This window comes from Myotis daubentonii, chromosome 13 (genome assembly GCF_963259705.1).
Source record: "Myotis daubentonii chromosome 13, mMyoDau2.1, whole genome shotgun sequence".
Taxonomy (NCBI): Eukaryota; Metazoa; Chordata; class Mammalia; order Chiroptera; family Vespertilionidae; genus Myotis; species Myotis daubentonii.
In genome coordinates, this window is record NC_081852.1 from 20,730,932 (window position 1) to 20,786,168 (window position 55,237).

The 55,237-nt window shown below is 47.8% G+C and overlaps 2 protein-coding genes, 1 long non-coding RNA gene and 2 pseudogenes across 6 annotated transcripts; 2 read left to right on the plus strand and 3 right to left on the minus strand.

Annotated features, from left to right (window-relative positions):
- Window positions 1–8,468: 8,468 nt before the first annotated feature.
- On the minus strand, window positions 8,469–14,444 carry LOC132214645 (large ribosomal subunit protein uL13-like; annotated as a pseudogene).
- Window positions 14,445–14,588: 144 nt separating this feature from the next.
- DDIT4 (DNA damage inducible transcript 4) lies at window positions 14,589–16,721 on the minus strand. Its single transcript, XM_059662429.1, has 3 exons — window positions 16,563–16,721; window positions 16,177–16,438; window positions 14,589–15,923 (listed from the first exon to the last, which is right to left on the minus strand). The coding sequence occupies exons 2-3, from the start codon at window positions 16,376–16,378 to the stop codon at window positions 15,430–15,432; spliced, it is 696 nt and encodes a 231-aa protein (XP_059518412.1). The 5' UTR covers window positions 16,379–16,438; window positions 16,563–16,721; the 3' UTR covers window positions 14,589–15,429.
- Window positions 16,722–21,896: 5,175 nt separating this feature from the next.
- On the plus strand, window positions 21,897–21,995 carry LOC132215098 (U6 spliceosomal RNA; annotated as a pseudogene).
- A 3,822-nt stretch (window positions 21,996–25,817) lies between these two features.
- On the plus strand, window positions 25,818–53,381 carry LOC132214852 (uncharacterized). Of its 3 annotated transcripts, none has more exons than XR_009448365.1 (4): window positions 25,818–25,962; window positions 35,839–35,926; window positions 39,248–39,340; window positions 52,921–53,381. It is a non-coding gene; the product is annotated as an uncharacterized LOC132214852 (long non-coding RNA). The 3 variants fall into 3 exon arrangements; XR_009448363.1 differs by lacking the exon at window positions 25,818–25,962 and adding an exon at window positions 27,846–27,932; XR_009448364.1 differs by lacking the exons at window positions 25,818–25,962; window positions 52,921–53,381 and adding exons at window positions 27,846–27,932; window positions 42,387–42,493.
- On the minus strand, window positions 46,055–53,102 carry ANAPC16 (anaphase promoting complex subunit 16). 2 transcript variants are annotated; one of them, XM_059662441.1, is made up of 3 exons: window positions 52,961–53,102; window positions 47,596–47,670; window positions 46,055–46,878 (listed from the first exon to the last, which is right to left on the minus strand). In XM_059662441.1, exons 1-3 carry the CDS (start codon window positions 53,100–53,102, stop codon window positions 46,763–46,765), a joined length of 333 nt encoding a protein of 110 aa, XP_059518424.1. In that variant the 3' UTR covers window positions 46,055–46,762. The 2 variants fall into 2 exon arrangements, with proteins under 2 accessions (XP_059518424.1, XP_059518425.1); XM_059662442.1 differs by lacking the exon at window positions 47,596–47,670.
- Window positions 53,382–55,237: the final 1,856 nt, after the last annotated feature.

The following is a 55,237-nucleotide window of genomic DNA, read 5'->3' on the forward strand; positions in this document are numbered from 1 at the left end:
AAGTATATTTTTATTGATTTCAGAGAAGAAGGAAGAGGGAGAGAGAGAGATAGAAACATCAATGATGAGAGAGAATCATTGATCAGCTGCCTCTTGCAAGCCCCCCACTGGGGATCGAGCCCACAACCTGGGCATGTGTCCTTGACCAGAATCAAACCTGGGATCTTTCCGTTCGAAGGCCAAAGCTCTAACCACTGCGCAACCGTCCAGGGCAACAACTGTGGTTTTGAGGGCTCTAGGGAGCCCTTCTCTACTCCCTTTATACCTTCTTTTAAAATTCCGGCATCAGATAGGATTTCACTCATTTAACTTGCATTAATATTTAAACTCCCCTGAGAGAGGGAACATCCAGGTCTTATCACTCATTCACACTTTAGTGAGAAGTAGTTCACAGAATCCTTCCTGAGGATTATTATGGCCACCTTTTTTTAAAAAAAAATATATTGTATTGCTTTTTTACAGAGAGGAAGGGAGAGAGATAGAGAGTTAGAAACATCGATGAGAGAGAAACATCGATCAGCTGCCTCCTGCACATCTCCTACTGGAGATGTGCTCGCAACCAAGGTACATGCCCTTGACCGGAATCGAACCTGGGACCTTTCAGTCCGCAGGCCGACGCTCCATCCACTGAGCCAAACCGGTTTCGGCAATGGCCACCTTTTATTGAATGCTCTCCACTGATTCAAAAGCTTTTCATGCATTATCTCATTTAATCCTCACAACTCTGGCAGGTGGGAACTATTATTACCCCTGCTTTACAAATGGGAAAACTGAGGCTCAGGGTCTGCAAGCAGTGGGTTTTGACGGCGTGAAGGCTGTTTCCAGAGCCTACGCTGCCTGTCACTCCACCAAAATGACCTCTCATACTCTTCAGCTTACAGACGTACTCAGTGTATTTACACACATCTTTGGGCCTCCCTACAGCTCCGCAAGGTCGTTGGTGTGACCGTCCACATTTCATAGAGGAGATCGTTGAGGCTACGTTTAGTCAACTGGTGCGTGGCTCCAGGATTTATCCTTACTCCCATCTGAGATCAGTGCTCCTGGACCCCACGCAGCGTGCAGTGAGAAGCCTTGAGTCAGCTCACTCTGGTGTCTTGGGGACAGAGGGAGCGTGTGGTGGGCATGGAAGCTAGGAGCTCCCAGAACAAATCTCCTTTCTCTCCCTTCTTCCCTTCCTCCTCCTCTTTCTTTCCTTCCTCCACTTGTTCATTCAACCACCTGAGCACCTACTAAGAATGGTGGCTGTGGGTAAGCAGTGACCAAAACAAGTGTCCCTTGTGTCCTCACAGGGCTGATAGCCTAACAGAGTAACTAATAACAAAAATTCCTTAAGTGTTTATGGTGAGCTGGGCGCTGTGCTGGGTGCTGACCGTGCCCCATCCTCACAGCCTCTCTTTCAGGTGGGGGACTGGGCCTCAGGAAGGGCTGCGTGCATCAGCTCCTTTAATGATTCCAGTCTGACTCCATCTCACCACAAGGCTGGACTGCCTCCCTCTTGGGGTGTAGCGGGGAACCAGTGGATGCTTACGGAGTAAAGAATACCCCCTCCCACACACACACGCACGCACACACGCACACACACACACACGCACACACACACGCACGCACACACACACATGCACACACACACGCGCACACACGCACACACACACACGCACACACGCACACGCATGCATGCGCGCACACATGCACGCACACATGCACACACAGTGTTGGCTCACCCAGCACCAGAGGCAGCCATCACAGTGTCTCCAAGACCCTCCCTGCCGCCAGGAGCCAGGCCCCCTCCCCAAAAGGAAGCAGAGTGGGGAAAGGCTATCTTCCAAGGCAGGCACAGGCTGGCCCACTCCGAGACCTCTGGAGGGAACTCCCAGCGACACTGAATCAGAGGGACCCGAGCAGAGGTCCCGTTCTGTCTCCCCAGGTGGCCTGTCAGCGTGACTTCCTTGTGCCTCGGTTACCTCTCCTCTAGGTTCATCTGCGCATCAGCTGCGTCTGAAACATTATCCATCAGACACTTTGTAGAGCCAGCTGGGCGCTTCCTCCTCCCCGCTTTCTGACCTGGTCCTTTTCCAGGATCTCCATAGAGATTATGTTTCCCTCTTTGTAGATGTGGAAACAAGGCTCAGAAGGCTGACCCACATAGTGATTGTAAGAAATGCAATGAGAACCCACTTAGGTCTTGCGTCTACTGTCTCAACAAGGACCTACTAAACATTCCACTATATGTCAGAGTCTGCGCCGTGCCCAGGAGATGTAACAGTGAGCAAGAGAGAGTCCTCCTACCTTTAGGAGTACTAATTCCAGGAGGGGCGGACAGACAAGACAGGAAATGTTGGAAATATGGGCAGAATGAGGTGACAAGAGCTAATTTGGCAGGGCAGAGGACCAAGGTCTGCTCTGGGCTGTCTCAGCCCTGGCACTTGGGGGACCCAGCAGAGCAAAGGTTTGGGGGCCGGGGAGTTGAAGTTGGGAAGATTGGGGGAAGGCTAATTGGGGTGCTAACCGGGAGAGGGCGTTGGAGCTGCCCTACCCTCAAAAATACCCGGGCCACGCTGCCTCTGGCCTCTGCCTGCTGCCTCTCGGTCTGTGCTCTGCCTGCCTGGACTTTCCACGCCGACAGTTTCCTTGTCTTGGGTGCTTTCCAGCCCCACCTGCTTTCCTGGAGCCCGGTTCATCCCTCATTCCTGCCAGTCATATGCCAGTGTCACTCTGAGTAACTCTAGGGACCCAGGGTGACCTCACCTGCTCCTGATTCAGTTTGACTCACTCTCCTCATTTCTAGAAGGTGTCTCTTGGCCATTTTAATCCCATGTTCAGGCACCCAGGGCCTTTGGCACATCCCCCTCCAGACTCCTGATGGTTAACCAGGTCTGTGTCATGCAGGGGATGGTGGGGGGCGGGAGCGGGTGGGGCTGAGGCAGGAACCGTCATCCATCTCTACAGCTCACACTGGAAATCTTTCCAGTGATCATGAATAGTCTCCAGCCTACATTTTTTGTTTGTTGGTTGGTTTGTTTTTCAGTCTACGTTTTTGTCCTTAACAGAAAAGGATATTATCTAGGAAGAATAGCTTGTGTTAATTGATTGTTTACTACAAACTGGGCACTCTACAGACATTATCAGAGTCTCACAACATTTCGTTATTGGTTTTCATTTTCAAGATGAGGAAACTGAAGCTCAGAGAAGGACTTGACTTGTCTAAGGTCTAAAATCACACAGCAAGGAACTGGCGGAGCCGGGATCAGAACCCAGGCATACTTGACTCCAGAGTTGTTTAACCAGAACCACACACCTGACCCCGCCAGCTGCCCACAGGTAGGGAAGGGAAGAGGGAGAGCATTCCACCCACCCAGCCTGAGCCTGCTTAGAGCCAGCCCCATGCACCCCCAGGATCCCTTGTGGTGTTGTGAGAGGGAATAGCAACTGCGAGAGGAGTTACCCAGGGATCTGAGGGCCACCGCCACGTCCTTGGTGAAAGGAAGCCCAGACCTACAGAACACCCATAGGAGGCACTCACTTGTGAGTGGGTCCAGCCTGTGCCGGCTGGTGGGAGTCATGGCTGGTCATCCCACCTCATTTTTATGTGGGCCCAGTCCTGTCACCTCAGTTTTCCCCGCTTCCCCCTCCCACACCTGGTCTCCAGTCTGCTCTGGATCCCTCCTGCTGGACCGCTCCCACCCATCCTACCTCCTCAGCAGACGAACCCGTGCAGCCCAGCGCTGTGCTGTCCAGTACAGTGGCCACTGACCACATGTGACTGTTGAGCACTTGACATGTAATGAATGCAGCGGAGGAACTAAATTTTAAATCTTATTTAACTTTAATCAATTTACATTTAAGTTTTAAAATTGACAATGTTGTTATTGGAAAACATTTAAATATGTGTGGAACAACTTGGGTATGTAAATCATTTTTTCAACTGCAAATTTTATGAAATCTAAATACAGGTAATTCTCTAATGAAAACTTAGCAAGTGCTGTAAGTGTAAAAACTAGGCACCAGATTTTGAACACTTAGTAAAATAAAATGGAAAAGTATCTTAATATTTTTATATTGATTTCATGTTGAAATGATCATATTTTTAATATATCAGTTTAAGCAAAATATATTATTAAAATTAATTTCACCTGCTTTTTTAAAATAAATTTTTATTGATTTTGAAGAGGAAGGGAGAGGGAGAGATAGAAACATCAATGATGAGCCCTAGCTGGTTTGGCTCTGTGGATAGAGCATCAACCTGTGGATTGAAGGGTCCCAGGTTCGATTCTGGTCAAGGGCACATGCCCAGGTGCAGGCTACGTCCCCAGTGGGGAGCATGCAGGAGGCAGCCAGTCGGTGATTCTCTGTCATCATTAGGGTTTCTATCTCTCTCTCTCTCTCCCTCTTCCGTCCTCTCTGAAATTAATAAAAAATATATTTTTTAAAGAAAAGAAACATCAATGATGAGAGAGAATCATTGATTGGCTGCCTCCTGCACGTTCCACAGTGGGGATCGAGCCTGCAACCCAGGCATGCGCCTTTGACCGGAATCGAACCCAGGACCCTTCAGTCCTCAGGCTGATGCTCCATCCCCTGAGCTAAACTGGCTAGGGTCCATCTGCTTTTTTTATATATATATATTTTATTGATTTTTTGCAGAGAGGAAGGGAGAGAGATAGAGAGTTAGAAACATCGATGAGAGAGAAACATTGATCAGCTGCCTCTTGCACACCCCCCACCAGGGATGTGCCCGCAACCCAGGTACATGCCCTTGACCGGAATCGAACCTGGGACCTCTCAGTCCGCAGGCTGACGCTCTATCCACTGACCCAAACCGGTTTCGGCCCATCTTATTTTTTAAGAGAAAGTTTATTTAGCAAGTTACAGAGGTAGCCCTGGCTGGTGTTGCACAGTGGTTAAAGCATCAGCCCATGCACTGACAAGTCACGGGTTTGACTCCTGGTCAAGGGCACGTACTTGGGTTGCAGGTTCAATTCCCGGCCCCAGTCAGGGCTCCTTCGGGGGGCAACCAATCAATGTATCTCTTTCATCTCTCTCTCTCTCTCTCTTTCACCTCTCTCTCTTTCTCCCCCCCTTTCCTCCCTTCTACTCTCTCTAAAAATAAAATAAAATAAAATAAATCAACAGAAAAAATATCCTCGGGTGAGGATTAACAACAAAAGAAAGAAAATTACAGAGGTAGTAGAAGTGAGCCGGCTGGGCTGCGTAGGCTCGGGAAACAAGTTACAGAAGCAAAAGAAGGGCCCTTGGAGCTTCAGAGGGGGACAGACAAAGGTGACACACCTGGGGGAAGAAGAGGAGAAGCAGGCCCGCTCTGGGGAGGAAGCGTGCGCCTCACCTGGTTTGCTTTAAGGGAGCTACTAGAACCATCTTCAGTTGCTTATGTGGTTCATTTTATATTTCTATCAGACAGTGGTAGCCTAGAGGTTAAAAGTGTGAGTTCAAATCCTGGTTCTGTGTGTCCTTGAGCAACTTAACCAATCCCTCTGGACCTCCGTTTTCTCGCCTGTCAGGGATAATAGTAGCATCTCCCCCGTAGGGAAATAAATGAGATCATGTTTGTAAAGCACTTACCACAGTACCTGGCATATAATAGTGCTCAGGGAAAAAACATCATCATCGTGGGCTTTCTTTCATCATCACACTCCAAGTGCAGTTCAATTAAACTCAGTATTTATCGAGGGCTGCTGTGCGCTGGGCCCTGGGGATTGGATGGAGACGAGCCATTCTGCTCTCATGGAACTCCTAGCACTAGGAGGGAGGCAGCCACTAAAGGAAACAGGATAAGGGCAGGTGGTGGCAAGTGTTGGGGAGAAGAGGAACATGGATAATTGCGAGAGAGCAGCTCGAGGCTGCTTTAGCAGGAGTGGCCAGGGGAGGCTCCCCTTGGAGCGGGGACTTTTGAGCTACACCTGACCAACCAGGTGAGGCTGTGAGGGAGTCCTGCTCCCAGCAGAGGGAACAGCTAGTGCAGAGGCCGAGCGCAGGCCCCTGCCGTGGCTGTCTGTATTGCTTCACCGAAGTTTCCACTTCTTGCATCCAGCTCTCTCCTGGCCACCACACTGTCCCGTGCTCATGGCAGCCTTTGTAAAGCCGGTCCACATGATCTCCCTTCTCGTCGGTTCTGCCTGCTCCTGCCCGCCTTTGCAGGCCTCCTTCTCCGCTGCCCCTCCAGCTCACGCCTCCTGTTCTAGGAAGTGTCCCCTGATGGGCTCTCTCTCGAGTTCTTCTAGGCTGAGTACTGTGTTCCTTTGTTTGAGACCATCCTGGCCCCTCCCCCCCCTCATCTTCCTGGGGCAGGTGTGCCTTCCCAACACACTTGCCCCCTTTCCTAGGGCAGGAACCAGAACCAAAGTCAGAACCAGGTCTTACACTCACCCCAGCACAGATCTGAGCCGTTCACTAACTCCTATGGATCGCCAGATCCCTTCTCTGAGAGACATGTCTGCCCAGACGGAATGGAAAATCCCTGGCTTAGGATGGGCCGTGGAAATTTCTTCTTAACGTTCCCTTCCCAGGCCTGGACTCACCCCAGAAGGCAGTCAAGCATTTGCCGGGTGACCTGCAAGGCAGCGCTGTTCTTCCTCCTCCGCCCCCACCCCCGGCGGCAGCCCAGGGAGCAGTGCTGAGTGGGCGGGGCTGGGGAAAAGCCGGAGTGGCCGCGGGTGACTGCTCGGCTCTGACTCCGAGAACCACTCTTAATGTCCTTTAGTCCCACACCTTCAGTTTAAAGATGAAGAAACACGGCTCAGTGGCAAAATCAGACTAGACTAGACTGAAGGTGTTTCCACTCCCACTCCCACCCCCTTACCTTGCTCCATGTACCTGTGTCCTCATTGTAAAACGGGAATAATAATAATAGTACCCACTCATTGAATTGGTGGTATGTCAAATGAGTTAAAGATGTCGAGTATTTTGTAGATATGAGCTCTCTATGCTCTCGAGTCCTGAGCTTGCCCTTCCTTGTAGCCCCATGGTGGAGCGTGCTGTTAGCATTCTGCTGATCTCTTGGGCGGAGGGGAAGGGGCTTGAATGAGGGCTTGAGTCATCACCAGAGGCAGGCAAGTTCCAATGAGGCCTGTCTTGTCTAGAGATTGTATCCACAGCATGTCTGGCCCATATTAGTCCCGCTGCTTTTTAAAATGTATGCAGATGCAATTACAGTGAATAAAATACAAATTCACTTACCATTGTTACTGGAGTCACAGGTTTGTCATATATTAAGTCAATCAATGATAGCTAATGGAGGTTCAGAATGGGTTGGGGGCCCCTGGGACCGGTGCCTCAATCCTTAGCCCTTCTCCCCTGGGAGGCCCTGGGCTCCTCTCCTGTCCTCCAAGGCGTGTGGCTCAAACCAGCTCTACTACTCGCCCCAGCCTCAGCCTTCCCCCAGAGGGTCTCTGACAGGGGATCGGATTGCCTTGGGGGAGGTCCATGTGAGAGAATGAGGAGAGCAGCCCTCACATCTTTGGGGCTGAAGTTTCATCCTTCCTCCTCTTGGAACCTGTCCTCACTCTGCCACCCTCTCTCCTCCAGCTTCCTAGAGCATGTGGAGTACTGCAGATCCACAGCCCTCACCCAGCCCTTCACCACCTTGTAGGGATGGGTGCAGTTGCAGTGGGACTTGATTGCTGGGCAAATTTGAACTTGGATGGGACGTGGAGTGGCATAAAAGTGCTTGGAATTTGTGCGTTGTTGGTGGGAACGTAAAATGGTGCAGCTGCTGTGGAAAACAGTTTGGTAGTTCCCCCCAAAATTAAAAGTAGGATTATTATATGATCCAGCAATTCAACTTCTGGGAATATACCCAAAAGAAGTAAAAGCAAGTCTCAAAGAGGTATTTGTACACCCCTATTTATAACAGAATTGTTCACAATAGCCCAAAGAAGGAAGCAACTCACGTGTCTATTGATGGATGAATGGGTAAGCAAAATGCGGTATATACATGCAATGGACTATTAGTCGGCCTTAAAAAGAAAGGAAATTCTGACAGTTGCTACAACATGGATGAGCCTTGAACGCATTGTGCTAAGTCAAGTAAGCCAGGCACAATAAGGCAGATACTATATGATTCTATTTCGTCAGGTACCTTGAGCAGTGAAATCCATAGAGACGCGAAGGGAAATGGCGGTTGCCAGGGGCTGAGGGGAGGGGAATGGGGAATGGTTGTTTAATGAGTACAAAGTGTCAGTTTACAAGATGAAAAGTTTTCGAGAAAGGTTGCGCAACAATGAGAATATATTCAACACTAGTGACTGTTCTCTTAAAATGGTTAGTATGGTGGATTGTATGTTATATGCTTTACCATAGTTTTTTAAAAAGTGTTTGGAAGTGGCCCCAATGGGCCTCTCCAGGTGATGGAAGATTTGAGATGTCATGGTCCTGCGATCCCTCCTTTCTTCTGCACGTGTTCATTAGCTTGTGGTTTTGTTGTTGTTGTTTTAGGAATTCACAGTCAGTTTTGTTGGGCTCAGACCAGAAGAAGACCATTAAGTCTTGAGGACCTCTGTGTATCTGTCAGTTTTCTTCACCACCTTCTTTTTGGCCTGTTCCTGCAGCTTCATGAGCTGCCTTTTCTTCGGGTAATGGATTTTCGCTCTCCCCTTCCCCTTCCCCTTTTCCTCCAGAGTGGCTGTGACTGCCTGGAACTTCCAGGCAACTCCTGAGCCAGGCGTCCAGGTAGGCCAACCTCCGTGTAGGCGGCCAACCTCCGTGTAGGCGGCCAACCTCCGTGTAGGCGGCCAACCTGGGTGTAGGCTTCCAACGCACAGCCTTGGGGGCCGCAGGAACCACTGCTCTTTCATGTCATAGGCCAGCGGGATCCCATCAAACACCTTGAGGTGGTCCCAGGGGTCCGGCCTGCTTGGCCTCACACTGTCCGCAAAAGATGCAGTTGGGGGGGCGGGGTGTGCTAGGAAGTGGTAAGAGCCGAGGGAGGGGTTGGTGTTCATCCACTTGCAGAGGAAGGCCAGGGACTTCATTTTGTTTCTGTAGAAATTGCCAGAAATGTTGATACCCTCACAGTGCACGTCCCCCGCTTTCCGGCCGAGCAGCACCTGCTTGGCCACGATGGCTGCCAGGCGGCCCAGGGGATGCCTTCGCCATTCAGTACCAGGACCTGGCCCTCCGCCGCCTTCAGCAACTGCCTGGGCTCATTAGTAGTTTCAATAGGCCGGGCTCTGTTCTAGACACAAAAAATGTGGGCTGACATTCTATTTGCAGAGACAGACAATACATAAATTTGATCCAAAATACTCAGTGGCTTTTCTTTTGTTTTCCTTTTCTTAGTGAAAAATCTACCATTATTATTTACATGTGGTTTACAAATTACCATATTTAATTGTGGAGCTGTAATTTATTTTTAAAACTTCGGGAGCTCCCCCGGCCAGCGTGGCTCAGTGATTGAACGTAGACCTATGGACTAGTAGGTCTCAGTAGATCCCGGCTGGATCCCCAGTAGGGAGTTTGCAGGAGGCAGCAGACCAATGATTCTCTCTCATCATTGATGTTTCTATCTCTCCTTCCCTCTCCGTTCATCTCTGAAATCAATTTAAAAATATTTTTTTTAAGAGAGAGAGAAAAAAAAACTTCTGGAGCTCATTTTATATATTTTGTGTATTAAAACATTTTAAATTTATTTACTTTTTTATGGAATTTATTTGAATGGTACTGGTTAATAAAATTATATAGGTTGCAGGTGCACCATTTTACAACACATCATCTGTACACTATTATATGTTCACCACCCCAAGTTAAATCTTCATTCATCACACCTTTATCCCTCCTATACCCTCCTCCACCTCCCTCCAACCCCCTTCCTCCTGCAATCACCATACTGTTGTCCATGTCAATGAATTTTTCTTCTCTCTCTCTCTTTTTATATTATGAATAATGCTGCTATGAACATTCATATATAAGGTTTTATGTGGATATATGTTTTCATTTTCTCAGGTATATACCTAGAAGTGAAATTGCTGGGTCAGATGGTAACTCTATGTTTAACATTATGAGGAATTGTAAAATAGCTGCACCATTTTACAATTCCTCCAACAATGTATGAGGATTCCAGTTTCTCCATATCCTGTCAATACTTGACATTATCTGTCTCCTTGATTATAGCCATTCTGGTGGTATGAAATGGTATCTCCTTGAAAATTGATTTACATTTTCCTAATGATCAATAATATTAAACATCTTTTCATGAATGGCTTATAGGTCATTTGTACATCTTCTTTGGAGAAATGCCTATTCAGATTCTTTGCTCATTTTTTAATTGCTATAAGAGTTCTTTATACATTCTAGATGTAAATCACTTATCATTATATGATTTGCAACATATCTTCTTCCAGTCTGTGGGTTGTTTTGTGTTTTTTTTTTACTCTCTTGATTGTGTCCTTTGAAATACAAATGTTTTTAAATTTTATAAAGTCCAACTTGTTGATCATCTGTTTTATCACTTGTACTTTTGGTGTCATATCTAAGAAATCATTGCCTAATCCAAGATCATGAAGATTTATTCCTATATTTTCTTCCAAGAGTTTTATAGTTTAGCTTTTCCATTTAGGTCTGTGACCCTCTTTGAGTTAGTTTTTGTGTACATATGCCGTTTGCAACAATTCACTGAAGCCCTGGCCAGTGAGGCTCAGTCGGTTAGGCGTCGTCCCCGTGCACCAAAGGGTTGCTGGTTGGACTCCAGGTCAGGATACAGGTCAGGGCACATGCCCAGGTTTGGGCTCTAAACCAGTAGTGGGTGTGTGGAAAGCAGCCAATCGATGTATTGCTCTCACACCAATGTTTCTCTCTCTCACTCTCTCTTCCTCTCTAAAAATCAATAAAAATTTCATATATTGAAGTGTAATTTACATTCAATAAAATCGATCAATTTTAGGTATACAGTTAAATTAGTTTTATCATACATACTTTTAGTCATTCTATATTGGTGGATTTTTTTTTTCCTGAGAAGTTAGTGTGTGTGTGTGTGTGTGTGTGTGTGTGTGTGTGTGTGTGTGTGTGTAGGGGGGGTGGGAGGTAGAAAGAGAAAGAGAGAATCAGCTTCTTGGGGGTTCCCACTTACTTTGGCTTTCTCTTGCAGCCCCAGGGATCCATTTAATTATATATGGGTTGAATGAATGAATCAAGTGACAGTCCATCAGTGTCTGCTTTCAGAGCCACTAGTACTACATGACCACAGTTATTGCCACAGTTGGGATGGGGATGAAGACTCACTGGGCTCCTGCGTGGGTATGTCTGGGTTTAATGGGCTGTTTTCTAATTTGTGATTCTTTCATAAAGAGTCCCCTTTCAGGATAGTGACAGAGTCCTGTAATACTCTATTAATTGGGCCTGGTTTCTGTGCCTCATGTTTCCTCAACCTTATGTTGGGCTGCCTCACCAGCACTTGGTCACCTCTACCAGCAAAAGTAGGATGTGGCTGACCCAGACACCCTGAGCTGGGGAACCAGGAGGGCTCGGGGAGTTGAATGGAAGGACCAGGAAGTAGGAAGCCACACTTCTCGTCTTAGGCCTGCAGCCCTGCTCACTGAGCCATCTTGGCCTTTGCATTTTCTTCTGAACCATGAGGTAAAACTATAGGAACCCCTCACCCCCACCCCTCGTGCCCTGACCAGGGATCAAGCAACCTTGGCGTATTGGGACAACACTCCAACCAACTGAGTTACCTGGCCAGGGCTTATGAAAGGAATCTTTTACAGGGTGTAGCCAGGCTTAGAAGAATACAGCTTAGAAGAACAGCTATCTGAGCACATTACTCCAAAATTATGTCTTTCACAAGAATGTATTAAGGTTATATGTTGACATGACTGTTGTTAAAATGATGGCTTTTGAAAAGATGTTAGAGAAAAGCAGGACCAAGGGGAAGGAAGTCAAAGGTGGTCCCTGTTGTGCAGGCTGCTTGCTCACAGCCAGCTCAGGCCTCTCATTTCTTGCCCAGCCACTAGCTTCCTCAGTATTACCCCCATTTTACAGAGGAAACAGAAAGTGACCTGCTCAAGGTCATCAGCTTAGAAATGTCTGAGCCAGGATTCAAACCCACTTTTCACTATATGTACTGCATGGTGGTCTTAGCCACAAGGACACTCCCTCTTTTCCAGGACCGCAGCCTTTAATATTCCTCTACAGTAGGCAACAGGCGTAATAAAACAACAGAGTGTTCTACCCTGCCCTCCTTTCTCCTTAGCCTGAGGGTCTGAGGCTGGTGGGGGAATCTTGTGTTGTCTGAGCCAAGGGAGAGGGGGGTGATCAAGGAAGAGGGTGTCCTACAGAACTGGACAGATACTAAATAAGTACCTACAATGAGACCAGAAAACTGCTAAACTGCAGTCATAAAGGGCAAGGCAAGGGGCGGCAGAGGGGACTCATAAAAGGACTAGAACTTGCTCTGGGCCTTAAAGGACAGGCTGTGCAGGCAAGACAGGGTCCACATCCCTGCTGGAGGGCACTGGAATGAGCAGAGCCTGGGGCCAGAGAAGCGGGCAGACCACACTGACCTGTCCCAAAAGAAGCAGAGTAGTAGGGAGTACCAGGATAGACTGAAAAGGGCCCACTACCAAAGGTCTTGAGAGGCAGACAGTAGAATCTGATAATAGGGAGCTATTACAGGTTCTAGAGTAGTATCCCAATGAGATGGGAAATAGAAATAAGGAAGGGAATTAGAAACAAAGGGATTCAGTACAAAATTTGTAGGCCTAGTAGAACGATTTTTGAAAGCCTTTTCCAAAGTTGGGACTTAGCCACAAGGACCCTACCTCTCTTCCAGGATCTCAGCCTTTAATATTCCTCTACACGAGGCAACAGGCGTAATAAAACCACCAAGTCTTAGCCCCATCTTCCCTTCAAAAGCCCAATGTGTGGGGCAAAGCTTCCTGTTGCACCTTAGGAGGCCCAAGAGCTCCCACCTAGGAGCCCTTCTGTCCTGCCTGTGGCGATTTGCAAGCCTGTGAAGATGAAAAAAGCCCGTCTAGCTTCAGGAGAAGGGTGTCTCAGCTGAGCTGTCTTGGGAACCCAAGCTTTCCTCTGGCCTCAGTCGAACCATTTAAGAAAAGCCAAGTGTGCTTGCTGCCTCCTAGTCCTGGAAAGGGGTTAATGCTCGCTGTGCATCCGGCCTCCATACACCCACAGGCTCTGCTCCGGAGCTAGACACAGTTGTTTTCCTCGCTCCTCTTGGGGCCAGGGAAGCACAGCCGTGAACATTGGCATGGATCTGACCCCATGGGAAAGTGACACCACACAGATGGTGAGCCTGCTTCACTCCCACTTCCTACTCTGAGGGGCTCAGTGGACAGGTCAGCCATGGTCAGAAGATGTCCTTTCAAGGGCTTGGGCCTTATTACTAATCTGTAAAACATTGCAACCCCCCACCAGACCCACACTTCACAGAGTGGCTAGTAGGAGGCTGTGCTCAGAAAATGAGCAAGAGGGCTCTCCTAAAACTGCTCTGGGCATCGTCTCATTTGCTAACACCATTTTCAAATCTAGTTCTAACACAAATTCATCCACTTTTGGGAATAAGTCACTCCGTTCTGCCAGAGATGCGAGTTTTCAAAACCATCCCAAAGTTCAGGACCCTGTGTCAGAATCCCTGATGAAAATTGCTGGGGCTCTTGGCCAGCATCTCCACCGGTGCCCAGGGATCTGTGTGTTAACTGGGGGCCCAAGGGATTTGACTACACACTCGAGTGGAAGAACTACCGTTTTACAGTTGGGCAAACAAGGCATATCTGGGACCAGGAAGAGAAACAAGGGAGATAACAAGTCTCCAAAGGCCAGTGTGGGAGGACTGCCTGCCAGTCCCAGGGAGTGAGAAGTGGAAAAGGCCTTCATCTGGCCCAACCTCAATTTCACTGATAAGGAAATTGGGGCCCAGAGAGTACAAGGAGTCCAGGTCATCCAAGGCATTCCTGCAAACAGGTCGGCAATCCCCTTGCTCTCTAAGCCCTCATTTGTCCTTCCTTCCGTCACCTTCATGTGCATGGGTGTCTGTGTTTGTGTTCTACACCTGCCAGGGCCACACCTCCCATGAGGTCATGTCTCTTTCTGAGCCCTACTTTCCTTGTCTAGTAAGAGCCTTGAAGGAAATAGTCTTTTTCGAAATCCATGTATTGATATCCCTGCCCTATAGCCTTTTTATATCCAAAGATAAAATTTGTAATTTTCATGGTTGCAGCACAAATAGAGCTTTTTAAACAGAAACAGTTTCTTGCAGTCCTCTTATTACCTGTAAGGAACTTGGGCTTAGGGGGGGCCCTTGTACCTGGGCCTCCTAACCCAGGGGGCAGCCAGGTGAGCTCTGCCTACTGACTGTGGCTCTGTGGGAGGTCTGACTCACTCACCTTCCAGTGATTTCCCCTGGTAGCCTCAGTCAGCAGAGCCAGGGATCCAGGGTTCTTGGCACAGATGGCACACAACCCACATACCTCCATTACCAGGCTGGCAGGCAGCCCCGGAAAGGGACAGAGAAATGCACAGGTGGACCTGAATTTGATTGAACCCACCTTTTAACAGTACCCATCCCATCCCACCCCACTCCCTTTCATTTCTTAGCACTAATAAGAGACTCAACCAACTTTTAACAAACACTTTTTTTATTAGAAAAGTACAAAATATTGCATAGGTCTTAATACTTGAACATCAAGTGTATTCATGAACAGGGAGTATCTTCATGTAAACAGTTCTAGATGGAAGACCCAGATGGCACTCCTCTGGGGCAGGGGTGCCAGCCCCCACCCCAGTCAGCCCCACCACTCACAGATAAACTCTTCAGTACACTTCAGGGGGTGGGACAAGCGCAGCTCCCAGGTGTATTTTTTTCTCAAATGTCAAAGATCCCCCAAGTGATCCCAACACCCACCCTTCTCTACTCTTACATTCATGCGTCTGTAAGATAGCTGCCTAGAACAGGTCAGTAGTGAAGCTCTGGTCAAAAAAACAAAAGATGCAAAAACAAAGAACACACACATTTGGCCCCTTCAGACCATGAGATACACAGAACACCTCCATGACCTCCCCCTCCCCCGGGGCCAGCTACCTTGAGCACACACGGATTGCAATTGCAGAGGCCAGGGCAGCCCAGCTGCACTCCTGGCTGTCACACCACTGTCGTCTTAACTGTCAGTAACAATAAAAATAAGGTACATGCTACATACACATCCAGCCAGAAGCCTGGTTGGCCCCTAAACCTTTGTTTCATGCTACAGTACTGAGGGCAAGCCTGTGCCCAACGAGAAGCCACCTCTACACACTTCCGTGAGCTTCCCAGAAACACTTTCTCCCCCACCGCCCCTCAAGTGGCTGTTGTCAGTTCTCTAACTAACAGGCAGCAAGCAGCTCCTCAGCTCCTGCCTGCCAATGTCCACCCCAAAAGTTCAGTCGTCTGCTGTGGGGTCGGCGTCGGCCCCGGCCCCAAGTTCAACATTCCTCGATGAGCAGCTGCTCGGAGCTGTACAGCTTCTTCTTGATAACTCGGAAGCCGGTGCTCAGCGTCAGGGACTGGCTGAAGCCAGGGACGAAGGGGCTGTTGGCGGAGCTGAACAGCCCCTGGATCTTGGGCCAGAGGCGTGAGTCCAGGCGCAGCACCAGGGTCAGCTGGAAGGTGGGCACCAGGCTGGGGTCGAGGGCCAGCTCGCCGATGCTGTGGCAGCTCTTGCCCTGTTCGACGCAGACGTCCAGCAGCGCCCCCCGCAGGCCGCAGGGCTCGCTGTAGGCCAGACGCAGCAGTTCCTTGCCCACCTGGCTCACCAGCTGGCCGGGCATCAGCAGGCGCGCGGGGCGCCGCGAGCCCAGTCGTGCCTGGGCCAGGCTCTCCTGCAACAGCTGCATCAGGTTGGCACACAGGTGCTCGTCCTCGGGGTCGCTGAGCAGCTCAAAGTCGGGCAGGGACACCCCGTCCAGGTATGCCGCGTCTGCAAGGGAGAGCACACGGGGGACGGTGTCAGAGCAACTCACTCGCTGGGGAGATGATGCTTCCCGAAGAAACCAGCACTCCGTGCCTCAGTTTCCACCCCACACTCGTGCCCTACACTCCAATGCCCCTCCTCCACTCCTCCATCCCTCCGCCATCTGGGTTCTGGTGGGTTTGACTCCTTCCTGCGCGGCGCTCCTCTCACCGCCCCGGCCCCCGAGTCGCCGCCGCCCCCGCCTCCGCCCGTGGCTCACCTTCCTCCGGCCCGAAGCCGCTGTTGCTGCTGTCCAGGGACTCGCAGTCCGAGCTCTCCAGGCTCGCGCAGCGGCCGAGTCCCTCCTCTCGGGCCGCCGACCCCCAGGCCGAGCGCGGCGGCTGATCGGGGGTGGGCGTTCGGGACAAGGACGCAGACGCAGAGGGGGAGGACGACGAGAAGCGATCCCAAAGGCTAGGCATGGTGCGGACCGACACCACCACGTTGGCAGATGAGCTCAGGGTACGGGAGCGCCGAAGACGCTGCAAGACAAGAGGGGCACGGACCTGGCGTCAGTGTGGGGGCTGGACCAGACGGGGAAGGCAGGGACCCGCACGGCGGAGGCCTCCCCGCGCAGGGGTCGGCACCTCGAGAAGGGACACTCACCAGCTAAGCGCGGTCAGCGAGAACTGCTGGGACGAGAGCCGCTTGAATGAGTGCGCGAACCGGTGCCAGTCCCCGAGCGCTGCCCGGACTTGTCCGCTCCAACCACTCTCACCACCCTTCGGCCAGCCGCGGTCCCCAGCACCAGCGCGGAGAGGCCTATAAGGACTGGCTCAGAGAAGCCACGCCCCCTGGGAACAGCAGCCCAATCCAGACGCGGGAGTGTGGCCGGCCTCCGCCAATGGGCGCCGGGCGCACGTTCGCAACGTTCTCTCCTGCCCGGTGACAGCGGCCTGGCCCCGCCCCTGCTGAGCCCCAGCACTTTCGGCGGCCGAACCCGAGGGGTGGCCACGCCCCCTTTCGAGAAAGGCTCCTCGGCCGCTGCAGCTGCCAAGGTCCCCGAGGGCGCTCGCGGCAGGGGTGGATCAAGGAAAGACTTGTTTATTATGGGGTCGTGTTGCGGGGGGATGGGGGAGCCGGCCCCGCGCGGGGGGAGAGGCAGGGGAGCTGGAATGGGCGGTGGGCCGGGAAAACGGTTGCCCGAGTCTGGGAACTTGGAGCCAAGCGTACTGCTGGGCGCACGGATGGATGCCCGCGGGACGGCAGCGCGGGGAGCTGACTTGAACGTGGCCGGCCCTCCCTCACGTACCCCACGTTAACCCTGCCCTGCGAGTGATCGGATATGGAGATGGGGTCCCCAAACTGGGCAGCTCCGGGCTCCGAGCTCCCCCTTCCCCGCAGCCCACCTGCCCACCCTCCAGTTACTCTACAGTCCCAGGGGATGGGCTAATGGGGGGGGGGGGTCCGTGTCCCCCTTCCCCCCATGCGCCTAGTCCCCAAACCGTGTCCGCCACTATCTCCCAACTGCTCCCAAGGAAAGGGTTGGGGGAGGGGGTTAAAGGAGAGTCGATGGGCTGGGGCTCCCAGCGCCTGGTCCTGGGGCTGAGAACTGGGACCCAAATCACATGGATGCACTGAGCCACCCTGGTCCCTACTGACGTCCGCGGTGCAAAAGTGACTCTGGGGGCGCTGCGGCCGAGCGCCCCCGGGCGTCCGTCGGGTCCTAGCGCCCCGGCGTCCACGGAGCTTTGTGTAAAAGACACCAAGAGTTGCATCAGGACCAAGGATCTGTATCTCGGAAAGCCCGGGAGCGCAATGGCCATCCCCTGTTTCATCATTCAGGTGGGGCCACAGGAAATCTGGCCTGGCCAGGCAGCGGTGCTGGGAGACACATTGATTGCTGAGGGTGGGGATAGATTGAGACTTCCTGAACCTTAATTTCTTTAAAGGTTTATCGGTCTGAAACAAGAGGATCCTGATTAAAGAGGGAACCAAACTTACATCAGATGCTTCCGCCCCCCCCCCCCCCCAGACTGGAGCCTAACCGGACAGGTGGGCCTTGCCTCCTGGCGGGGTTGCTCTGACTGCTGTCTCCCGCTGGAGAGGTAAGGCCACTGCCATGCCCACCTCCACCCCCACCCCCACCCCCATTAAAAAATAATAATCAAAAGGCTGATCCGTGGTCCATCTGCACACATCAAGACTGAGAACTGGAAAGGACCAGAATTCAATCCCTGCACCCCCCCTCCCACTTTCCAGATGGGAAGCCACCCCTGGAAGCAAATTTATGGGTAAAAAATAAAGGAGGGTACTCAGATGAGGAGATGCCTTCAAGACCAGCAGAACAGAGCACTCCCTTAGCCTCTGGGGCTTGCAAGGCCTGAACTCTGCCCTTGGTCTCCTATTCTCCCAACTGCTGCCACTTGCTGGGAACATTCAAGATACCAGGTCAGGGTAGTTATGTGAAGTGCTTGGAGGGCTGGGGGTAGATGACATCCCCTTGAAGTGAGAAGAAGAGAGTTGGGGGGTTACCCGTATGGTTGTGTCTTTCTGTTGCCCAGGAGAGAAGGTCAGGAAATTAATTCATCGGAGGACCATTCCCTCCTCTCACCGGACTGAGAGCAGGAGATAGACTTAGGGTATTTTTCCTCTCTCTCTCTCTCTCTCTCTCTCTCTCTCTCTCTCTCTCTCTCTCTCTGGAAATAAATGAGGGGGGGTGTATTTCAGAAAACTGGAACACTAAGAAAAATAGAAATGTTTAAAAAGTGGATCTTCATAAGCAAACTGACCATCCAGAGCCAGTTTGGTAAGGTCAGTTTACTAGGAATCATTCATTCACGCAATAAATACCATCATGGAAGCAGTGGACTAAGCACCTTTTTTCATTCACTGTCTCATTCTGTTCATGAAACACCCTTTCTCAAATGGAAAGGACTATGTTAATGGACACTAAGTAATTTTGTTTCTTTTCCAAAGAAATACATTTGTTGCTGTCTCATTGTGTTTCCACAAAGTGATGAAAAAAGGACAGGCAGTCCTTTATCCCTGGAGCATTTCCCCAGAGTATAAGCAACTAGGGTACAGAGTGAAAAACCACCTGGAAGGAGGCCTGGCTGAGGCCTAGAGGGAGGGAGGGAAAAGGACTCTGCATGGCTTCCCCTCTGATACCCTTCACTCTTGTGAAGGAGGGGGCCTTGTCTGCCAGGAGCCATTGGAGCTGGAAGGGGAATTTCCTGTTAGCCCAGCGGTTCTCAACCTGTGGGTCGCGACCCCTTTGGCGGTCGGACGACCCTTTCACAGGGGTCGCCTAAGACCATCCTGCACATCAGATATTTACATGACAATTCATCACAGTAGCAACATGACAGTTATGAAGTAGCAACGAAAATAACTTTATGGTTGGGTCACAACATGAGGAACTGTATCTAAAGGGCCAGAAGGTTGAGAACCACTGTGTTAGTCCCTCTGAGGAGCCAGGGTGAAGGGTCTTGGTTTATCCCTGTGAAATGAAGGGTAGGATCCCTTCCACCTGCCTGGAGATGAAAAAACTTCGTTACTACCTTGTACACCTTGCCCTGCATTGAAGCAGAGAGGATGGGGGGAAACCCAAAAATGTGTCACTCCTGGGCGGAGGCATCTCCATCCTCTGGCCTTGCGGTTAGGTCTCTTCAGAGCCCTCAAAGATCCTGTAAAGCCTGCATTTGGTGTGCTTCTCTCCCCTCCCCCCACCCCACCCCCATTCCCCTGGGGCCTAGGCTGGCTGCAGGTCAAGGTTGCCTTGGAGACCCAGTTCTGGGATCCTTTCCTCCAGGAAGCCTTCCCCAGTGCCCCCACTCCAAACCTCCATCCCTTGGGTGCCCCCCCCCCCACTTAGGTCATCCTTACACTGATGGCTTATCTCTGTTAATAATTGTTTCCACTTTCATCTTCCCACTGGACTGTGAGCTTGTTGAGGGTGGTAGTCTACTTACCTTCCAGAGGCTAGCACTTGAAGAGTCTCAGTGAATGTTCCTTGGGCGAAAAAAATGAATGAATGAATAAACGGATGGCTAGATTAAGCAAGGTGGTGGATTTTCCCAGAATTGCAGACCATCTGGATTCTCAGCATCTAGGTGGGCCCTTCAGCAGTCTTTGATGTTACTACTTTTCTTTTATCTTTTTCTTTTAATATATTTTTATTGATTTCAGAGAGGAAGGGAGAGGGAGAGAGATGTAGAAACATCAATGATGAGAGAAAATCATTGATTGGCTGCCTCCTGCATGCCCCCTACTGGGGATCGAGCCCACAACCCAGGCACATTGACCAGAATCAAACCTGGAACCCTTTAGCCCATCGTCGCCAACCAGTGGTCCTTGAGATCCGAAAGGTTGGCAACTGCTGGTTTAAGGGAACCTTTGGAACAGCGGTCGCCAACCAGACGCTCTATCCACTGAGCCAAACCGGCTAGGGTGCTCCTACCTTTCTATCCCCTTTCTGGCAAGTGCTGCCCAGAGCCTTGATGTATCTGAACATTTCCTTCCTCTTCAGCTCAGGTCTGGAAGTGAGGCTTTTAGGGTAACCCAGTTCTTCCAGTTGGAATATTGTCAGCAACCCCTGGCAGCTGGGGAGAGAGGTGACATTGTACAGATGGCTGCCTTGTTGTGGAGAATCTTTAAAAGCAATTAGTACTTTACTTTCAAGCGCCTCAAAATACTTTAAAAAATTGAGATGAAATTTACATATAGTAAAACTATTTAAAAGTGAACAATTCAATGGCATTTAGTGTATTCACATTGTTGTGCAACCACCACCTCTATTTAATTATAAAACATCTTTATCATTTCAAAGGAGACCAAACCCATCAAGCAGTTACTCTCCTCAAGATACTTTTGAAGTTTATATTCCCTTGTTGTAGGGCCTAAGGCTTCCATTTGCATAACTCCCAGAGGGCACCATTCCCATTAGTCTCTGCATTTACATATGTCTTCTTGGTACTTGTGCTCCAGGGAGCGTTGGTCAAATAGACACCATGCGCAGTGAGAATCTGCATCAGGACAACCCGCTGGGGAGACTGGCTGGGGCTAGCATAACGTCCCAGTGACTCAGGCCCATGCAGTTCACCAGGCCCCACTTCCCAGTCCCTGTGGCCAGAGCCCTGACCATACAGACATTGTCTCTTCCTGAACTCTGCTCCATTCCCGTGGGACCCGCTGCAGCCTGCAATTTAAAGTCAATGAGCACTCAAGCCTGGCCACCTGCCCCTCCCTGTTCAGGCGGTTTCTGTTCTGCGCATGGTTCCCAGGGCCTCCGTCTGGCAAGTTGCCCCAATCGGGTTTGGGGAGTTAAACCAGATCTTAGGGTGGGAGTGTGATCCTGGGAACCCCAGAATTCAGGATGGGAACCCCTGAAGGGCAGCCAGCTTGCCTGTATCTCTCTGGCCTACAGCCCTTTGGAAACTTCTTAGTAAGGGAGTGTAGGTGGTAGGAGGAGCCGGTGGGTCAGGGGGGTCAGTGGGTGCGGGGAGGGTAGTATGGCGGTAGGAGGTGGGACAGTGAAGCCAGCAAAAGTGTTCCCAGGACTTCTGTGATTTTTTTTACTTGAAAAACAACAAACAAGTTAGTCAAAATAGCAGGATTATAAGTGCACCTGGTTTACTCGGAGGGCTGTTCAGCTGTTGACAGCCCACGGCTTCATGGTTGGATTTTCACAGTGCTATTGGAGGAAGAATTAAAAACTTAGCGGGGAGTCCTTCTGCAAACAAAGCTCTTTGAAATGGAAATACTAACAATACATTATATTGTGCGGCCCTTCCAAGAAGCTTTTAAAATATATTATGTACCTGGTTTGGCTCAGCGGATAGAGCATCACCCTGTGGGCTGAAGGGTCCCAGGTTTGATTCCGACTCAACCCCTAGTAGGAGGTGTGCAGGAGGCAGCCATCAGTGATTCTCTCTCATCATTGATGTTTTTGTCTCGCTCCCTCTCCCTTCCTCTCTGAAATCAATAAAAATATATTTTTAAAAAATGTATTATGGTGCTCGCTTCAGGATGATACAGAGATTAGCATGGCCCCTGTACAAGGATGACACGCAAATTCGTGAAGCGTTCCATATTTTTTTAAAACAATGTATTATGTATTTACACCCTGAGGAATGAATATCATGCCATTCTACAGATGAGGAAACTGAGGCCCCGAGTGATCCTTCGTTAACCAGTGCCTTTCAAGCCTGATTGGTACAATCAGAAACATGTGAGGAGCTGGTAAACCATAGATTTCCATCTCCCTAACCCCATTCTATTTGTACAAAAGCTCTCCAGGCCGTCCTGATGCTCTACTTTAGTTGGGTTGTCTGCTGACCTCCCAGAGAGATGGGTCCTGGGAGGAACACTGGGTTGGCTCCCCAGTCTATCAAAGGGCCTCTGTCTGGGTTGGGGATGGGTTAGGCCAGTGGTTCTCAACCTTGGCTGCACATTAGAATCACCTGGGAATCTTTTTTAAATCCTAATTTCAGGGCCTCGTCCTCCGGAAATTCTGTTTCTTTGTTACGGGGTGAGGCCACAACATTAGTAACAAAGAAACAGAATTTCTGGAGGATGAGGCCCAGAAATCAGGATTTTTTAAAAAAGATTCCCAGGTGATTCTAATATGCAGCCAAGGTTGAGAACCACTGGGTTAGGGCTAGTGAGATGGCATGCACCTGTCGGGACTAGGCCCACAGACGATAATGATGAGCTCACAGCCAGACAATTCTGCTGGGCTCCTAGGTTTCACAATGAGACAGGATAGTAACAAGTTAGGAAAATTCCCTGGCAAGTGGACAGAGGGAAACTGAGACAAGATAGTTAAACAAGGCGAAGCAATTACCAGCCTGCTAGTAAATCACAAGATCTTATCTTCCCTAACCAAGGACACTTTGGAGCGGATGGTTTATACCTCTCCTTCCCAACCAGGGAGTAAGCAGCTTAAATCACCCTGGTCAGGGAGAGAGATAACAGAGACCCAGTTGGTGCCATTAGTGCCAGCCAAACTCCCGAGAATGAAGTCAGGGGAATAAATAACAAAAAAGCCCAATTAGAGCCAGACAAATCCAAGATAAAAAGAAAGCAGTAAAACTAACTGAATGATCCCCAACTCCCCTGTAGGCTCATTTTGATGTATCAGCATATTAAAGAACATCCCTGGAAAACTGTTGAATATTCTGTTGAGACGCTCCCCTGAGATCTCCCCTAAAACTCCCACCTTTAGAAAACAGATAAAGACCCTCAAGACAGGCGGTGTGGCGTGCCCCTCTGCATGTTTGGACAGAGGTCCGAGGTCTGGTACAGAGAGCCCATCATCCCTGAAAGGGGGCTGACCCCTTGCCTGTCATGCAATGCACGTTTGTGGGGAACCTGATGCTAAATCACTGTTTAACTAACTTTCAAAGTTTTTTTTTATTTTATTTACAAACCCTTGTGTTGAAGGCTGATTTTCAATAGATCACAGTGAGGCTGCTTCATATGAAACCCCAACCCAGAAGCAGGTCGGCCTTGATTAACTATCTTGTAGATAACCTGCTTCTGGGTCCGGGTTTCATATGTAGCAGAGCAGCTCCCTCGCTGAGATCCACTGAAAGTCAGCCCTTGACACAGAGTTTGTAAATAAAAACTTAAAAAACCCTCTGACCCAGTGCACACTCTCTTTTGTTTTTTTTTTAAAGGGGAGAATGATGATTTTTATTTTTATTTTTTTTAAATATATTTTATTGACTTTTTACAGAGAGGAAGGGGGAGGGATAGAGAGTTAGAAACATCGATCAGCTGCCTCCTGCACACTCCCTACTGGGGATGTGCCCGCAACCAAGGTACATGCCCTTGACCGGAATCGAACCTGGGACCCTTGAGTCCCCAGTCTGACGCTCTATCCACTGAGCCAAACCGGTTAGGGCCACACTCTCTCTCTTGAGCACTCTTGTGTGCCCCCTCCCCCTCACTTTTCCTCAGGAGTGCACTTTGCTTTCTTTCTCCTGAACTCTAAAGGTCCCCACGAGACTCAACCAGGGGAGCAGCAGCAGCAGCTTGTCCCGGGCTAACCCTTGAACTTGTCTTTAAGGACTCCTTTGCCTCTGTAACTTCCTGTTCTGCATCCACCCAACCCGGCATTGGTTAACTTCTGTTCCTGTGACTTCCTTCCCTGAATCTGAGCCCGGTCTCGGCTCACTCCTGTTGCTGTGATCTTGCCTCTTCTATCTTGAGCTCTTCCTTTGTTTCCCTGTCCCCAGCTTTAATAAACGTACTCTTAAAACATCACTTGGACTTGTGTTGTGAAATTTTTCCTACACAAAGTCAAGAACCCACACATTCCAGCTTGTGCTGGGGCAGGCCTAACTTGGTCCTGGTCCCTCTCTGGTGACAAGAAATTATTTCCTCTGGGGACAGTGCAAGGGCAGTGGGAACCCCACAAAGGCTCGGCTTGATACGCCACCATGAAAAGGGATGGGGGTTTTGAGAACTCGGAGGGTAGTCTTAGGGTCCTGACAGAACACCATTAACGCTAGGCACGGTGGTGCAAGGCACAGAGGCCCACCAGCCGTCCACTGCTTTCCACCTTGTTTCCCACACACCCAGAGTGGTCAAGTGAGCTGTCGAAGGGACTCAGCCACACTCCAGGGCACCATCTCTTTCTCACTAATACACCCCTCGGCCTCGCGGAGAGGAATCCCACCTGCTCCAGGGCCAGCTTCCAGCCAGGATCCCCCTGTCTTCCTCGGCTTCTGAACCCTTTTGAGAAAAGAAAGCAGGAGTCGAGGGCGTCTGAGGCAACATCCCGCTTCAGTTGGTACCAGAAGCCCAAGCACAGTGGCTGAGCTGCCTGCGAGGGCAGGGCCGGGAGGCAGCTGATCTGAGGGCAGGCTATTTGGCCCCCGGATGATTAGGGTTCTAAGCTGTGACCTGAAACAACCTGTAGGAAATATGATACGTCTGTCTTTGAAGTTCTGTACTTTTATTACAAATAATGCAACTTTGCATTCTAGGTTTACATCCCGTCTGTGTTAAATTTTAGTGGCAACTTTTAAAATTATTCACTAGTTAAATTACTTAGTTTCACTTAGTAAAAGTTAAGTTTTACTTAACTTTAAAGTAAACATTTTTTACTTAAAAATTTTTAGCCCTGCCCAGCTGGCGTGGCTCAGTGGTTGAGTGTTGGCCTATGAACTAGGAGGAGGTCACAGTTCAATTCCCACTCAGGCCACATGCCTGGGTTGCAGGCTCAATCCCCATTTGTGGAGTGTGTGGAAGGCAGCTGATCAATGATTTTCCCTTATCATTGATGTTTTTCTCTCTCTCTACCTCTCCCTTCCTCTCTGAAATCAATAAAATATATTTTTAAAAAACTTTTTTAGCCCTGCCAGCTGGATAGCTCAGTGGATTGTCACCCTGTACACCAAAAAAAGGTTGTGGGTTCGATCCCCAGTCAGGATGTGTAGGAGAGGCAGCCGATTGATGTTTCTCTTGCACATTGATGTCACTCTCTCTCTCTCTCAAAAAAAAAAAAAATCACTAAAAATATATACCCTCAGGTGAAGATTTAAAAAAAATTTTAATAGAAAGAAAATATACTGCAATTATCCTGTGTTGGGATTTCATACTCCAGTTTTGAAAACCCAGACCGAGAGAATCTCAAAGGCCTCGTCCACTTCCATAGGGATCATACCGAAGGAAAGGAAAATCATGAGTTTCATGGAGCTACTTAGCTAAAAATCCCCGGCCAGGCCTGTAAGGGTGTGGACCATCCGGAGTAGGCCGGCCAGAGAAGGTAGAAGCAGACATTCCAGTTCCAGCCTTTCAGTGGTCTTGCCCTTTGAGGGTTTCCAATTGCCATGTATCAAAGGGGAAGGTGGGGTCGGGCGGCTTTGCTCCTCACGCTGGGGGAGTGGTAGAGGGAGAGACAAAGATGATCAGGAGCTGCTACAGTGGGGACAGCCTGAATCCAGGCTCACTGCCCGCCTGGACAGCAAAATGAGGCCTATTTTTTTGTATGTTCTTCCAGGGCAGAAAGACCAGAAGGGCTTTGCCCAGCCTCTGGATACCCCCAGGAGCCGAGGTGAGTGAGGCCGGATTAGAGTGTTAGCAGAGAGGAATCAACCCTCTCACTTGTCAGAATTCTTCATTCAGTGGAATAAACCTTACAATCTTTGAATGTTAGAGCCTGTGGGTCCTGGGAGAGCGTGCCCACCCTCCATCCACTGCCCCCCCCCCCGCCCCCCTACTTTATGGACAGGAAACTTGCTGGAAGGCCAGGAGCCTTAGGAGGTGAGGTGCCAGTGATCTCTCACTCTCCTGGCAGTTAGGTCTCACTTAATCCCCAGGAACTTTCTTTTCCCAGACGTGCAACTGTTTGTTTCCTTGCCCCTCTGCCAAGTCTCCAGCCTCACTCAGAAGTGTTTTTTTTTTTTTTTTTTAATCTTCAGTGCCAATAGTAGCCGGGGGCTTGGGAAACTCAGGTTTATGCAAAAAGCAGCCGCCCAGGGTCTGCAAGCTAGGCCTTCTTCTGGAATTCCTTGCTGCAGGTGATGGAAGCTGCCAGTCCCACCTGGCAACTGTGCCGCCTCTCACAAAGATCTTTCATCTTTCTGGAGCTCTTTATGGTTTTAAAAACACTTCCATATCCTTTAGTATTTTCATAACTCTGTCAATAAAAATAACTACTAACATTTGTGTAGTGTAGAACGGTCAGGCCCCATCAGTGTCATTTTGCAAGTAAGGAAAGCAAGGCCCAGACTGATTGGGCAGCTAAGTCAGTTGGAGTGTCATGGGTACACCAAAAGGTTTCAGGCTGGATCTTGGGTGAGGCAAGTACCAGAGGCAACCAATCGATGTCTCTCTCTCTCTCTCTCTCTCTCCCTCTCCTCTCAAAATCAACTTAAAAAAACCCCAACATATCCTGGGTGAGGATTAAAAAAGAAAAGAAAACTGAGGCTCAGCTAGGAGCAGGGCTTGCGGGTCAGCAGGCTGGAGCCATGACTCTGGCTACAGGCTCATTCCCTTGATCCCAAGTTACTAACACCCTCAGTTGTGAGCCTGTGTGGGGGATGGAGGGGCAGTACATGGCGGGGAGTGGTGGGTAGAAGAGGTAGAGCGAACATCTGGAGCTGTTGACAAAAACTTTCTCTCCTGGGCTGGCCCCTGTTTTATCTCCTCAGGTTCTTCCTCCCCCTGCCGAATTAAGCAGCCCCCTCCTCTCTCTCCTCTCTGTCTCCCCCCCCCCCCCAGGGGTTTGCCTTTAGCTAGTCACCCACGGGCCCAAAGTGACAGTGGTTCTGCCACCACACCCCTGCAGGTACCTCCCTGAGCGCTCTCCCCTCGGAAGGCGAACTTGGGGAGCTCCAGAGGGACTCTCCTCGTCCCCGTGTCCACAAGGCAGACCCGGCGTAGGAATCTAGGAGCCACTGCTGGAGTTTTGTACAGACTTAAAAACAAACGCAGGGAGAAACAAAAATCTAAGTTCCTGGAGTCTGCTCTGGGGAGAGGGGCACACAAGAGCTCCCCCGACTTCCCCGAGGTCTGCAGTCGGGCCAGCCGGGTGGGGGGAGGGGAGGCCCCCCGCCCGCTCCCCCTGCCCGCCCCCCCCGCCCGCTCCCCCGCTTCCCCACCCACTCCCCCCGCCGCCCCCCCCGCCCGCTCCCCCGCCCGCCCCCCCCCCCGCCCGCTCCCCCCGCCCGCCCCCCCCCGCCCGCTCCCCCGCTTCCCCACCCACTCCCCCCGCCGCTCCCCCCGCCCGCTGTGAGCTGCGCCCGTGGGGAGCCGGCCTCGGAGGTGACAGATGCTGAGCAGCTGACTTGGGGGTGGGTCTCCGCGGACCCCCTACGGGGGGTGGGGAGCTGGGACGTGACTTGGAGAACGTACCTCTGGGGGGATGGGAGGAGGATGGCGGGACCGTGGAACTGGGGAGAAGGGCGGGGCTTCCCCGGCCCCGCCCCCACGGGAGGAGGCGCCGGCGCCGCGGTGCTGAGCTCAGCGCTTTGGCCCCGGGGCCGCGGGTGGGGGCAGGGCGGAGGGGCCCGCGCCTTTCGGGTGAGCACGGAGGAAGGGGGAGAGGTGGAGGGAGGGAGAGGCTGGGGAGCTCCCCCAGCCCTGAGGCTGGAACTGCCCTGGACCTGGTCTCTGGTCTCTGGTCTCCTAACAAAGCGGCCCCTGTAGGGGTGGGGGAGGCCTCTGGGTGCGCGGAAAACCTGATAGGGGTGGGCTGGGGGTGCCCATGAGTCACCACCCTAAAGCCCCGATTTAGCCCCAAGACCTCACGTCAGAGGGGCCAAGCCGTTGTGCCCTCTGACCCCAGGGTTTGTTTGGTGGAGGGAGTGCGGGGAGTACTGCCCACCCCTGCGTGGCCGCCTGCCAGAACTGCCCAGGCCACCTCCAGCAGGGCAGGCAGGGCAGGCAGGGCAGGCAGGGCCTTCTCTCTGAGGCAACCTTACAAAGATGCAGGAAGATCAGCTTGAGAGGAGACGGAAGAAAACCCTCTGTACCCACCTGGCACAAATGGTTACTCAGGACGAATGGGTGGGTGGCTATTTTTGAGCTGGCCTACATACCTATTTGCCTCTTTATCTTTTTAATATCACACATGGTTATTATGGGAGCTTTTCTTTAGCACTTGGTGCAGCCGCTGCATTTGCTGAGGGCTGCACAATGAGGCGTGTTGCCTCACTCTCCCAGGAAGTTTTAAGAGTCTCTAGCCCTGGAAAGCAGGGCATCAATAGGCCAGCAGAAGCTTCACCAAGCTCTTTTCCCAAAGAACAGGATCCTAGCCCTGAGGCGCCAGCTCCAGAGCTGGCCAGCCCTGGGGCAAGGACTGCCACCCAGACCTGGTAACACTGTCACTGGGTTTTGCTGGGCCGACCTGAAGCCCCCGGGGCCTCTGGGCCTCCTTGCTTGCAAAAGTTGACCTTGTGGTCCTGCAGCCCCACACTGGCAGGCTTTCTTTTACGGATGGGGAAAGTGAGGCAGAGATGAGTTATGGACAGAACTGGTTTGGGATTTACTGCTCTGATTAAGTAGAAACAAGGAGAGTCTGGAACTTTCTATGTATTGTACCTAGTGTAGGCTCTCTAGGACTTCTATGAACCTTTTAATAGCTCCCTATTGTCTTCAATACAGATCTGGCTCCTTATTTTGGCCCACCAAGCCTCCAGGACAGACCCTTGCCTATCTCTAGAATCATTTCCCTTCCACAGCACAGGAGGGGAAAAATCACATATGGATCTAATTACCTCTGAAACGCTCTTAAATTTTCCATAAAGTACAGTGTACATAGCTTTGTGTATACAACTTTGCAGAGTAATATGTATGTAGATGTGCAAAATATATACAGCCATGTACAGTGGATCATAAAGAGGACATCAACAAAGTATAAGCATATAATTTACAGTATTTTTAATCACATAAAAGAGAAACAGACACATAGACCCAGAAGTGAGACTGTAGAGGTAACAGCAGGTTTCTGTCTTCTCCCATCTGGTGCCCTCTCGGGGGCATGAAATTCCTGGCCCAGGGGAAGAGAATGGGGACGCTTGTGCTGCTTAAACTGCTCTTTTTTGCTTGGATGTTTTTTCAACACTGGTCTGACTGACTTTACCAGGTCCCCGTGACCTGTGGGATGCCTTTCCTCTATAGTCTTAAGAATCTTCTCTTTCTACTTGCTCCCATCTTCACAGCGATTACTTTCCTCAGATGCCCTTCTAGCTCTGACTCACACTGCATGCTTGTCTGAAGCTCAGAGCCGTCCAGGAGCCCTCTTTCAACACACTTGGGAAGCTCCATGTTCCCCTGCCAGGTAGTCCAGGGCAGGGAGTCCAGCCCAGACCTGCTTGGCTTTGAAGCCAGTGCTCAGTTCACATAACCATGATGAGTTGCTCTCTTCCCACTGGACATTGTGTATTGAAATGATCCTATTCTGGGTCTGATGCCTCCTCAGACTGTAAACTCCTTCAGGAATCACATGTTTTAAATCATTTAAGTACCTACCACTACCACCACCCCAACTCCCCGCAACACCCACACATACTCTCACACACACCTTCTATACGTTCATACATACGGTGTATGCTCAACAAATATTTGGCCCAGAATTGAATGGAATTAGAGCCCACGTGTGAATCAAGTGTGAATCAAGGTTAGTGTAAAATCAGCAAGAAGTCTCCCTGACCTTCCCAGGCAATGGGGAACTCTGCTTCCCTTGAACTCTATTAGCATTTATTATTGTCACAGAAAGTTAAAACTGGGAAGGGGATTTCCCTTCTTGTCAGATGAGAAGACTACAGGGGAAGTGTCCAGAGTGGACTGGAATGGGAACCAGGTCCCCTGGTCTGCTGGCTTGCACTGGCCTTCTCCATTGCACCTCATCACCTCTTCATAGAGGCCTTCCCTGGTGGCCCCAGCCCTCCTCTATCGTTTCCTTTCAAAGCACTTATCCCATATGTAATTATACTTGTGCTTATCGGTGTGGGTGTCCCATGTCTGCCTTTCCCACTGACTGTAAGATCCAGGAGGCCAAGGTCTGTATCTGTTTCATCCTGGAGCTCCAGTACCCTGCACAAAGTCAGGATCACGGAGTTCCCAATAAATGTATGTGAAAACCAAGAATGAGTATTCATGTGGCCTGAGAACCTCCTTACATTTCCCTAGGGCGGCACTGAGGTTGGCTCACAAATTGCAGAGTTGACAGGACTAGAGTGCTCCTTGCCAGTAGCTCCTAGGCAAACACCCTGTCTTGAGGAGCTTAAGATGTAGGAGAGGAGATAAAACACCTAGTGAACAATCCTAACACAAGGAAGGTGGCTGAGCTGGGTGCTAGCACTGAGCAGTGGTGTGGAGGGCAGACTGGAGGTTTGAGACCTGAGGCTGAGAACCAAGTAAATAGTGATTGCAAAAACTGAAAACCACCTAGGTGTCTGTGCCAGGAGAATAGTGAAATAAATTCCAAATCCTGGAATATTATGTGGGTGTTAAAAAGAGTGAGGTAGATTTTGGAAAGATGCCCAAGACACATTGTCAGGTGAAAACAAGTTGCAGAATAATGTGTATGCTATAATCTCATTCTGAAGAAAAAGCAGAGGACGCGGCCCTGCAGACACATACTTCAGTGTGCAAAGAAAACATCTAGGAGGATACTGGAAACTGTTTACAGAGGTTATCTCTGAGGGATGGAGGGCGGGGAGCTTTTACTTTTCATTTTCACCTTCTGCACTGTTGGGTTTTCACCATGAGCTCATACTGCTTTCACAAGAGTTTGTGTTTTTGTTATTGCAGGATTGCGGGGGATGGGTAAAGAGGTGGGTGGGGCCGGAGAGGTGGAGACCCAATGAGAAATGCTGCAGGATGAGGGGCACTGACTGGGCCTGGAAAGATGGAGGGAGGGTCTTAGAAGGCCCTGTGGTTCCAAATGTGGAAAAGTAGAGACTGTTGTGGAGACAGGGGCATCGAGTGGAGATGGGATGTGGGCGCATAGGGCAGTGTAGGACGACTCATTCAAGGTGACTGGCCACAGTGCTGGTGACCCTGGGCAAGAGACTAGAAACCCAAGACCAGGGACCCTGGCTCAGAGGAACAAGGGCAAAGAAAGGAATACGGGGGACCTTTAGGACCCTACGGATGCCTTGGCGGGTTCACCATCCTTTGAGTACAGACCGTTCTGGCTGCAGCTTGGAAACAAGCGAAGCAAGGAGGGGCCAAAGCCTGAGCCAACGGAGGAGGTCTGCCTTCCCCTGGCTGGGGTGTGCCTGCCTGGGTCTCTGGGCTCCTCCTGCTTGCTTTCTGGGCTCCCAGCCAGGCCTGGGGTGAAAGACCAGGGCTTTCGGCCCCTTCTGGAGGCGAAGCCCCTTCCCAGGACCAGGAGCAAAAGGAGTCAGAACAAAGATGTTCATGGAGAGATTGGGGGAGGGAGAGGGAGCTGAGTAGGGGCAGGAGAAGTTTCTTGGCTCAGATAAGCCAGTAAAAGACTGGAGAAGGTCAAAGATGAGGAATGTTCTGTGATTTCTAGACAGCAGCTCATTTATCTCATAAACACTTGCTCTGAGCCCGAGTCCAGTGGTAATACTGCCTCCATGCAAGCTGGATAAAGAACCCACTTTGAGGGACTGTGCTTGAAGTCTTGTCTCCACGTCTCTTCACAAAAGCCCCGCTGAAAGGAACGAGGAGAGCATCTGCCATGTGCTAGGGCACTTTCACAGGTGTCTGTTTAGTCTGCACTACAACCTTCTCAAAGGAGCTATTCTTTTACACGGCAGGAAACTGAGGCTGGGGAGGATGGTGCCTTGCCCACGACCACATGGTTAGGAAGTGTTAAAGCTGGGATTCGAACCTGGGTGTGCCCGGGTCCCACTTACAATTTGGTTGCTTGGAGCTCAGAACACATTTTCCCATCAAAATAATGCTGTAAGTGGTGGTTTGGTTGCCATAATGGCCTCGCTCACCCAGGGTATAGCCAGAATTAATTCTATGTTTCAGTGTGGTTGTGGATGAATCAGGCTTTTGCGGGCTAGCCTAGAAACCCACAGGAGAGGGAAAATGCATTTGAGGGTGTGTCCGCGCTGGGAACTGTTGTCCTTACTATAGTGCCTGATTCAGGGCAAGCAGGGAGTATGGTGGCTCAGGGAGCACTTGTCCTTTCCCAGCCCTGGAGAGGCCGAGTTGTTCACAGGAGCGAGGAAGAGCATCAGCAGGTTTGGGGTTTATAAGGCAGGGGGTGCTGCATGAGAATGTGTACCAATTTCCAGACTCTGCACATTGTAGTCCTTTCTTTTTCTTCCTTACACTGCTCCTCAGCTCTTCTACTTCTTCCTCTAATGTAGCACTCCAGGCAAGATCTAGGTTCATTTTCCCCGCTAACTCTGATGTCTGTGTATGAAGTGGCTGGTGATGACCACTGCATAGGAATAGGAGTGACTATAGGAGCTCAAAGCAAAGATCTGGAAAGCTTTTAGAGTGACTTCAGGGAGAGCATTCATTCGTTCATTCCCTCATTTATTCACCAGACACTTGTGGGTGTGCTGGGCTCTATGCTCCTTCCTTATCGGCACTTCTTTTGCCAGAAGAATCCTGGGCAGGACTGACTGTGGGTCTTAGACCCAGAATCTTAGCATTGGAAGGAACAGATGGGAACTGCTGTCATTCACCAGTTCAGGACGGGCCGAGTGTCAGGCTAAACACTGAGAATATATAAGTATGAAGCATGAAGTCTAGAGAGAGGAGGAAAGTGCTTTGCACAGTTTGTTAGTCCAGGGTCCCCGTGACTGGACCAGTACCGGCTCTTTCTGGCCGTACCGATGGCCTTCCTCCTTCCTGCCTCAACATGGGTCCCAGTTATCTTTTAGGATTGAGTCTGGGGCTGGGGGGAGGCCACAGAGAAGTAGTAGGATTCCTTTCTCACTGATAGTAACAATGGCTGGGCTCTCCCCTGCAGTGAGAACTGGATTTCCTGTAGGTGGGGTTCAGGAAGACTTAGAAGACTTTTCTCATTCTTTCAATGAGCCACCTGCTTGCTAAATTCCAGGTCTTCATGAGCACCATTCACTCTGCTTGTACCTCTGTTTCCCAACCTCCTTCACCTGGCTAATTCCCATTGGGCCACGGCTTAAAGGGCTCTTCCTCAATAACTTTGCTCACCTGTAGCACTCCATGCTCATTCATAGCACCTTGGACTTCCCGTAGGATGACCATGGACCTTGGGATTGCTCTTGCTTATTTTTTTTGAAATATATTTTTACTAGGGGCCCGGTGCACGAAATTCGTGCACTGGGTGTGTGTGGGGAGGGGAGTGTCCCTCAGCCCAGCCTGCCCCCTCTCACATACTGGGAGCCCTCAGGCGTTGACCCCCATCACCCTCCGATCGCCTTATCGGCCCCTTGCCCAGGCCTGACGCCTCCGCCAGAGGTGTCAGGCTTGGACAGGGGACCCCCATCTCCCCCCGATCACTGGCTCTGGCCCCCGCCCAGGCCTGAGGCCTCTGGCCCAGGAATCATGCCTGGGCAGGGGACCCCCATCTCCCTCTGATCGTTTGCTCCACCCCCCGCCCAAGCCTGACGCCTCTGACCCAGGCTTCAGGCCTGGGCAAGGGGACCATCATATCCCCCCAATCCCCGGCTCCGCCCCCCACCCAGGCCTGATGCCTCGGCCAGAGGAGTTGACCCTCATCACCCTCCGATCACCAATCACCGGATCGGCCCCTTGACCAGGCCTGAGGCCTCTGGCCTAGGCGTCCGGCCCGGGCAGCGGGGACCCGCAGCTGCAGCGGCCCCGTGATCGTGGGCTCCGCTTTAGGCCCAGGCAAGGGACCCCTAGCTCCCGGGATTGCCAGCTTCGACCGTGTCCAGCTCCCATTGCTGGCTCCACCCCTACTTCCTGCTATCACTGGCCAGGGCGGCAAAGGCGCCTGATTCTCTGATCATGGCTGGGGGGCAGGGCAAAGGCGGCCCCAGGGCTGCCTTTGCCCTGCCCCCCCAGCTCTTAGCTCCCCCCTGGGTTTCCGATCACTGTCAGTGGCAGGGGGCTTCTTCCTGCTTTCCCTTTCGCCTCCCTGCATTGTGCCTACATATGCAAATTAACCGCCATCTTGTTGGCAGTTAACTGCCAATCTTAGTTGGCAGTTAACTGCCAATCATAGTTGGCAGTTAATTTGCATATAGCCCTGATTAGCCAATGAAAAGGGTATCGTCGTACGCCAATTACCATTTTTCTCTTTTATTAGATAGGATTGATTTCAGAGAGGGAAGGAGAGGGAGAGATAGAAACATCAATGATGGATCATTGATCAGCTGCCTCCTGCATGCCCCCTACTGGGGATCGAGCCTGCAACCCAGGCATGTGCCCTTGGCCAGAATCGAACCTGGGACCTTTCAGTCCGCAGGCCGATGCTCTATCCACTGAGCCAAACTGGCTAGGGTGCTCTTGCTTATTGAATGCCTTTCTACTGGACTGTGATCTCTAGGAGGGGCAATCACCAAGACTGCCTTTCCTTTGTGTACTTGTTTTTAGCAATTGTGTGCCCATGATCTCAGGCAATACTCAGTATACAGAAGATGTTCAATGTGCAGTTGTCGAATAACCTGGGATCCATAGCTAAAGGCAAGGCCTTCAAGTGAGTGACTTTGATTCAGGTCATCCAACAACTGTGTATCAAGGTCCAGCACACACACAGGATATAAAGATAACTTGGAAAAAGAGGTTTACAATCTAGTAGAGGAAACTTAAAAACTTTAAAAACTGCAAAAATCTCTTCTAATCAGAGAGCCTACTAGTCCTCTCTCCCTCACTGGTAGCTCATTGATTCTTGGCTACTTGAGCTGGGGCCTAGCATATATTTCTGAGTCCTGGGACCCTCTACAGCAGTGGTTCTCAACCTTCTGGCCCTTTAAATACAGTTCCTCATGTTGTGGTGACCCCCAACCATAAAATTATTTTCGTTGCTACTTCATAACTGTAATGTTGCTCCTGTTATGAATCGTAATGTAAATATCTGATATGCAGGATGGTCTTAGGCGACCCCTGTGAAAGGGTCGTTCGACTGCCAAAGGGGTCGCGACCCACAGGTTGAGAACCGCTGTTCTATGGGCACAGAACAACCTGGGGCCTGGTGTGCTGCACAAAGGCTCCTGGGGGCAGTTCCAGGGAGCTTATGCACAGGACAGACATGATTGCTAGGACTTGCCAGATTCTAGACAGGGCAGAGTTCGGGCCATGGCTTCTCTGGACAGTTCTGCACCACATGCCTGAGCTTTGAGCTGTTTTGGAGAAGTCATTAAGAATTCTCAAATTCATCTGCAGAGAAACTTTGAAGGCAAAGGCTTACATTCATTTCAAGGATTTGAAATGATATCTCAAAATCAGTTATCCCTAGAGTGTCAGGAGACCTGGGTCCCAAAACCTTGATACTGACCTTGGTTGTTCCTCCCAATATCCAGAGCTTCTGTTTTGTCATCTGCAGGATGTTTTGTCAGGGGGCACATGAGATGCTACTGTGTGACAGTGCCAAGCACAATGAGGACGCTTCAGAAAGGAGGATGCATCAGAAGGTAAGTGCTCACAGTCTGGTCACTGGGGGCCTCACTCAGTAGGGAGGACACAATGGAAATGGCTTCCCGGGGCCCTACAGTGGACTTCATGCAGGTGCAGGCAGCTAAGGCTGAGGGTGTGAGCGAGGCAGCACTAGGACCCAGGGGCGGTGTCTGGAGCCGGCTCAGCTGGGTAAGTTCCCAGCCAGAACACAATGTTCTCAGTGTACCCACAGGAAACCCTAAAGAGGAGAACTGCACATGGCCCTCTGCTGGGTGTGTTCTGGCCCCAGCCTTTTATTCTTTTTCCTAACCTCAGTCCCCACTTTCACATCCTGTAACCTGCAGAGCTGCCCGTCCCACCCCGCTGGGCTGGTCCCAGGCCCTGGGAGAGCAATCAATGCAGGAAGCCCAAGGCCTCACTGACCTTAACCATTTTCAAATAAGACCATTTGCCTCTAACCTTGGCTTCCTGAATCGACCCTTTGTGATGGAAAGTTTTCACAGTACAGAAGGCAGACTCAGGGGACAAAGCTGAGCTGCTGGCTGAGGCCAGGGTCTTGGCTCAGAGAAGGGAAACAGCTGATGCCGCTGAACCATCTCCTCCCTTCCTCTCTGAAGGCCGGACCCCACCTGGGACCGGGCGAGGGCCTGCACTGCTGCTGCATAAATCAGGAGGAACTGGGAGCTGCCTGGGGAACCAGGGCCAAGTTTGGGGCAGAACATCCTATGATGTGGTTCCGAGTTTTCATTTCCACGAATGCTAGAATACGTTGTCCCACCAAGCTATTTTTATTGAATGAAAAAAAATTTTTTTTAAAAAAAAGCAAACCTCTGCAAAACCAACAGCCCTCTGTTACAGGGAAGGACAAGGTGAACTTTTCACTTCCTTCTCCCCAGCCTATCAATTCATCTGTGGTTTGGTGTCACCCACACTTCTGTGCTATATTCAATCTCAATTTTTGCCTCCTTGTTTTTGAAGCAGCAAGAGCCAGGCTCTTAAACCCGTGTTGCTCTACAAGTTGCATGAGGCTTTCAAAACAACCTTGAGTGAGTTCTCAAAACAGATTGCAAAATGGAGACCCACCAGCCTTCTGGGCAGGTATGGAGGCCAGATGCCAGCCTCGATGCAGAGGCGGGCGGAAGAGAGTGAGCCATGGGAGAGAGCATGCGAGAAGCCAGCACCACCCAGCCATATTCTGGCTAAAACTGCTCTGTTGGAGGGCTGCAAGGAAGGAGCCAAGTTCTGGGTGCCTCCTTAATGAGCGGCCTGACCATGGAAAAGAAACCTCAGTGCTTCTATTAAGCTCCATTAATAGGGCTCCTTCCACTCTGACATTTTAGAGTCTTTTTCAAAATATCATTTTGTAAGAGTTTTATGGTGTCCTCACCCAGGCCAGTGAAAAGATCCTATGGGTGCCTCCCAGACTTGTCCAGGCTCAGGGGTTCCCTTCTTGGAGAAGGGCCTATAAAAGCAGGCAATGCTGCTACTCCTGGGGTTAGTCTGCTCAAGGCTCGGGGTCCCAAAGGACCTGGATTCTAGTCTTAGTTTTTTCAACTTGCTGTATGACCCTGTGCAAGTCGCTTTCTCACTCGGGGCTCTGATATCCTCATTAATCAAAGGAGAAAGTTTGGTAGACATCACTGTTGTAAGTGGAGTTGTGTCCCTTCCCAAAGTTCATATGTTGAAGTACCAACTACACCCGCTACCTTAGAATGTGACCTTATTTGGAGATAGATCTTGACAGAAGTAATCATATTATAATGAGCTCAGTAGAGTGAGCGCTAATCCAATATGATGGTGTCCTTATTGAAAGGGGAAATTTGGACACAGAGACATACATAGAGAAGAAATGATGTCAAGAGACATTGGGAGAAGATGGTCGTCTACAGGCCAGGGAGAGAGGCCTGGAATGGATCCCTTTCCTTGGCTTCCAGAAGGAACCAACCATGTCAACAACTTGATCTTGAACTTCCAGCTTCTAGAACTGTGAGACAATTACGTTCCTGTTGTTTAAGCCACTTAGGCTGTGGTACTTTGCTATGGCGGCTCCGGTAGGCTGTTACCGCAGCCTGAGCCCAAACTAGTACAGTTGCTAAGGCCCCTCAGCTCTTGGGCTACAGGATTCTTTCCTGCCATCTTGGTGGCTTCCTCTGTCCCACATGGTCTTTCTCTTACCCTCTCCCATTGAGTAAATGACATCATGTGTGAAAAGTGCTTAGCACAATGCCCCACATATGGTAACTCTTCACTATTACAAACATTATTAGGGCTCTCAGTGTCTAGAGACACAACCTGGACCTACCCTGAGACCCTCTGTGCAGGTGTGGGTTCTAAGCCCAGGCCCTCGCACTCAGGCCTTCATTATTGAAGGCTTACCCCCCCCCCCCCCCCCAGCTTTTAGATCTAAGAGTATTAACTTGGCACCTTCCAGGAGCATTAACTCTTTTTAATGGAAAGCTTAATGGCCACAGCCAGTAGCACTCAAAGGCTGCAAAGGCTCAGAATGGGAGATTATTTCTCTGTCCTTGGACTCCACGATCCCCAGGGTCATGCAGAGCTGCAGAACTCTAAGGCTAAGCCTCTGCTTTCCTGTTTGCCTGATGAGGACACCCTTGGCTGGCAGCATACTGGATAAGGCTTAACTACAGGTGGGGTCAGCGTCTGTGCTTCTGGACAGCGGAATGCTGCCTTCCTCCTTGGTCCTCCATCCCCCTTCTGCTTCTTTTGAATGAATCCTCCTCTGTCCTGAGAGATGGCATGGGGACCATGTCCTGCTTTCTTCCTGACTCCCTGAGTCCATAGGTCTCTGAAGGTCAGAGCGCCTGGTACTCCAGCTGCAGTCTCGGGCTGGTCAGGAGAGTCCGAATTTCCTTGGCATTATCAGGAGTGCTTTCAAAAAACACTCTGGCCTTGAGTTTGTTGAAGCGGGAGCACAGAATGAACCTTGAGTCTTCTCTGGGCAATGACACTGGTCCAGGACAGCAAAGTGCTAGGTTGTCCTCCAGGCAGGGCGTGTTTGTTTGAGAGCTGCATTGCCCTGACTTCACAGGATACACCAGATTGACTGTATTTTGGAGACTCTGCAGAAGGTTAAGTGGGTAGAGTCTGACTTGAACAGCCCCCAAAACATGACCTTTGGGTTTGCTAAACAAATGAAGAGCCCGTGCTTGTGTGGTTTATCCTGAAATATATGCCTGAAGATTTCTGAGAATAAGGAGGGGAGAGAGGGCGTGGGATTCTCCTTCAGGCTTTCAGGGCCAGGGAAAGGGGGAGGAGAAACGGTTTGGGGGGAAACATCTTCCCACAATGTCCATATACTTTACATTTGATCATTCCAGGCTGCCTCTTATTCTGGTTTTTGGCTCAGAGCCCAGAAGGGAGGCTCCTTCAATAATCCTGTCTGAACTTAGGACATCTGCCTTTCCCTCCAAGTAAGTAAATACATATGAATCTGTAAACACTTAGTTTCTAGTCAGAGCAAAAATACTGTTCACCACCTAGTGGCCTGCAAAGATCACATCTGCTGCATTCCACCAGCCTATGGGTCCAACCCTTCCAGGCCTGAGGAGCCTGCTTTCGAAGTTATTTACTGTGAAAGTCAGGATTCTTGGCCTCTCTCTTAGGTGCCCCTTGGCTGTGCCAGACAAATGCTCTTTTGATGGAAAGTGGAGCACGGTGAATGAGGCTCAGAACAATCTGGTTCTTGCTTCCTTCTCCTGAGAGAGCTCACCACTCCCCTGTTTACACACTTTGCTGCAGCCACACCAAACGACTTGGAGTTCCACAAATGCTGCCCTGCTTTTGCACATGCTGTTCCCTGTGCTTGGAGTGCTTATTTGGCTTCTTCCCCTTTTTGCTCGGCTGATTCACCAGTCTCACTCAGGCACAGGCTCCCCTTGTCTAGGGAAATGTCCTTGTCATCCCCTCTATATTCCCACCTCCAAGCCCTCTTGGCTTCCACAGCACCTTGTACAGACCAGAATCATGGGGTTGTGGCACTGTATATATTCCTCATGTCTCCTTTTTCCTTATGTGCGCCCCCCAACCTGAGACCCATTGAACCCTAGGAATGAGGCCAGGGTGCCTGTATTTTTAGTAAGCTTGATTCTGAGGCACAGCCAGGTTTGGGAAGCATAGCCCTAGCTTTGAACTTGTTTCCCTACAGATTACTAGACATACACTAGACCCTGAGTAAATGTCTGACTCTTCTAGTTTCTCTCCTAGCCTCTTCTTGTTTCACTTCTGTCCTTTGCTAGCCCTAGACCAGTAATTTGCTTATCCTCTTGCCCTTACCATGCAAAACTATAACCACCAACTGCTCATTTTTTTCCATTCCTACTGCCATGTGCTAGGAGCTGTTGGCATACTTCTCCAAAGATTGGTGCCCTTGCAAGTTCAGGGACTCTAACCGCAACTGGCCCCTGAATGTGGTTGGCAATCATCTGACCCTGGTCAGCTCTATTCCATTCTTCACACAGACTGTTCCCAACCTCAGTGTTCACCTCCTCTGGCCCCACAGACAGTAGACCAACTTGCCTTCTCCTTCACAGAGAAAATAGAAGCCACCAATGGGAACTCCTTCAACTTCCTGCCACCTCACCTCCACATACACCGGCACTATTCTTTTCGCTCTCCCTCCCTCTAAGACAGTGGTTCTCAACCTTCTGGCCCTTTAGATACAGTTCCTCATGTTGTGACCCAACCATAAAGTTATTTTCGTTGCTACTTCATAACTGTAATGTTGCTACTGTTATGAATCGTCATGTAAATATCTGATATGCAGGATGGTCTTAGGCGGCCCCTGTGAAAGGGTCGTTCGACCGCCAAAGGGGTTGCGACCCACAGGTTGAGAACCGCTGCTCTAAGAGTAATCAGTCCTACTGGGTTCTGGATCCCATTCCCTCCCACTTCTTTAGGGCCCTTACATCCTCAGTTGTCCTCTTTTTCTCTTTGACCTTTCCCATCATAAAGAAAAACTGGGTGTCCTCCTTTAACTACCACCCTCTCTCATTTTTCCCTCTCCTTCCCTTGAGCTTCGTTAAAATGTTGCCTAGATTTGGCCTCACATTTCACCTTCCACTGAGCTTCCCTCCCATGGCAGTCTGGCTTTGCCGCCACCACGCCTCCTATGATGGCTACTCTTGAGACAAGGTCACCGACAATTTCCTTGGTAAAATCCAAAGACCTTCTCCATCCCTTATCTCATTTACTTGCTTGGCTACCCCAGATACTGCTGTTTGCAGCCTCCTTCTCACAATCTCTTTCTTCTTGGTTTCCCTGATGCCAAACTCCTCCTCCTTTTCCAGCTCTTTCCTGCCAGTTGCTTTCCTAGGCTCCTCCCCCTCTGCCTATCTCGTGCATGTTAGGATTCCTCAGGGATTCGATCCTGCTTGGTCCAGTTATCCCCTCGCTCTATGGGCTCTCTCCCCGGACAATTCCATTCATGCTACCTTTGATTCAACGAACATCTCTAGGCTGGTGAGTCCCAAACTTAACTGTAGCTCAGCTCACTCTCCTGAGCTATAGACATAGTCACTTGCTTATTGGACATCTCCTTGAGTCCACTCCTCTTCCTGTACCTCTGTCTCAGTGGACAGTACCTGGTTTTCTGCCGAGTTCTCCAAATCTGACCGGTCATCAGGTCCTGTGTGATACTTCCTGAGTGACTTTCAAATCCAATCCATCCTCTGCCGCCACATCTCTGATGCAGGCTGCAGTTATCTGTCACCTGGACTCCCACCACAGCTTCCTAAGGATCTGGATCTTACTGCCACCCATTCGTCATCACCCCGCTCCCCCCCCCCCCCCCGCCCCCACCCGCCCAACTAAAATTTCTGAGGTGAAACTGGATGTTGTCATTCCCCTACTTCACAACCATGTAATGGTTTCCCACTGTTCTCTGGTTGAAGTTCAAATTCCTTAGCAAATCCATGAGGTCCGATCCTGTCTCATCTTTGCCCTTATAGTCTATGAACTAGCCAGGAGCAGCTCCCCGAAAGCATGATGCCCTTTCTCACCCTTGGACCTTTGCATATTTCTTTCCTTCCACCTAGGAAGTCCTTCCTTCTCACCTCACTTACTTGTTCGTCGGGTCTCGGCTTAAACATCATCCAGCTAAGGAAGCCTCTTTTGGCTCAGCGGAATTAACGGTCTCTGACTTTGTAGGATCTCATGCTTTCTCCTAGCCGACAGTTTTTACACTTAAAATTACCCTTTTCTCCCTTAATATATTTATAAACTCGAGGTTGGTGACTGTGTCTTGTTTGATAGTGTATCCTCAGTATCTAGCAGATGCATAGTAAGTGCTCAGTAGTTGTCGGTTGAATGAATAAGACAGGTGGAAAGGATCAACCCGTTTTGTTGCCGGTAGTAAACTATATGTTGTTTCGTTACCTGCCCTAAAGAGCTTATATTATAAAAATGAAATAAGCTGCCAGGAAAACTTGACCGACTGGGGTAATGAATGCACCTTGAAAGGTGGAGAAGAGCTTGCGGAAGCAGACGCGTGGCATTGCCCCCGGGCATGTGCGCAGGACCAGGAGGGCAGGAACCCACCAACTCAACTGGCCTTGGATCCTCATGAGGATGGGGTCGTGTGAGACACGGCTGCTCTGGCACAGTTTTCATTTATTCCACAGCTTCCACCTGTCAGTGTAGCACTACAGAGAGGTCTGGGTTATAGTTTTGGCCCTGCCCACTACTTATCTCAGTGACCTTAGGCATTACTCCACTATGGATGTTGCTCTGCAGATAACACAGCGTCTAAAACAGGGAAAACACACATCAAATTCATTCACTCACTTACTACGTGCCAGGTAGTGTTCCGGGTGCTGAGTGTATGAAGGTGAATGAGACAAATTCTTGACATTGTATTTGTAAACCAGGGGTGAACTATATGATCTCTAAGGTCTCTTCCTGCTCTAAAATTCTGTCTCCCAGTTTGACCAGTTGCAAATAAACAAGGCAGACTAGTGGCAAAGCACCGTGCTCCACCCTCCTTTACGTTCTCCTCTCTTGGTGCCATCTCCACTCCAAACTCAGCTCTGGGAAGCAAGAAAAGGTCGGGTATCTTTGTACTCTGCCTGCAACTCGAGATTTAACTCTCCAAAGGATCTGCTGGTTGAGCTTTTCCCTTTTTGTGGAAAGGCTTTGTCTTGGTTGGACCAAGGAGACCTGGCAAGATGTGTCAGGTGAAGTTAGGTGCTTTGGCAAAGGCATGGGAGAGGCAGAGCGGCCTTACCCTCCACCTGCAGTATCTTTTAAGTTTGCCTGAAAGGGCACCGGGTTATTGGACAGGTTCCGCCCTTTTCTCTGGATGTTAGGCACCCCCTGGTCCTGTCTCCTTTCTTCTACCTCTGCTTTGGCCTTAGGTCAGCCGTGGGCAAACTACGGCCAGCGGGCTGGATCCGGCCCCTTTGAAATGAATAAAACTAAAAAAAAAAAAAAAAAAAAAAAAGACCGTACCCTTTTATGTAATGATGTTTACTTTGAATTTATATTAGTTCACACAAACACTCCATCCATGCTTTTGTTCCGGCCCTCCGGGCCAGTTTAAGAACCCATTGTGGCCCTCGAGTCAAAAAGTTTGCCCACCCCTGCCTTAGGTCCACACTTCAGTATCTGGTGTTTCAATCAGGAAGAAGGGATTCAAGGGCTCTCAACCATGTGGGGGAAGGAAAGCCATAGGCTGCAAGTAACTGGACAAAGCAGAGGTCCTTGGGTCAGAAACATGACTTATACTGTCATTCCAGGTGAGCTGTCAGGCATGGGATGGCACTATTAAGTAACACACGAGTATCAGTGAAAAAGAAGGACTTTAATACTGATCCTGGATAATTAATTATGAAGTCAAAAAGTAAAATTTTTGTCTATGTAAAAAGTGTACTATTTATGTCTCATTACTATGAGATAAATTACATGTCATTGTATATCAGATTGACATGACTAATTCTTTATTAACAGCAAATATTGCCTTCAAATTTCCTAGTATGTGATGAACTAGAAGGTATGGAGAAAAAGATTTGAAAGACCCCCCTTGCTTAACTATAATCTTGGTACCTTACTGTCTCTGTGCCTGTTCCCTCAACTGTAAAATGATGACTGCCTCACTTCTCTCACAGGGTTGATGTGAATCCACACTACATATGTGAAAATGCTTTGGAAACTGCAACGTGCCTTATGCACAGAGGTACCCTGTTACCATCAGCGTTCTTAGGACGCTGTGTGCAGTCCTGGCCATAGCTGCCATCTGTCCTCTTGCCTTCCCCCTTGCTCACTTGCTGGTAGGTGTCCCTCAAGGACATAACTACATTTTCACCACACTAAATCTTAGAAGGTTATGCAGGCACACACATAAGCGAATTCCTATCAGTTTTTAAGGAAGAGGCTGTTCCTTCATTGTGCTTGAGACCCCTTATCACCAAGTACTGGGACAAAGGCTTCTTTCCTCCTGGTAGCTAGTTCATTTGGCCATAAAAAAAGCGTTAGGCTTTTTCTTTGTATAAGGCAGTGGGATGCAGCACCGTGCATCAAAAATAATCTCAGCTTCGGAGTCTGGCAGGCTCTGAGTTCAAATCCGGCCTTGGCCATTTACTTAGCTATGCAGCCTTGGCAACTAATGCTCCCTCTGAGCTTCAAGTTCCTCTTCTGTATCGGGATATTTCATATCTTGCAGTGTCACTGAAAGGATTATAATTAATGCCTGTGAGTGACTGGCACATAATGAGTGCAGAGATGACAGATGAGCAGCAAGGTCTGTCTCTAGGGCCAAAGCATGGTAATTGGAGTTGTGGATGATGAAACATAATAACCAGCTGAAAGGTGCAGAGAGGGAGGGGCCACTTAAAAACACAGCGAGGGTCTCTTTCCTGGCAGCACACAAATAGAAGCTGAATGATCACCGTGAAAGGTGCTTCAGAAAGCATCTCTGTTCAACCCTAGAATCTCTTTAATTTCCAAGGTCAGAAAAAGAAATGTCCCAATTTTTTTTTTAATCCTCACCATAGGATATTTATCTCACTGAGTTTTAGAGCGTGGAAGGGAGAGGGAGAGAGAGAGAGAGAGAAACATGGATGTGAAAGAGAAACCAAACACTCCATGACTGGGGCCAGGGTATGACGTATATGCCCTTGACTGGAATTGAACCCAGGACCTTTCAGTCTGCAGGGCAACGCTCTATCCACTGAGCCAACCCGGCCAGGGTGGAAATGTTCAATTTAAAGAGAAAAATTTTGTAAGTTCAAATACCAAAGGGTAAAGATGAGCTAATAAAGTGTCTGTGTTGTACAATTATACAAATGAAACCAATGAGAGAAAATTAGTGATTGCTTCTAAACTGTCACTGAAACCATGATTTAAAGGTTTACTGTAGTCTAAGTATTTTTATTCTTTTTCTTTGGTAATAATTCACATTATTGATGCTAAAAAGTACATTAGGAAACTCAGTGGTTTTCCAATATGGAGTTTGTTTGGGTTGAGAAATTAATATGGAAACAGATGAGCTTTCGAGGCTAGTAATTTTTGTGCTCTGATGTGCTTTAGGGACAAGAATAGTGGGCTGAATTATCAATCAACTGGAATCTATTCCAGTTCCAAGATTTTCTTCTGCCTGGCTCTGGATCACGAGCCGGTCTTTACCTTCTCTGTGCTCAGATTCCTTCGTGACTCACTGAGGTCACCACCTCCCTGTCAGGTAGTACATGTTAAACATTTTGAGATTAGGGACAATTGCTACTGGGATTATATTTATTCATAATTAAGCCACTCTAAGCAGGTCAGGTACAAGTTATTAATAAGGAGAAAGGCAAATGTTTCTGAGGCAAAATTTGCATAAAATCTAATAAAACTATTCTGTCTCTTTTTTTAAATGGTGGTGGTGGTGGTGAAAACTATTCTCTTAATTGTGCAGTGTCGACCTGGGCTCTGTGAGGGAGAACAAAGGGTACCGTTTAGCTTTCCAGGTTTTTCCCTATCATAATATAAAAACCTACTTAGATACTGATAAGATAAATTCATATATTTTTGTAAAGACAAATATTCCCATTTGCTTAGGATAAATGGTTTTCAGATTCCTGTCTTATAAAAAATAATCTGACCTCTGCCCCCTGCCCCCAATCTCTGAGACTCTGAAAGGATAAAGAAACCAGTTTGGAGCTCGTTCAAAGGATTTATTTGCCACAGAACTGCTTGAGCCCACCAACAGGAGGAACTCAGGATTCCTGTGTTTAAAGGATATTGCTCCCTGCTTTATTCTTACAAGTGCTTCAACATTCAAAAAACAATTCTTTTGCCAGCATTTGGCATGTCTAAAAGATGTTAGAAAAAGTTAGAATCTATAGAATTGGATGTCTAAAAATAGAAAAAACCCTAAACATTTAAATATGCCTCATTCAGACAGGTCCTGAGTAGAAATCACATTCATCAGCAAAACAGAACGTTTTATGTCAGAAGTGCTGAATTTTATAACTCCAGATCCTGACCTGGACTTGACTGGTGAGGATTCCACCCACTGCACAAGTGTCAGGAGAGAAGCCATTCTGTTGGCTAATTCTGGCTTGTGACCTACCCGGCTTGCCAAGTTTTATAACTCTCTTAAACCCAAACCTCCTGGTTCTCTGATGCCTACTGTCTTAACCTAATTCTCAAAGCTAAAAACAAATAAACACAAATTTTCCCTGCAAGATCACACATTTAAATACTGTTGCTTGTGGACAGATACAGAGGAACTAAGTACTGATGAGAATGAACAATTCAGCAGTGGCGCTGTGAACCTCTGGCTGGCTATGTGAGGTGTAGGAGAAGTCCCCGCTGGCTCTGCACTTGCTGTGCTCACCGGGGTGCCCATCCAGGCAAGGTCAACACGAAGAGGGTGTGAACCCCAGCAGCTGCTCGATGGGTTTAAACCGCCACTCATCTGCCTCCAGCTCTTCGACCAAACCAGCTAGTTTTTCCATCCGAGCAACTTGCTGATCTGTAACGAGTTAAGGAGGTTATATATAATACAATGTATTTCCCATTAGAGTCACCAATCACCAACATGATGACTGGTTTAAAAGTAATTTCTACAAGGAGTTTCCCCCTTAATATTCTAGTAATGGGGTCTTATTCTATGTTGGTCAGAAGACTTAATCTTAAAAAAACTAATAAACAACTTATCCTGCATGCCATAGTGACGTATACTAAAAGCCTAAGGTTACAGGCAATTGCAGCTTTCCCCCAACATTATGCCTTCAATGGTGCAATGGTCTGGTGGGGGAACAGAGTTCCCTGATGCATAAATGAAGGCCTGGTGAGGCATGATGGGACAGAAAATGTGCTACGGGGATCTTAGAGTCCAGGTAGACCATGAGGTATTACATAAATACTTGAAAATGAAGATGATGGTAAACTAGGGGAGGATTACAGTAAACAAAGTTTTCAGAAAGGGGAGGAAAAAGCAACATAAAAGTAGGAAGCATGAACTCCCCTAGAAAACTAACCCTTTTGACTTCAACTTTAAGCTTTAATGAGGACATTATGTGTGGATGAAGACTGCAGAATGTTTTTGTTGCAGGTAATTTAGAAAGTCCATTCAAACAGCCTTGCTGAATTTCAAGAGTTTGTCACAAAGTACACCAACCTTTATGAATCTCACCCTCACCCTGGAAATTTATTCTCATAGTTAAGTACACAACACTCATGTGCTTACCATGTTTTACCTGCTTCAGTGTAGAAGCCACCTGGTAGCTGAAAACAGATTCACAGAGAAATCTCTCAGAGCCATCTACAAACGAGAGAAAAAGTTTTAATCTGCTTTGAGGGTTTTACGGCTCCTGTCAACCAAGTAAACATGTCCCTTTTCCCTGCTTTTACATTCAGGGTCTCCTTTTCAGTGTTTACAAAGAGGGTTTCTGTTTCATTTAGAACTAACATTGCTCAGTTATAAAAGCTATTTCTATACCTAGAATATTAAAATAGTTCCTCTACTTGTTTAAGAATTTAAAAATAGTGTTTAAAAAAACAAAAAACAAGAAACCTTAGTCTGACGTCCTGGTCAGCATTTCTCCCCTCCCAACCCAATAGTTTCCTAATGTTCTCCTGTTCTGTATGTCAGGCAAACACTGACAGCTGACACATTTGGCCATGTGACCACTGTGCTATCAAAATACAAAGGTACACCAAAACGTGAACTAATTTTCATTCTAAAAAGTCAAGCTGAGGGAAAAATAGCTGTTGTTGTTTTTCAGTACATCGAATTACATCACTATGACCATGACAAAACACTGCTGGGAAATTTCATTCTGTCAACGCAAATTGTAACCTTGATTTTCCCAATGAACCAAAACATTGCAATTTGGATGGCGATAAGAGTACAGTGCAATTTTAGAGCCTAGTGCTGTACTGGTGCCAAGCACTGGCAACAAGAAGGTAGCTAACTCAGTCACCACAGCATTTGGAAGATGATTGTGAAATACAACTTAGTTCATGTTATTCCTTGTCAGGCAGGGGCTGATAGAGCAAAACATACCCCAAAGGACACAGAGCTCATGTAGGAAAATGTGACATTACAAGGGTAGCTCAAATCATTTGGGGAAGGTAATTTATTGCAAAAATCCTAAAACAAATGGAGGCAGAGGACACAGTTGTCTTTTTTTAGGTGGAGGTTCATGTCAGCACTCCTTGGTGTCAAGCACTCAGCCATCAATCACGGGCTGGTGCGTCAGCCAGGTATTAAGTGATAAGGAGTTAGGACTAACACATTCTGGCTTCAGGCTGACTTTTACACAAGGCAGACCTTATTTCAGAAGTCATGGGAAACAATAAAGAAACACCACGGATATTGTGTCCAGATGGCTTGAGTATACAACCAAGAGGGCTTCTTTTGTCCAATATTCAAAATTGATGCAAAAAAGGAAAATATAATTATTTTTCATAAAGTGATGTGCAGTTTAGGGAGAGTGCTACATTCTTTAAATTCGATCTCTTTTCTACATATTGTGCTATGTGGGATCTGATCTGATCTTCTCCTCCCACTCCCATGTCATCTATAGAGCAGATCATCTACACTGAGCAAAAAAAAATTTTTTTTCCAATTAATTGAATATTACACTGACTGTCCAGTTTAAAGATCTAGGTAAACTAAAGATATCATTGAGTTTTTCAGATAATCGGGCAGCGAGTAGCTATAAATTCCACTATGGGAAGAGGGACTGTGTGAACATTTGACAACAATGATGCAATTTATTATGGCTCTTCTGTGTAAATATACCAGTGTTCATTATCTTATTCATACCCCTGCTTAAAGAGTCAAATTATAACTGAAGTTTCATTTTAGAATGAGCAAAGCATAGAGAATTAGAGCTCAATTCTCAGGTGGTTTGACCCTGAACTATATATTGAGCTTTAAGATCTCAAACAAGGCATTGGGGATTATGGGCTATAAGGATCAGGCCAAGATGTATTTGGACTGGAAACTCTTGGAAGTGGTACCTTCTACTTACATTTAATCACTGGTGCTAGCTATTAGGATAAAATGCTGCCCAGCGGGTGTGGCTCAGTGGTTGATCGTTGACCCAGGAACAAAGAGGTCATGGTTTGATTCCAGGTTAGGACACATGCCCAGGTTGTGGGTTCGATCCCCACTAAGGGGTGTGCAAGAGACAGCTGATTGATGATGTTTTTCTCTCATTGATATTTCTATCTCTCTCTCTCCCCCTTCCTTTCTCTCTAAAAATCAATAAAATGTTTAAATTATAACATTTGCATATTTCCCTTGGTAATCAACTTCAAAGCAAAAGGATGTAAGCTAACCTTTCAGAGAGGCACTCTGTAGGCTTTTGCCGAGATCACTTTGCCACTCTCTATGCCTACAGAATACACTTTTGCTGATTTGCAGCTCTGTATTAACCACAAAGTCCACTGCTCCTCAGCCACATCCTATTAAGTGTGATATCTGTACTAATCTAAAGCCTGGAATTTCTCCAGAGAGGAGTCAGCCTGGGGCAATCTGTCTTCCATTTAGAAATTGTAATCAAACCCTTTGTAACACACCAAGTAACAATATATCAGCTTTCCTCTTAAGAGACAAGCAAAGGTTATAAGAAATGAAAAGTTCAGTAAATTGCCCAAATCTAACACCACTGCAACTCCAACAAATAGGATGCTAACAAATTCATTTAAAAGAATATTACCTCACAACAGGAAATTAGACAATGTCAGATAACTTATATGGCAGTGGCCTACAATGTCACTAAAATCCAGCCACTTCTGAGCAGGAAGGCTTACTAATAATTGGGTGAGGACAATTTGGTCAAGGGCAGGAGAATGCTGAAAACTGCTGTATACTGCTTATGTGATACTGCTTATCAGGGGGCAAGTAGGCACACAGAGAAGTTAATTCACAAGGTTAACTACAGGTTAATTGGGTTTACTATCCTAGATGTAGGAGGATACATGATCAAACTGAACCTGTTAAGATTATAAACAGCATCCAACCTTTGTTTGAACAGGCAATTCTTTTTACTCTATTTTCATATTCAACTCTTCTTACTCTATTTTCATATTTAATTAAACTACTATAAGAAAAATGGTTTGCTACATGGTAATATTAATTGCATAACAGTATCACTGTAAGAATGGTAGAAGATGGCTTTCAAAACTAACGTCTTTATTAACTCACATTTAGGAGTATTCTTTTCAATTTAACATTCGTTTTTTTAAAAAAAATATTTTTATTGATTTTAGAGAGAGAGGAAGAGGGAAAAATAGAAACAACGATGAGAGAGAAACATTGATTAGCTGCCTCCTGCATGTCCCCTACTGGGGATCAAGCTGGCAACCCTGGCATGTGCCCTGGCAGAGAATCCAACCTGTCAGGCTCAATTTAACATTCTTGATTTGACCAGGACAGTTCAGTGATTGCCATCTCTAATTTTTCATATTCTGTCCTTAAGTGTAAACAGCTTTAAAATATGGATGAAACTTTAAACTTAAGAATAAAAACTGTGCACTGTGAATTTAAACTTAATTCCTCCTACAATAGAAAGCCAACACATTCCTCCATAAAGCACACTGAGATGAATAAAAATGGATAGAGCTGTAACTTGTTAGAACATCAACATTCAGACTAATCTCAGAAGCCTTTCTTCTTTTAATGTTTCCAAGTAATCTGGTGTATACTAGCAAAGAATGCTTATAGCTTTGAGACTAAGGAGGGATCTCCAGTATTAAATTCCTCCCACAGCCAGAATTGAAATGACTTCAATCTTAGAGTCTGCTGTTAAACATTGATTCCTCATCTGTTGCTATAAAACTCATTAAGCAATTTAGTTTTTTGTTGTTGTTCATTAAGCAATTTAAATGCTTTCAACTTTTGATTTGTTTTGTGGGAAAGCTGCTTAATACCAGGTCTATGCTATGTATAATCGAAGTCATAATATACTTTCAGTGTCAAATATGGTAAGGTCCTAATTACTACCTCCAGACTCAGTGACACTAACTTGAATATTTTAACAAAACTGAAGAAAATGAAAAGGCAAAGACACAAGTACAGACACTTCAGATGTATCACTATGTTACCCTACCATCTACTTTAATAATCATGATTTGAATTAATTCTAGAAAGCCTTATGGTCCCAGTCTTTCCATATTTTCCTGCCAAAATGATTCTTCTATTTGCCCTGGCTTAATCCAAAACTTTTTATGATACCTGATATAAATGAATAAAGATCACCCCTGGAAGCCAACTGCTATCTACAGTTTGTAACTTTCTCAGAGACATTTTCAGATTAAGTATATTTACTGAAATTTGCAGTATTTAAAACAAAAAGATCAATAAATAATTAAGCACAAAAGTGCTAGAATCAAGTAGATTTTGAATTCTTGATAGGTTCTTTGTTGACTTTTTTCCAAATTATGATAAATAGTATAATAGTTGAGGATCATTTTCATGAAACTCCCCTGGGTGTTAGTCAAAATAAAGATTCCTGTGCTGCACCCTAGACTAATTCAGAATCGCTAAGGGTGGGCCAGAAATGGGGGCTTAAGTAAGCTCTTTAGGTCATTTTTATGCTCTCCATTAAGAATTTATTGGTGCAAAAAAACCCAAAAAAACAAAAAGAATTTATTGGTGTAGCTCCTAAAGCGACATGAATCTGATGAATTCCAGGTACCAATGCCATTTCATGCTCCCAGCCTGTGCCCTGATCTTGCCCAGCCAGTTTGCAAATGTGTGCAGAATAAGATGGCAGATAGTATGATGCAAAAATCCAGCTCCAGTGCTAGAAGAACCACACAGCCCTGACCTGCAGTGGGCCAGCACAGTCACCTTCACCTGTAACAGTAGTATATTACTTTTGATTTCCTCTCAGAGCCTCTTTGATGGGGTTCATCTAACTTTAGATTAACGACATAAGACAAAATTTGTCAAGCCTACTAATCATAGGGAGACAAGCTAGTGTTAGGATAAAGCAAATTGGAGCAGGAGATCAAGGGAATTTCTGACCCTAACCGGTTTGGCTCAGTGGATAGAGCGTCAGCCTGCGAACTGAAGGGTCCCAGGTTCAATTCCGGTCAAGGGCATGTACCTTGGTTGTGGGCACATCCCCCGTAGGGAGTGTGCAGGAGGCAGCTGATCAATGTTTCTCTCACATCGATGTTTCTAGTTCTCTCTCCCTCTCCCTTCCTCTCTGTAAAAAAATCAACAGAATATATTTTTTACAAAAGAGAATTTCTGGTTCCAGTGCTTACTTTGTCTTTAACATGGGCAAATCACTTGAACTTTCCTGGGTCTAAATAACTCTAGATCAGTGGTCACCAACCGGTGATACACGAGGTCCGAAAGGTTGGCAACCGCTGCTTTAGATGACTTCTATGAGTTCCAAAGTCTTTTCCAGCTCCAAAGTTCTGATTTTGGAGATTTGTGTTTTAAAGATATTATTTTGAAATGGGGACAAAAGATGAAATGTGGAGCTGAAATCAGGGCAAATTCTTCTAATCCACTGAATAGCATCTTTACAATTAACATTTAGTGCAGGTCTGAATCCAATTATCAGCAAAAAGCAGCCTGAGCTCACCTTCTAACATCTCCCCAGCGCCTTTGGGGTAGGTGAAAAGGGCCTTCCGTGGTGGGGCAAGGTCTGAGACACTGAAACCAGATCCACTGACAGAACTTCCACTGACCCCACCGGCTGAGGAGGACGAGGAAGAGGCAGCCATTTCCTTCCTAGCAGAAGTCTCCCTTCACTGCGGAGAAAGAAAACAGCAGTTGGCACATTTATGGGAGTGAGAGCGACATTTCATTCTAGCTGCCATAAAAGCCAGCACAAGTTTAGTAAAAAATTGGCTCCCCCCTTTTTCTACCCTCTACTCCTACGATCTTTTATTGAGCCTCAGGCCAAAATGTCACTCAGGATTTTAAGTGAAGATATGTTTATTCTTAGTTTTTCTACTTAAAACACTATTTCCTACCATTAGTAAACTGTTTATGTCACTTGGGATTGACTGTGGGTGATTTATGGGTTAAAAAGGGTGGCAGGGCCAGGCCAAGGTAGTAATTTGACTGAAGAAATACATTATATGCGGATAAAACAACCATGCCTCATTGGACAGTTTGTCTTGGATACATCCTGACCAAGCCACAGCAAATATTCACTTACAAAATTTTCCAAATAAAATTCCAGAATAACAGTGTGTTCTGGTCCCAAGGAAGGGGAATTGGTTAGGAAGTACATATTGGCCCTTTTATTAAGAAGTAAAAAAAAACCCCTTTTCATCCAAGTGTAATATGCAAGTTGATCACTTGGTGGCGTCCCAAGACTAGAAAAAAATAGTTCAGGAAATGATTTCAGAATTCATGGCTTATTTAACAGGCCCTATTAGGAATACAGCAGCTATTGAGTGTTTCATCTCTTGCCATATCAATAAAATAAAAAAGTCCAAATGTAAATGAGAAAATCTATACTGAATACATCTTACAAAATAAAACAAAAATACTTGTACCATAGAAACTTACACCATACATTTACAAAAGATTCTAAAAAGTGTGTTTTCTTAAAAAAAAAGTCTAGTATTGTGCTAACAGAACTTCTGCGTCTATTTATGTTCTAATGTGCTACTTCTGCCAGTGTAACATGGCAGCGACTACCCTCATAGTGATTATTAAACTAGTTGATTGAAAAACTGCATTTTAAATGTTATTTAATGCTAATTGAAATTTAAATAGCCACAGGGGGCTGGTGTTTACTGTATTGGAAAGTACAGCTCTAGTATTTAGACTAAAAAATGACTTTAAACTGAACTGTATACTTGAAAATGGCTAATGGTTAATTTATGTACCGTGAATTTTGGTTCACATAACATAAAAAAAGATAAAAATGATTTTACATGGATTTTTAAAATAAATTCCCCTTTGTAATGGCCAGAGAGAATTTTTGCTAAACTTTATTTTGCTAGTTGCAAAAGGAATACATTTGTTATAAAAAGTTGAAATTTACTGAATTTATTGAGGTTACATTGGTTAATAGAACCATACAGGTTTCAAGTGTACAACTCGATAACACATCACCTGCATGCTACATGGTGTGCCCACCACTCAAAGTCAAGTCTTTTCCCACCACCATGTATGCCCCCTTTTGCCAAGTTCTACCTCTGAAACTTATTTTTGAAAAAAAAAAATTTTTTTTTTAATGAGGAAAAGCTATACAGATATAAACCCTATATATGCATAATCCAGTTTCCTAGCAAGGGAAATAATATACTGTGCATTTCTGAAAATCTGGCTGTTCTGTTTCCTTAATTTTGTGATTATGATTTAAGGTTGTGAGGGAAGCAGGCCTTAGTTTCTGATTTCATTACATGTCTATAAGTAATACTGATTAATACTGCAGTGGGATATGGGAACAGTAAGGCAACTGCTATAATTAGAATGTCAGCCCATTTAAAAATGCACTGACTAAGGACATTTTCAACCTTGTATTAGTCACTTTTCCTTTTTTCCTCTGAACTCTATAACTTTCCAAATTGTATTCATATTCATAGAGGCAACACCTTTTGAAGTTAGATTCATATCCAATCCCTTGGACCATACTAGCTCAAAACATAGTGTGACATGTTTAAAAATTCTCTTTAGATTTCTGTTGGGATCTAAATAAAGTATACAGACAACTTAGCTATCTTTTGGAGAGTAGCTCAGTCTTATGTCCCATGAGTTCAGAATAGAACCCACTGTGAACTGTTTATGTATCTCACCTGAGACTTAAACTCCACTCTTTCCCCTATACCTTGACATAAGCTTTAACCAGTTGCAAATGTAAGGGACACTTTGTATTTTAAAACCCAGTTGGTCCGTAGAG

Coding starts and splice junctions, on each gene's coding strand:
- DDIT4 (XM_059662429.1), bottom strand. CDS start 16,378: ATGCCTAGCCTTTGGGATCGCTTCTCGTCGTCCTCCCCCTCTGCGTCT. Junction 15,924..16,176: donor CGGCTTCGGGCCGGAGGAAG/GTGAGCCACGGG, acceptor TCTCCCTTGCAG/ACGCGGCATACCTGGACGGG.
- ANAPC16 (XM_059662441.1), bottom strand. CDS start 53,102: ATGGCTGCCTCTTCCTCGTCCTCCTCAGCCGGTGGGGTCAGTGGAAGT. Junction 47,671..52,960: donor CGCTGGGGAGATGTTAGAAG/GTGAGCTCAGGC, acceptor TCTCGTTTGTAG/ATGGCTCTGAGAGATTTCTC. Junction 46,879..47,595: donor ACTGAAGCAGGTAAAACATG/GTAAGCACATGA, acceptor AACTCGTTACAG/ATCAGCAAGTTGCTCGGATG.